At 45.3% G+C, this 72,089-nt stretch overlaps 1 protein-coding gene across 1 annotated transcript; it reads right to left on the bottom strand.

The window, feature by feature from the left end:
* Positions 1 to 25,791: 25,791 nt before the first annotated feature.
* Positions 25,792 to 71,331, bottom strand: pcgf3 (polycomb group ring finger 3). The gene is made up of 10 exons (XM_076738626.1): positions 71,221 to 71,331; positions 50,441 to 50,550; positions 47,106 to 47,223; positions 42,244 to 42,340; positions 38,955 to 39,010; positions 37,940 to 38,047; positions 33,393 to 33,481; positions 29,429 to 29,566; positions 27,052 to 27,132; positions 25,792 to 26,114 (listed from the first exon to the last, which is right to left on the bottom strand). The coding sequence occupies exons 2-10, from the start codon at positions 50,453 to 50,455 to the stop codon at positions 26,067 to 26,069; spliced, it is 750 nt and encodes a 249-aa protein (XP_076594741.1). The 5' UTR covers positions 50,456 to 50,550; positions 71,221 to 71,331; the 3' UTR covers positions 25,792 to 26,066.
* Positions 71,332 to 72,089: the final 758 nt, after the last annotated feature.

Raw genomic sequence — 72,089 nt, 5'->3', positions numbered from 1 at the left:
TAAATCCTCCCACCTTCCTTCTATATATTTTTTTCTGAAGTGACTGCAGTCCAAGTCACAGGAGTGTTTGATGTATTGGAGGATTTTTTTTATATCACAGCGAGCCTTCCAAGCGTGGGCGTCTGCTGGAGGCGGAGTAATCCTCCTTGGTCTCGGAATCCAAACAGACCCAACATGAAAGGAAAGTGCAATTACTCAGTCTTATTCCAGATCAATTGGACGCCACCACCAATAAATGTGGAGTTGTTTCTCTTCGTTCTGACTCAGTTGTGTCCTCTGTGTGGGCTTTGTCTTTGTTTCTGGGACACTGTGGCAGAAGTCACAGGTGAAAAGCAGATTGATATATCGCTCTAAGATACTTGATTTTAAGGCTCATTATATCCCAGAGTTTCTCTGTGCCACTTGACAGGTGAAGAGGAAACACTTCACACATCGGATTTAAGCAGAAACATTGACAGATGCTGAATATCTGTGGGAAATATGTCTCTGTGACTTCAGCACGAATTCACTGTGTTTCTCTCGATCTCATTTTCACTTTCACTCATTTATTTTCAATTCACCATTTTAAGGTGATTATGTAACATCTGTCCAGAGACTGGACATTTTCACCGTCGGGTTTATTAACATAATGTGTACTCTGCCCAACTTCTCTTGAAAATCCCATTTTAAATTTGGGAAGTTAAGTGAAAACAGAAATTTAGAAGTGGAGATAATAATATCTGGACATTTGAAATGATGGAGTTCATGGTCGAATTATGAGTCCCACAACTGAGTTTAATTAAATTAAATTCTAGCCGGGTAGAGCATGTCATTACACTATAAAGCTATTAGAAGTACATCCTTGAAAAGTAGCAGATTTAATGGGCTGAATGAATTATTGATGGACTAAATAGACCAATATGTAGTATACACTGCACTGAACTAATACAGAGTTTGGATCTTGGTATTATTTAATTCATTATTTCTAAAGACTTAAATAATTAATGTATAGCCCTTTTGATCATATAAACTTGGAATGTTTTGATTTGTACATGTTTGTCTCTCTTTTTGTACGTGAAAGTATAGAAAAAGTTGTAAGAACCAACAGTCTTACTGTAATTTATAAGAAATATATTCATGCAAACTATCCCTCAACTCAACACCAACCAGAAACCCATTTCAAGTAACTGTCTGCGTCAGTCCCCACAGACACAACATGCGTACCAGGTCGCACAGATAATCATGGCCACATATTAGGCTTCCCTTCACATATTGCTTGGTGTGAAATTACCATTTTAAATCTAAAGCTGGCAAAGGTGCACAGCTCTGACAGTGACAGTCCAATTCCACAACTCATTCATTCTGGGCTGTCACCTTTCAGCTAAATATAGTTGCGAGTTTCTGCCCCAAAGTATTCGTCTGACAGGTGATGAAGGCATATTCTCTGCCACTCAGTCAAAGTGACATCCGCTGAGAGGCCGTTCTTTTATACCACACAGTGGGTGCTTTCCATTAAATGTGTATTTTACTCTTTTCAGCTGTACAAAGATATTCTTTTCTATATGCACATGGAAATGGAACCACTTCACGGTGAATGTGACATTTCCATAAACATGCAAAAAGTCAAGGATTTTGCAGAACTATTTCATTTCACAACAAGTGGAATCTCAATTTTTCCACTCCAGAACAAACCCACTCTGTATTCTCCTCTCACATCTCCTGCATACGGATCCTCAAAGACATAATCCGCCTACACCCTGCTCAGCTTATGACAAATCATCCTGATGCATGGCAAATTCTCCCATCCAAAGAGGCCCTGAGAGGGCTGCGGTATGTGTTCTACCAGTAACGTCCTACTTTAGCTCTCACTGAACCATGAATCCACATTTTCATCACCAGATTCACACTGTTTGCATTTTCCTTAGTTATACTGAAGCTAAATGTATTGCCCTGAAGGGAAAATGTGATCTGGACTGAAAGCTGCTGCATGAAAATGACATGTCAAATAAATGTAAATACAATTCATGATATATCAGAAAACACTACAAAGACACTGTCACACTTTATATTATTCTATATTTATATTAGAAAATGCCTGTTTTACTTGCCTTAGCATTGTCAATCCACCATTATAGGGCAAATGTTTGTTTTACAAATGAAATTACGAATGATTGTTATTGTGTCAGAGGAACAACATGCCGAGGTGTTGGGGTGGTGGCAAAAATCTGTGAAATGTTTCTAATTCTGCAGGATTGTGCATTGATTTATTTTGGCATTTGGTTGAATTGACCCTTTAAGCAGTAACCAGCTACCTTAACATGCAGTCTCTTTTGCATAAAACCCTCCAGTTCCTGCAGTAAGGCACAATTTCCACAACACTGGCACAGACCTCAACTGCAACTTAGCCTGTAGGCTGTGAAATAAAGCCCTGCGCTGTCTGAACTCTAAGTATAGATATATATATAGGAGATATAAGCACTGAAAACAGCTTGAAACCATACATTTTACCTCGTTTCAAACTGTTAATATAAAATATTCAACAACATCTGTTTTGAAAAATTCCTCTTTTTTGAAGCTGTGTTGCAGTCCCGTCACATGTGAGCACACATAATTATCATGGAGGCAGAGATTTACTGTGGGAGGGGACAGCCACAACATCAAAGGCCTACCATGCATGCACTGCTTCAATCCTGCATCTTATGCAAATCATCATGCAGGGTTTTACATTTGCAACGCAAGACACACACACAGAAAATCAAAGAATGCACAGGAGAAGATTTGAGCAGGATGATGTAACTGTTTGGACGACGCAGCCATGTTTCTGGGAGGTAAACGAAACAACAACATCCCAGTGTGGGGAAAAAACAAATCAGCACTACAGATTAAGTGAGGGGTGACCTGGTTTATTTAAAATCTAGGTAGCTGCTTTGATCAAGAATTGACACTTGAAGAGACAGTTTTCAGGCCACATCAGGCACTTGAGGGAAGTGATGCAATGATACTGACTTATTGAAGCCACGTCACATGTGCTATCGACTGCCATGAAATAATTGCTCCCCAAGGCCTCTGTCATTTGCTAATCTTGGTGAAATGTTGCACAGCCCGCGATGGCTAAACAGGAAGGATTTGAGAGTGTTTTATAGTATATGCTCTCATCTGGCTGCCAATTCGGATGTGCCATGCGAGTCATAAAGGGATGTTATTATCTTTGAAAGCACACATTTCCTTCTCGTATTCTTCTGCGGTATTTTTCTGCCTGTCAATTTTTTTACCGTCATAAAAAACTCTGACTGAATACCTACTGTTTGCTTATTTTCCCAAAAACTAAAATCCATGTTTAATAAAAGTACAACTGAAAGAAAGAATAAGAGAGAGAGGAAAGCGGGTGAAATCATGGCTAAACAGAGCTGAATGGCACGTATCTGCTCCCGCAGAATTATTTTAAAATTGTTAAATAATGACCTTTCAGGCGCTCTGTATTCTTGCATTGTATTGGTTCATTGCATGCAGGAAATCCCATGAAGCACAACCCAGAGTAATTAAGTAGAACTGCTGCTGACTAATAACCAGGAAACTCTGTCAGCTTGCATTGTGTACAGTGTCATCCGGCTGATTAGAGCTCAGTGGTGTTGAATAGAGCTCCCAGATAGATTCCTATTTCCAATTAATGCTTTGGGCTCTTGCTCCAAAAGTTATTTTATCAGCCTTCAAGCTGTTGTTAATGTTCATCTGGTACATCCTTAGTTTCTACTTTAGTTTATCAGCACATGGGAGGTGATGGGATGAGATGAGTATCCTCTGCTTAACGCACCTCTTCTACAGAAGGTTTAGGAAAATAAACCGCCTCATACCTGATTAGGGATCAAGGATGAAGTTTAGCAAATCCTAAACATTCTTTATCCTCAGGGATCAGATTTGGAAAAGTAATGTGAGCTCTAATTGCTCTTTCACCGCTTATTATTTAGAGTTAATGTGTTTAGGAGTTTTAGAGGCCTTTATACAAGCCTTAAGCTTCCCATCTCTCCTGCACAGGACAGTGTGTGTGTGTGTGTGTGTGTGTGTGTGTGTGTGTGTGTGTGTGTGTGTGTGTGTGTGTGTGTGTGTCTGCATGTCTACCAGTGAAAGCAGCTCAGCAGAGCAGCTTCAGTCCTCCATCAGTGTCCACTCTGGATGCAGTCATGCACAGAACTCGCGCTGGGCTGAGCTCACAAACACAAAACGAGCGTATGCATGTGTGCAGGTGCTGTTCTTCATACTGCACTTCAGGTGGCAGCCTCATGCATAAAGGTGGGTGAAGTACGAGCATGTAGACGGCTGGACTGATTGAAAGTGAAGCTCATCTGCTCCATCAGGACATCTGGAGATGAACTTCACATATTGAATATATCATAATAGAGCACATTCAATTGATGTTAACTGTTCATGAATAAGACAATAAGACTGAAATGTCTGTTTCTGGTCACTCTGGGCAATTAATGACTAATAAATAAGACAATGCATTGTATTGGTGTAAAAATCACATAAAAATCTACTGTTGTTATTATAAGAGTTTGTGTTTATAAAAAACCTTTGTGCACTGTTGTTTGCCGCAGGGTTTTTCTTTTGCTCTACCACTGGAGGATACAGATGTCGGACATTTTTAAATTCTACACATCGTGCTTTGGGGGAAATCACGGCCTGTTACGTTTGTTTTGTCAGATCTCAACTCCAAAAGGAAAGAGATGCACGGATCCTTGAAGTGGATTAGGATTTCAAAGCAGATTAGAGATAACTGGACTTAAGAAGTCTCCGAAAAGTCGAGACACTCTCCGTCTGCTCTTAAGAACAGTTTAGTTTGGTTACTGTATATATCTCAGTGTCAGACGGCTCTGAGTGTTGCATTAGCTGAGCAGTGATCCGTTCTGAGAGGAGACATGGATGAGATAATAACAGTAATACATTACACCAAATCAGTCGAGTGGAGAATTCTGGGTGTGTTTCTACCTACCTCGCCGCCTCGGCAGGTCAGACTCATTCAGCTGGCATTAAAGAGGCTTCATGATGATATGCAGCTAATTGCAGCCTACTTCTGAAGGGTACAAGTCCACATGAACATGTCAAAGGTTTGTCATCCTGTTATTATTGAGGGCAAGACACAAGAAGGTTTTTGACTGCACCGTCACCGCTGCATTCACTTCTTCTTCTTCTTCTTCTTCTTTTTCTTCTTCTTCTTCTTTGCTGCTCTCCTCCACTGCTGTTGCCGACATCACTCCTTGTTTGTGGCCTTAATGCTGTAGCCTCAACGAGCTCAAGAAAGTTGGTACTTTTCACTCTGTCGATAAGAGGAACCGATCAAATGCTTTAAGTTGTAGATGCTTGTAACAGTTTGGAGTAAGAGTCATGGTTGAAGAGAAGGAGGCAGGATTTTTTAGCTGAGTGTAAGGTTTGCCCGGGAGGCAACTCCACTGCTCACAAATAGAACTGCCTTAAACGGAAAGCAATCAAACATAGATTAAAGTTATGTAAATGTAAAAAGGAATTTCGCTGCGGCTTAAATGCATCTTTAAATGTCAGTGGTGGAGAAGCTCCAGCCTCCGGGCCGTATGAGGCCCAGAAGACCGTTTGATCCGGCCTGCGAGGCAATTCAGAAATACAAAAAACTCTCTAAACAGCAGTTACTTTTTTAAAAAAACAGCAGACTAGCACGTCTTTCCAAATGGTCCCTGAATGCCACACGCACATCAATGCATCATGCTGACTAAACAGAGTTACACTTTCCAAGAGAAATGGACAATCACCCACAGTGATGATGGAGTCTCATCTCGAGCGTCACCTTGAACATGTCTTGTTGCTCGTGTGGAAGAATCGGACAGTGACATTGTTCCAAAGCTTCTAATAATTCATAGAGATGCAGGAAAACCTGACACAGCCTTCATGGTGGACATTACCAAGAACTGTCAGAGCTGAACCTCAAGCTGCTGCGGAGTGTGAAAACTCCTTCAGGGGTTTGGTTGAGAGGTTTCAGGACATGAAAAGTCAACAAAAGGAGCCATCACATTACAGGTTAGTGTGATATATGTTCAGTAAGTTAGTATGGACCTTGAAGGATGATGGAAAATCTGAATGGCCTTGATGAAATTTGAACACCTGCTCTAGATGCTGTCTTTATGGAAGGAACTGGAAACATGAGGAAATTCACAAATTCGCATTGCTCACATTGTATACGTGTATTGATCAGCAGCTTATTTACATTGTTGCACCGATGGGTTTATTTGTAATATTTGTTGTGTCTCAAAAGCACATTTCATATTCTTTAGCTTCACTGACGGAAGTTTATCTGTGAGGATCAATAAAGTTCAACCTGATTTTACATTAACATGATTCTCATTATGTAACACGCAGCATCCCACCACATGACTTTCTGTGTTTTCCCAACTCGACGTAGATTACCAATGGAATTGTGGGAGTCGGCGCTGGCTGGCGAGCTCACGATGCACAGGTCAACTCATTTTCCATCCCAAGTGGTTGCTATGCAACTACATGATGGGCTGCCTGAAGACCCAAAGTAAACAAGCTTTATTCTGTCTTTGCAATGATAAGTCTGAAATAACACGCAGAGCCAAAGCTGCTGGAAGCTTCATTCAATACAGCGGGACCTTCAAATGCTGTGTCATCTCCTGTTTATTTGCTGGAGGGTCTGCGGTAAACATCTCAGGATGTCAAAAGAATTAGTTGTCAGCTAAAAGCTCCGAGTCTGCCATAATTTAAGAGTGAAATTCAGACCAAAAGAAGCTTCACAGGACTCTGAAAGCTCAAAACTCGTGAAGTTATAACCACCGTTTGCCAGAATCAAGGTAGAATTTCAAGTAGCTCAGCTTCAGAGCGATGACATTCACATCAGCGCTGCACAAATCTGAAAACGTATCTGCATGTAATTACATTAAGAGTCTCAGTGGAGGCGTCTTTCCATCATCCAAATAAATCAAAGCGGACGTTTTAATGAAATTTCCCTTTAACTTTCATCCATCTTTTAACTTTTCTTTTAATCCGAGTTGATGACATGAACCACCATCTGCCTGCCTTTCAGAAATATTACGAACTATATGAAGGAAATAGTAATCTACACAACTCTATCTACAGTATGTGCAGAAGCAACATGTGCAGAAGCCTTTATTTTTGAGTAATCCTTAAGGGGGCACAAAGGCATGCAATCAGTTCGATTTCAGGCATTTTGATTAAGGCTTTAAAGGCTCTAATTCATGATTGTGTATGTGAACATGAACAACACGTGAAGTAAATGAAATGTAGCAACGAGTGTGTTTTGAAGCAGCTACCGTACCCACAGGCGCTAATGTATGCGTTCCATTGATAACAACAGGACCGATAATTCCTTTGAAGCTCTTCACGACCCATTTCCTGTCTGTGTTGTGTGGATGCAAAGGCAGAGAGGTCAAATGAGTCACAGCGAGCGCTTTAAGGCTCTGATAGATTTGTGCAAACCGGATATGGGCCAGGCTATACTCACTTTATCACAGATAAACAAAATGAATTAGCTGAATGTCTGCTTTAGATTGCAGGCAGGACACACATGAGACAGATGCTGCCGGCTTTCCTCAGCAGAGCAAACACAACAAGCACAGAACACAAAATGGAGGAAGCTCACAAAGCTTATTAGCTGTGTAGCACAATGAACAGTTATCTAACCTCCTCCGTCAGAGTGGGAGCTGCTCCATTGACAGTGTTAATGGGCCACAACGGAGATGGACACACTTTTGTTGAATAAGTTCTCACGTAGCAAACGTAACTCGTATGACTGATCAGCTGTTTCTGCTACAAAACCCCAAGAAGAACAAGAAGAAGAAGCTGTTTCTGCTGTCCTCGTCTTGACGGTCTCCCATAATGTTCTTCGTCTTCACAATCTTCGTCTCCGGACAGCATGAAACATGGCTGATAATAGCTGCCAAACCAACAGACAGCAGGATATGGCAAACCTAAGCCATTATGGCCAATCAGAGGCCTGAAAAAAACTATTACCAATAGCAAAGATGCTGAACAACAAGATTACTCATTTCAAGCTCCACCAATGGTATGAGATGGGAAACAATGACTGTCTCCTAAGTGGAGACAGTAAATTGAGCATTACGGATGGACTTTTGCTCGTCCACGTCAGAAGAATTGAGCAGTAGATACAACACAAATTCAATCTTTGCACCTTATTATGCTGCTTGTTTCTATCTGCTGTCTTAATATGCTCGGTCCAGATCTCAGACCTCATGAGAACGTGTTGCCTCCAACAAAAGTGATTCTCTGCTCATTTGTTGCTCTGAAAATGCCATTTCAGTGTCAGGATGTTCAGAAGATATGTGGCCTGTGAAAAATGGGTCTAATATTTACTTCAGTGACTACGGGGCGACAGAATCGGTCATAATCTGTGCTCACGTCCCCCTCTCCCAAATGGGATCAATAGAGTCAGGACCTGCTGTAAGCCTCCTGAAGGGGCAGATCAGTGGCAGCACCCATGTGACAGACACAGGAAATGACTCTTCAGTGGGGTGTCTCAGTCCCTGAACCGTCCCGTCCCTATTCCCTGAATAAACCAATGAAATAAATCCCTCATTTCAGGGGCCATGAGTGCCCACAGGTGCAAATGAATGGCTCTCAATCGATGACAACCGTTCTCTCTGCTGCCAATCGGCAAATTACAATCTACTTCCTTCCCTTGTGTTGGCGCTCCATACTCCACTCCAGCTTCCTGCGTTTATCTCGAGTCTGTTTATGAAAAGAGAAGCTGCATTCCTGCCTGGAAAGTGAATAAAAAAGGCTCCCCAGCGGCGGGAGCACCGCAGGGCGACGAGGCAAAGATAGCGCTCACAGTGGAAAAGGAGCACTCTGGGGTGAAATCTGTTTGTGAGGACTGTGATAGCGTGTGCATATAAACAACAACTAAAGAAGTTACACTGGAGGGCTCCATCCAGTGACGCCCATCAGGGCCCGAGGAAGCAATCTGTGTAATCTGGTGCATTTCTGGAGGAGTTCAATAAGGCTTCAGCTAATTGGTTAAAAGTCAATCTTCTTTAAAGTACAACTGTCAGTTAATTAGTACACTGAAGAAGACAAGTTATCGAACACCTCAAGCTCTTTGTGTGCAGTGGCAGGTGTAGACATCAGGCAACCGCAAAGAGCCGCGGGCTGATCAGGAGGTGATGGAGCTGTTTCATAGAGTTTCATCACAGCTTAAGAATTAGGCAGCTGCTTTTCATCAGCGGCTGTGTACTGCATTTTCAGACATGTCAAAATCAAAGGCGCAACTACTACTCTGATTAATGTATTCAAGTCATTACCTTAAAACCTCTGGATCATATATATATAGGTCTGTTGCTTCCTTTAATTCCTTGTTTTATTGAAAGAGCTCTGTAATTTGTAATTATGTAAATGGAAATAGGTAGACAATGTTCTGAGACTAGAATAGATTCTTTGGTTAATTGTGTTTTGATTAAATGCTTTAAAAAATCAATTTAAACCCAGATAAAAATGTATTCAGCATAAATTCATTATCAAAGACTTTATTCATCATATATTCAATTAAATGCTTTGTAAAATATCTTTCTTTCTTTCTTTCTTACAAGTTAGTGCACCAACTAAAAGACTTACATCACGTAAGCTCAGTGTTGAAAGGAATTAGTTAATTTGAATTGTACCTATTATCTTTAATATAATTAGTGATTAGACAAGAAATTAAGCACAGTTATAAAAATGAAGACCTCCATTAAAACACACAGTTATGCCAACTGTGTGATAACTAGAGAAATATCTTTACAATGGGGTGCCTTACTTGGGATGTTTGGGAACAACTTTCAGCCCTTTGACGTCAGTAACAGAGAGATTTAGGACACGAGTGTGTGCCCAGTTTGCCAAGTTTGTAATCCATCGTGGCATCGAGGAGGAACTTCTGTTATGGCAAATATCTGAGTGAACAGGAGCGACAGTTTCCTGTGCTCAAAGGATTCTGCAAAAAAAAAAAATAATAGTAATAAATCACACTTGAATGTTCAGCTGCATTAAACGACACCGAGCTGAAATTAAAAGAGGCAAGAATGCAGAAAGACTATGATTGGAGGTTCTCCGCACCACAAAATGAGGCAAAGATGTGTGAAATGTTTCATCTTGAGCAAAAGCTCTGAGCTGTTTTATGACTGTTTTATGATATACAGAGACAATGGAGCCAAAGTGAGAACGTCTGGAGGAAAATGCAAGAAAGCAGTGAAATCAGTGCGTCTGAGTTGTCAAACACAGACAGTCCACACACAGAGTGGGAGTGTGTTGACACAGTAAACATCTGCACTGTCAGCTGGGGAACTTCTCAACTCACAGCAGACAAAAAGCGTCTAATTTGAGAGAAAAGCGAGGTGAAACGTAGCCTTGAAGGCTGGAGATTGTTGTCTGTGGTTTGACTCTGTGTTAATCAGCACAGGTGCTCTCACCTGTGCTGATTGCTCTCACGGTTTGCACCTGTGTGCTGCCTCTAAAAGCTCCTCCGTTTCACTCTTTGGTCATTTCGGCACTCAGAGACAGAGGAGACACTTGTTCTGCTCTTCTTTCCTCCCCCCTCTTTATTCAGTCTGTCACATTGCAGGGAGGTTTTTAAGTTGCTCTCCAGAGCCCGGTTGTGCTAAAATGCCTCCATGCGAGAATAAAGCTGTGGAACATCCGTCTGCCTCTGTGTGCAGCTCTGCATCTGGGCTCTCACTCTGATGAAACTGTTACACAAGAACAGTCAGAGGCTTTTTCTTTTTTTTTTTTTCTTTAGTTTTTAGAATTTTTTTTACGCTTGTGTTTTGGACATTCACACCTGGGGCCCCAATTTATGAAATGTTCTAATAAAATCCCACCTTACACAAGGATGCGTTCAGAAACCTTTGATCAGGGAGTTATTTCTGGATGGTATTGAATGATCCTCGCTGTAAAGCTCATGTTTTTAAAGGTAACAAGACTAAAATAACTTGTTGCTCCGTTATGAAGTGGTTTCACTTTCATCTCCAAGTCAGAACAAGTCTGCCACGAGCATGTTTCCATCCAAATGGTGCACAAATTTGTACCAAAGTTTCAGAAATATTGGGGGGAAAAAAGTGTGTTTCCATTCACTGCTGTTCTGTTCTGTGTTAGGAGATGGTTCAGTGAGATAAGCAATGATTGGGACAAGATGACGCAGCTCAAAGAGTTCTAGTCAAGACTCAAACGGTGGAAAAATGTCTTAAACATAACTGAAATATGACATTAGGCTCATTGCTTCACACACATCTCATGTTTTCATCAGTCTTTTCAGTGGAGCAGAAGCTTCAGACCACATCAATGTCATGATTTATTTGCTGAATCTGTTTTATCATTTTTCAATTCACCAACATTTATCACCTCAGTAATATTTTGACTACAAGAGTTTGTGGAGACCAAACCTGAGATACAAAACTGTGAATCTTGCGTTTAAGTTGAGTTTTACTCATTCACCTCTACGTGATTGACAGCTGAATGGGAGGATTGAGCCAACAGTCTTTGGTTCAGAGGTCTCTACTCTAACTACCCAGTGACTGCCCTCCACATAAGCAGAACAAACACAGTAAAGCACACGGTTCATGTTCAGGCTGGGGGTTCATTCACAGAGCGGGCAGTGCCAGGCCTGCTGGTGAAGGTGCCTTGTTCTCCATATGAAGCTCCACAGGACCACACATTCAGCTCTCTGAGGCGCTCCGTCTTGTTTTTGTTTTCTGGAAATCCCAACAGGCAGCTACTTCAGTATTTCTTTGCACCTGGGTGATTAAACAGCAGCTTAATAGAGCCTCAGGTGATTTCATTGTGGAGTTGAGCAGGGGGCTTGAGAAGCAGATAAACGCTCCTGTTGCAGGCTCTTGTTCTGCTCGGCAAAAAGACAGAATCCTTCCCTGCATTCGGTGTGTGCACTCGAAATCACAGCCAGAGCGAGATTTCCTTGTTTTCCTCTCCACTTCAGCTCAGATTGTTTGCGCGCTCTCTAAATTGCAGTGTGGAGAAAATTGCTTCGACTGCTTTCCAAGGAAACCGTTTGATCAAAATCTTGACTCGATGTGCCACAAAGGCCGGGGCACAGAGCATAATGGGCCCGAGGAAGCAGCAGGAGCATTAATCCACAATGATTACCTTTTTTTATGCGTTAATTCATTCTGTATTTGAAATTCTAGCGTTTTAACTGGCCTCCTGCTGCTGGCGGTAACTCCTGAAGGAGGAAAGATGGTTAATATCCCGCAGCAGATATCTTCCAGGACTTTCATGGGATTTAAAACTAGAAATAACTAAAAGTCTGAGGGGTCAAGAAGACTGATTGAAATCTTTCTTATTGAGATTGGCGTCTTCTTCTAATTCAGCAGATATAAACATCCAAGTGAGGCATTTAGTATCCGACAAAAGCAGGAAAAAAAATGGGGGAAATATATCCTCGCTTGTAGACCTGTGGCAGAAATGCTAAACTGTTCCAGACCAGCCAGCTGCAGCATTTATAAAGAGAGACCGTTTAGATTTTAAGACCTTCAATATGAGCTCATTTCTTCTAAATTGAGGTCATTTTGAAGGATTTTCTCTGGGGATTTGGGGTCGAGAACTTGGATTTTGTGTTGAGATTTAGTCAAGACTGGGTTTGAATTTTAAAGGTAAGATTTACCAAAAAGCTGTAATGAACAGCCGAGTGCTCAGATCTCAAACCCTTAGCTCAGTGCTAACAGCATGCTAACATACAGATGTTCAGCAGGTATAATGTTTACTATTTTTACCATCATAGTGTGTTAACTTTTGCTATTTGGCACTAAAAACAAAGTACCGCTAAGGCTGATGGGAATGAAATTGCTTTGCAGGACAGAACTTGGTGACATGGTGCGAGTGTGTGATGAACTACAGTGTAAAACTTTGAATTATGTGTCCTGTTTGTCCAGTTTCAGCAGTGTTCTGTCACTTTGTGCATCGTTAGCAGAGACATCCATCAGGTGTTTTATACTTCAGTCTGAAAAGAACCAGCTGATGTGTCCTGCTGAATGACAAGAAAATGAGAATATGTCTGTTTTTCCATGTTGATGCAAACATAAAAAGTGTTTTTTCAACACGTTGTTTGAGTTTCAGCCCACTTTCTGAAATGCCTGTATCTGTGATTTGCATGTCTCGGTCATAATTCCCTCCTCAGACCGATTTTACGGCAGTCTGGAGGAAGAGAAATGACTGAAAGCTGTCAAAATGGCAGCTGAGTCACAGCTATCAGGGTTCATTTTCTGAAATTTGGTGTCATTTCACTTCTAAATCACTGCTCCTTGGAAACCTGGAGGAGCAAGCTTTTAAAAAAAAAAAAAAATGGGCCGGGGGACTTACCGCTGATGAGGCCTACTTCTGAAACTCTTACTGCATGGAAAAAGACCCGAGCAGGCGGTCAATCAGTCCCTCCAATCTCTGCTTGTCTCCATTGTTGCCTGACCGCTGGGGCAGAAGCCTTTCAGAGGGTGGAGCCTAATTGGTGTAAACCAAAGGGGTGGAAGAGCAGATCAGATGAGTTCAGTGAGAGACAGATCGATGAGGAGTTAAGATCACACAGTCAATAGAGGAAGGAGAGGAGCTGATTCTTTGCATTGATGTCTTTCACTTCATCTGAGCAACCTGGAGACGCCGCCTGAGGGGGGATTACGGAGCTGAAAGGGGGTGACTGTGTTCTGTGGTGGGAAAAGGAAAGTCCCTCTCCTCCCAACAACCTGCTGAACAATGTGAACATATATTGGACTTCTATATGAATAAATCTTAGTTGCAGCTAACAAGTTTTTAACAGCAGGAAACATTGATTAAATATAAATGTTGTGAATTATTGCTTCTTTTGAAATGGCTTTAAACTCATTGCTGTCCTGGCAATAATTACTAAAATGAAGACACTGAAAATGAACAAAGTGATGGTTTTGACAGATCATTTCCAGGAAGAAACGTTTTATTCTTTGACAATAACATTCATAAGCACAATTATGTCACTCAGTCCAAAATGTTTCTGCAGTTTTCAGTTTGTCAAAGTTTTTCATATTTTACAAGAATGAGTTACCAAAAAAGGTTTCCTAAGCATTGAAATCTTCAACTGTCCAGGGGAAGGAGAAGAGACAACCAGGACCACCGGCAACAAGCTAAAAATATTATCCTTCATATTGGAGAAAGTTTTCTGGTACAAATCTTGCCACCAGCTGAGAAAACATGGCTGCACCGGATCAAACTTTGAAACCAGGATGTGCTCAGTCTTACTTGCTGCTTGTTAGTGTTGAATGTGGGGGGTTGAAGTCTGAAATTTGGGTAAATGCACTTGTTTGTCTTTAAGCTGACAGTCAAGAAAGAACATCAGCTTCATCTCTGTGCATCCTGTAAGGAGAGAAATCTGTAATATGTGCTGAAGTAGGCTAAAGACTGGGAGCCACGTGGAGCCACGACATCTATAAGTATATTTCAAATCACGTTAGAAAGTCACGAGCTGGTCCTGTTCTCTGAGGTTTGCTGTGTACATGACACACTGACGGTGTTTACAAAACTAAGGCTGTAATATTGTGATATATAATCTAACAGCGTGTCGTCACTGCACCGCTGTAACACACTGAGACTGACAGCTGAGCGGTGAGCTGAGTTAACGAGGCCGTTCAGACAAAACATGAGTTTAAATCTCAGGAGGACTGACAGCAGAGAAACCTGCACAGCGCTGAATTAAGAGTACGCAGGGAGGCCAGGTGTGTGTGTGTGTGTGTGTGTGTGTGTGTGTGCGTGTGAGCCCATTATTACTCACATTGTGAGCACACGTTATGAGGACTTATGGGGGAAAAAAACACAACTCTCTGACATAAATCATTAAATTCTAGGGTGTGAGTTGAGATGTTCTTTGTCAAAAAGCCTCATACTTAACTACATATGGAGTTTTTTTTTTGTGTGTGTGTGTGTGTGTGTGTGTGTGTGTGTGTGTGCATGTGTGTGTTGTCACATTAGGTTTGACACACGAGCGACGTGAGGAGCCAGAAGTCCCTCTGTCCAGTAGCTTCAAGCTGAGCTGCAGGTGTAAGTTAGTAATCCATAAGAGAAACATTGTGTGGTTGGTCTGTTTGCACCTGCACTGATCCAGTTTTCTGGCTACAGGTTAGCTCTGAAGATAAGCCCCTGCCCTGTCTGCACCAGCCGTACGTCACCTCCACACTGCACATCGCTGTAAGAGCGGTGTGCGTCCCTCTGGAGGCTGCGCTGTTTACACAGATCACAGCACAGCGCGCCTCTCTGCGACGCTGCTAATTGGTGCGGTGATGAATGTGGCCTCCGCGCTGTGCGGGTGTGTATGGTATGTGTGAGTCCGAGTGCGTTTGTGTGTGTGTGGGGCGGAGGTTGACAGCCGTTGCCATGGGGACAGTTAATACCGGGGCTTTGGGAGATGCTCCTCTGTGTGTCATTACTCCCAGTTCATGAGCGTTGACACCATCTGTAGCCTTATCCACCCGACACGGATCACAGTGTGCTCTGTGGTTCTTAAATCACCGTCACACACACACACACACACACACACACACACACACACACACACACACAGCTCTTTCTTTTGGCACAACCATATCTGTCTAATCTGGAAATGTGACAGTTTTCATGCAGTTTTTTTTTTTTTCTTTTTTTCAAATTTCTCGTCATTTGATGTTTACATTTGTTGTAAAAAGTAAAGAACTTTGCAAGTTTTCCCCAAGAATCAGTGGATTTACAGCTTCTGAAAGCTGCTGGAGGAAAGTTTGATCTGTTCAGATCAAACGAGTTCAGAGGAACAGAAAGTTTTCCAGCTTCACACTCTCACAAAAAGACTTACGGCATGTTCACATCACGGCTGAAAAACAGCCTCAGTGCTCGTCTCCTCATTGTTGTGTATGTGGCGCTTTGTGCACTCTAAGGTCAAATCTGTTGCACTTTGACCCGAACTGTGCCGACCTTTTGTAGGAGTCACCTGAATGAAGAGAGAAAGAACAATGAACATATCCAAAACAGCAAAATATCAGCATACAGACATGACATCTGATGATGTGAACACACCATCAAAGAGCAATGAAATTAAAATCATGAGAATCTTTCTTACTTGAGAGTCACGTCTTCTTATAATTATGATTAAACTACTGTGTAATTCTGTAATCTTGAATTACGTGATATTCAAAACTAGAAGAGCCTCAAGCCAGTAAATACAGTTCATCAGCACAAAAAATCAAATAGCTGAAAAGTTTAGTTTTGCTTTGTGGCGTCTAAACGCGTCTCCCCTCTGGAGCTGAAAGATGTTTCTTGTGTTGCCACCTTTGATGAATTATTGACCTTTTCTTTCTCGGCCCAGCCTCACACAGAGCCGTAATAACCTGAAGTAGCAATATAGCCAAACCCATTAAGGGCAAGAATTGAAAGTAAATGAAAAGAAATAAATAAGAAAAATGAATTTATGAAAGACGAGACTGTAAAGGTTCTGTAAGCCTGCCAGCTTTTCCATCTCTGAGGTGCAATCTCCTCAAACTCCACAGGTTCAGCTTCCAATGCAGTTCCAGCCCATCGCTGTCGTGTTACACTCACTGCAATGTTCAAACTAATAGTGGTTTAATGGTAATGACTGAACTTTGAGGTGCTGTCCTTCACGGAGCTGACACGCTGACAAGGTTAAGCATGAGCCTGATTCGCAGCAGCCATGCTAACTGCACAGAGCAGGCTTTGATTTCTCAGTCGAGGCGAGGGGGGAGACGGACGGGGAGGCTGCTGTCAAAACCGGCAGCACCGAGGATCTCATGCAGCACAGGGCCGCTCTCGCTGTCATTCCACCCATGGCTGTCTGGACACATCAAGTGAATTGGGCGCTGGAGCACTGAAAAAAAGCCGTGACACTCGCCGATCCCTCCGCTTACCTCCTTCGTGCACTGAATCACGTTACATCCACTGGGTCGCCCAGTGCGAGGGGAGTCGTTGTTCATCCACGGTGCAGGTTCAGGCTCCCCTCGTCTGCTGTAACCACACAGCTGTCAGCATGTTCAGATGATGAGGAAGGGGTCGTTCAAGGACTGTGGTACCAATTAGGATCTCCCTAAAAATATGGATTTGCACAGCACCGGCTGTGTGGCTGCTTTGTTTAGTTTGGAAGCCGTGAAAGGCAACTGCAGCACAAGTGGCACCAAGAGAAAACTAAAACTGTTTGTGGAAGAAGTATTCAAGTAGTCTTTCTCGTCTCGGAGGTTCCCCACAGATCGTGGCTGCACCTGCCTGACATCCACTGCAACTGCTATTATTATTAGATTCATAGTATGTTATTATGTACATATACTATGCACAAAAATTGTCTGTCATTAGTCTTGTCATGGCTGTGTATCCCTCTCTCTTCACCCGTCAAGGCAGACGCCGCCCACCCTGATCCTGGTTCTGCTTGAGGTTTCTGCTTGTCGCCAAGTGCTCATGGGGGAACTGCTGGGCCTCTGTAGATTAAAGGATGGTCCTGACCAGCTCTGTATGGAACGTGTCCTGAGACAACTTGTGATTTGATTGACTTTGAAAATGAAAATTCAATATTTGCACGATCTTACTGATGAAGGGGAACATTCAGTCTTTTGCTTCAACCACTGTACAGTTTATATATGTATTTAGTTAGTTGTTGAAACAACATGAGATTGGAAATCCTGTCATATACATGCAACCCACGATCAAGAGTCAGAAGTAGAAGTTGCTTTGTTCTCATAAAAGTCATAAAATCCTAAAAAGTTTGGAAACCACAGCATTACATAATCAAATCACTCCTTTCGTGTCTCATCCTGATTAATTGCCCTGAATGGGACACCTGATGCCCCTGCTGGTGCAATAACAGCACCATGTGGTAAAACACCAGCCATGGAGAGAGCCACAGTCTCCACACCGCGGACTTGGCTAATGAGTCAATAATATGGTTTTCCTCTTCTCATTTCACACATCTGAGCACTCCGCCCACAGATACTGACTGAAATAGCTGCCATCTAATGGTCCTGAGAAAACAAACAACACATCCTGTTGTCTTCTGAGAGTAATTTCTTCTCAAGCCGTGAGCAGCGAATAAAACCTGGACTCTCCTGCAGCTCCACAGGAGGGACCATTGATACGAAATGAAGTAATTTATCATTTCAAATGAATAATCAGGTATCAGTGGCACGGTGGGGATGATTAAAGAAGTCCATTTATGTTTAATGTTCATGCATGTAATCACAGTGAAGTCTATTCATACTGCTGCTGCTTCCCTCAAACAAAAACTGAAGACTATGAGATTTATAAACAAAGTATTAATCCCAAGATTGTCACACTTTGCACAAGTTTTCATGAGAGAGTATCCATCCCCTGTACTTCCAAAACCTCATTTAGTTTTCTCCAACTAATGGCCGTGCAGAGAAATCTATCAGCTCAAACCTCATAACAGCTGTGACGCAGCCACGCTGGAAACCAGTGATGTGTGAAATTGTGTTTGAAAAATAATCCATTATTTTAATCTGCTGGGAGTAGCAGATTGGCTGGATTCACCACAGCTTCCAGCGCATCAGATGACAAAGAGGAACAGCCACTCTCGAACGCTGTGTAGCAAAGGTCAGCGATGGGATTCAGTCGTGTTTCAAATACATGGAATTAACTGAAGCTACTGTTTATTTCCATCGTCACAGTAAAATATGAAGGACGTGAAGTCAAATTTCTGCAAACACGCACGATCATATTGAAACATGAGGCGATCTTTGTTACACACACAGACAGAAGCAACAAAATACACTTACTGAAGTTGTTTTTTGAGTATTTTAAGGTAGTTTTAGCTCTCTTCAATACTCTTTCTAACAAGTATTGTAATTCATTTCGAGACTTATCTGCAGCTACAGTGTGAGCAGATCATCTGTCACAGTGCTGTGAAGCAGTTGTTGGTGACAAACGCTCCTTAGTTTGATTCAAGCAGCATTGTTCTGCTACGGGACAAAACTCTAAAACAACGACAAAGAACTCGAATCTAATCCAGTATTTGTACTGGCAGAAAGGCAGAAGCTCACTGGGTGATGAAGTGCAGACCTTTCGCTGGCTGTGTGCTCAGTGTCGACTGTATTACACCGTCTACTCCACGATGTGTTTTCTTCTGCAGCTTCAGCTTCAAACAGAGATGTTTGTTTGACCGCTGTGAACAGAAGAAGCAGAAGAACTTTACAGCAGCCTCACAGACCCGACACATTCATTTTATATGCTGCCTTTCTGGCCACCTGATGCAAAATGTGCCACTGTGTTCACCGGCTAGTTGCTAAGTGTCGGTCTGCTCTTTGGTGCTGGGCAGGTAGTTGTACAGCTTGTACTCAGGAGAAAACAGATGCCTGCTGCTGCTGCTGCTGCTGCTGGAGACACGGTGCAGAACTGACTCAAACAAATGGTGAATGTGCTGTGAAACCAAACAATTAACAAAAAGCGGCTGGAAAAGCTGAGATGGTGACATCTTTGTGCTTTTTTTGCTACCAGCGAGCCTTTCACATGAGGCATCGTTTGATTCATTAATATAAACACATTTTTGATTAATGGATCTTAAAATGACATCAGAAGGGTTGTTGCAGCAACATGAAATGTCAGTATGATGGAGGATTTTGTACTGGTTGAGCAATGCAGTATAAAACTGCAAAGAACTAGAAAACGTGTGCAGGTTACACTAACAGTTGGGTTTTGTGATGGTGGAATCAAACTAGCATGACAGCAGGAAAATAAGAGTTAAACACGTGTGACAAACAACTGACTCAGTGCAGCACCAGGAACACTTTTAAAGGCATTTATTGATGAAATACACACTTAGGTTTTGACAAAAGCTTCTGTAGTTTTGTACGTAAGAAATTCCAGCCCCATTCTAGACCCAAAAACTCCTTGAATTAAATGTGGCAATGGAAACCAGTTCATTACATGTGCAATAAATAACAATAATACAAAAGGAGGCAAGGAAAAGGACACCTGTATAAGTGCCTGTGGCAACCTGAAAATAAAAGAAACAGAGTCTGAGAGGGGAGGACAGAAAAGAGAGAGAGACAAGACCAAAAGAAAATCCAGTCGTTTTGTATTTCGGGTGCATTAGTGTATGTTCTGAGATTTCCTGGTCACCCTCAGGACCAGAAGGCATTTAGTGACCTGAGGAACTGACTGGAAAAAAGAAAAACAGTGAAAAAAATTAAATATTGGAGTTCTACGCTGAAACCTGGAACCATCTGAGAACCGTATATTGCACATTTTCCTTGCAAATACAATAACCACATTGCCAGATTCACACAACTTAGTTTTTTTTTTCTTTTTTTGAGCATGACCTAAAAAAAGAAGACACCGATGTGTTTGTTATACACAGACAGAGCATTGCGAAGACAGAAACACACTTGAAATTATACAAAAAAGGGGATTCGATTGCAAAATTCATAATTTAAGCCATTTTATGTATGAGTTCGGTGTAGGTTTCACAAAAAAGTGAAAAATACAAAATCTGTGAGCAAAAAGGAGCAAATCTCTTCGAAAAATTCATTAAGCGAGAAACTACTGCAGAAGTCACCTTTTCAGCATAAATAAATAATAATACAAACAACTGGACAGATTTGTTGATGACATCTGCTATGGCTCATGGGGGCGTGCCACCGCCAGGTTTGGCAGCTGTGGGCCGATTTGATTTGGAATTAGTGAAGCCAGCGGCCTCGATCGAACACACGACAGGTGAGGGGAGTCGCTTTCAACCACCGCGCCTCTGAAAAAGGACTTTGCTGATCCTACCGCCGGCGAGCAATCTCTAAGAGCAACAGCCGCGATCCTGAAGTGGTAAAACAATCCATAATTTAAGCAGTCATTTGCTCTTCAAACTGCACCACCCATGGCGACGTGATTCAGTGCACTTGAGCGTGAAGCTGTGCAGAGCAGAGCAGCCTTTCAGAGCAGGCGGCGGCCGCAGCGCTGCAGCGCCGCCTCGGACAGACGGCGGATGTTTTTTGGGGAGTGTGTTTCAGTCCAGGCAGCCATCGGAGTGACCCTCAAGGTCTCCCTCTCCGGCACACACAAAGCCTGCCCGTGAGATTACTGAGCTCCACAGAGGACTCTGAAATGAGGAAGAAAGAGCGAGCTGGGCAACAAAGAAAGCTATCATACTCCTGCAGCGGACACTTATTACAGTGGAGAGAACACAGAAGAGCCATTTTAAGACGCCAGGAATGATTCTGCTGCCAACAAGCTTGACAGGGCTGTTGTCGAGCTTCTCCAAGCTCACAGTGTACAAATACATTGTTTACTCGTCTTCACATCGTGCTGGTACGTTATACCACGAGCTGCTGGGGCTGACAGTCCACGTGAGGAGACAACAAGCAGGCTGACAGGCGTTCAAGGTCAAAGCAGGGAAGACGAGGCCGAGAGCCGAAGATCTGACAGATGACGGCCTCCCTCCATCTCGGAGACCTTTCCGAGTCGAGTCTCCTGTAAGCCTCTTCTCTCGGCTGTCAGGCGTAGCGGCGCTGATGTCTCAATGTTGGCGCTGATAAAAAGCATGAACATCGATCCGTTCTGGTGCACGGGAGGTGGACGATAACACACACGCAGCTGCACACACACACACACACAGGTGCTGAGAAGGTCAGATCTCAAGAGCTCCAGAGAACTTTGGGAATATTAAAACAAAATGGACAGAATGTGGTCTTTCTGGTTGTGAATGTCGTGTGTTCGCAGAGCCGACCATCTGTTAAGAGATGGAGGCTCAATCTGAGTGTGAGGAGGCGCACACACCTCACCAGAGGAGCCAGTAAGAAGTGTGAGTTTCTCTTTGAGGCAGGAAATTGCAGCTGGCACACCCAATTTCTCACCAGTTTTCTTTTATTTTTCACAGCATCAGCCTTGTCACAGTCTACGACTTATTTAAATTCCCTCTATTTGCTTGCCAGAGCGAGCCCAGCCAACAAACCGATGAAAGGAGGGGAGGGCAGCACCTTCTTTATGTGCACAGTAAGACAGCTCCGACACGAGAACCCCGAGGACTCCAGCACGCACAGTGCAAAGTGTGGAAAAGGCGACAGAGCTTCACAACAGAGCTTTTCTGTCTCTGAATCTTTCTTGAAGAAGTCTGGAGTTTGTTAGCACCATAGAGAACACAGCAGCTCACCAACCGAGCCCCCCTAAAGAGGAGACCCCACCCTTTCCATCGGGTTCCCCACAGATCACAGGCTTCTTGGAAAAAAAGACACAAAGCGAAAGGCTTTGTTCACACTGCAGCTGCTTGCATCAGAGCTTTGTGTTTGTGTCTCAAGTGTGATGGAAAAAGCTGAACCAGCACCATGCAGGTCAAATACTGAGATTCTGTGTTTGGCCTTTTGTTTGTTTCTAAGTTTTAGGCCTTGAACCCACGTGAGATTCTGTGTGGACACGACAGGTGATGGTTCAAGAACCTTCAAACAAGCCGCTCGCCTCCAACAACACGGCCGTCGCACTGAACGCAGCGCGATAACAGAGCAGCTGCAGCTTCAGTGTTCAGGTCTGCGTCTACACAGGATGCATTCAGGCGCAGTGCTGAGCGTAGGTCACCTGTGTTTTGCGTATGATGAGTAAAACACAGGCCCTTACGCAGCCTGTGTAGAAAAAAGACTGTCGTCCTCTTCATAGCGATGAGGCAAAACAAGAAAATACTGCCTCAAAGGCGCAGTGTGAACAAAACCGCATCAAACCAGACGAACACAAACACAGATGTGACCTTGGTGTCAATGGCGGCCCTTGTGAACAGTACAAAGCAGTGTGTGCGGTGTTCCGCATCAGAAACATGTGTGAACATAACATTTTTCTCTGTTTGTAGTCATTATTAGTAGTAGCACCTTGTTGGGGGGTTTACAGCTTTATCACCTGAGGAAAAAGCTTCTGCACATTGATCACAAACAGGATTCTTACAGGAGAACCATGAGGTGACAACACCTTGACGAGGACTCTGATTGGGTGAAGAGAGACTGAAGTTACAGGTAGCTGAAGAGCACTGACGCTGGTGTCAGCCATCACAGGTGTTAAACAGCATTTTCCCAACAAACCAGATCACTGTGACATCGACCTCAGACTGTTTTTGACAAAGGGAGCAAAATTACTTGACACTGGCCTCATTTCTATGAAATAATCTGTGTGTAAGCCTTTAAAACACAAAGTCTGCACTCACAAACACACGAAATACATTGTTCCAGTGGGGATTTTCTAATACAGTTCTCTTCCATGAGCTGACAAGCTGGTAAGACTCATTGTTTTTGGATTTTAGTCATTTTTTTTAGAGTAGATCACCTCGAATTTTGGGTGAAAGACACCCATTTCTTCATTTCACTCCACAGAAATTAAAATGAAAAATAACTGATGAAAAATCTAAATATTTGTGCTGCAAATTGTAATTTAATAACCAGAACGTCACGCAGACCTGGGAGCAGTGATTCCAGGGTCCATCTGTGATGAACCACACACGTACTGACTCCAGGGAAGCAGGAGACCAACCAAAAGCCAAAAACAATGAACACTTGACAGGTGACTGGACTGAGAGCCTCGAAACACAAAGGTTACCAAAAGAAGAGATATCAAAGACTGCAGGAGGAGTTTTGGTTGAGCTGGTTAGGTACAGACCTGTAGGCTAGAAAAACGTTCATTTACACACACGTCATAGGTCCTTCTGCGGCAGGGTTCCTATACATTCTCCATTTCCAAATCCTTCATGTTGGATTTACAGGTTACAATAACTAAACGACGGCGGACGAGCTGACTGACTCTGCCTTAAGATGCTCACTTATCATGAATGGACGTAAGTTTTTCACACCTTTAAACACTATTAATCTAATTTTAAGACAGGTTTCAAATATTTTCCCAGACTTGTGGGACCCAACGATGGATAGGAACCCTGCATACGAACATACAGACAAAACAGCTTGTTGTGGGCAGATACAATGCAAAGGCTAAACAACTGTCGCTTAATTACTGACCGGACAGGTCAGTGAGGTAATACTACTTGAGGTCTGACGCGGCGTTTAGGGATCCAGTTGTGGTAACGTTGAAGACAGTTTAGCGTTTGCTTTGAGTGTTAAGACGTTGTTGTTGTTGTTGCTGAACAGAACATTGGTTTGCTGTGTCACACAGTTACAGTAAGAACAGCATGTTCCTCGAGATCAGAAACACACGTTTAAAAGCACCAAATGACCAAACAGTAGTCATTTTATCCAGAATTTCATTATCAAAATGTTCAAAAAACCTCAGTCCCTGTGTGAAACCTGAATTTTGCGAGTTATTTCTTAGAAAGACTCGTAAAATTGTCTTGTGAAGTCGACACTACTGAACTATGACAAAAACAACATCCACGCCACTGATTTTCTTAAACACTGTGCAGGTTTGCACGCGTGCAGCTGCAGCTGGCAGTGAGTAATAACTGAAAAATACTCCCTAAACACAACGAGGTGACGTCAGTAATCTGCACTCGTGTTTATCGAACCAGCCCGTCCAGACGCTTCACGCCTCGCTCTCGAATTTCAAACGTCAATTCTCGAGAAAACGTCCACACTGAACAGCAGGATTTCATCTGGACAAACAGGACGAGACGCTGTTCACTGCTGCAGCACCACTGTTCAGACGAGTGAGACCGTGTGTATTTTACAGTAACTGAATTCATCTGTATTGCAGCTTTGATGGTTTGAGAGCGAACTTGGCTAACTGGGAATGCATGGTGTCCCAGTGCCAACAACATCTGCTGCTAGCAGCTCGACCCAGAGGCTGTAAACTGGTGGGTGTGTCAGTGTTCGCCTGCTGAACGGCTGCACGAACCAAAGGATGGATGGATGTTAAGGACTGAGCGGTGCCAAAACAGATTCAAATCAACAAAAATGAGCAAGTTCGCCGCCCAAATATTGCATTTTTATGTCTCGCAGGCTTTTCTGAACATGGATGTTTCTGCGTAGCATCTCTGCTAGGACAGGATTGGTCGAACGTGATGTCTGAAAAAAGACGCTAGCTGTTCTCCACAGACGGCGGGTGGGATGAGGAGCGCGGGGTCGGGGGTTTGAAGCCTTCCTCTTATCTGCCCTAAACTCCTGTAATGCTATGAGAGCAACACACTTAGACCCCACATACACACACATGGCAGAGGATTTGATATATTTGTTTTGTGTCTTTCTCAGACAACATAAAGATGCATTTATATATTTTGATAGTGATAATGAGTCTGTCTTTAAAAATCCTAATTTATCGCCTCCGGACACTTATCGCCCAAAATATAGATAGCACTTCTGGGATCCACTCTTTTTTTTAACAGTCTAAAGTCTCTCTTACTCTCTTCAATCTCTCTCTCTGTAATGACATTTTATGTACAATATTGGTATATAGAACATAAATTACTACACAAAACATTTTAGCCTATTCACAATTGACAATCATCAAGAACCCAATAGCAAATTAGACAAAGCCAACGAAATGAAAATAAAAAAAAAAGATTCAGAGACAATTTACTTGATAAACAGCTTAAAATTGATGCCTGTTATATAACTTTTTCCATATACTTTCTGTGCTCCCAAGACGTGTCGAGTGTTTTGTGGAAAGAGGGAAAAAAAAAACACCTTTTTTCTAAAAAACGTCCTCCCGTCGTCTCAGTCATTGTCTCAGGAGGATGAAATCTGCATGAAGCTCAAAAAGACGGTCACGTGACTCCCGACATCTTGTTTGCGTGTAAACAGAGCACCAGTAGTGTCTTGGTTCCATGTGTCTCTTCTGTACAAAAGTATAAATATATGCTTTCTCTCCATTTTTTTCTTTTTTTTTTGTTATTTTTTTGTTCACATATCTAGGATGTAGCAGACAAAAATGGTTGTTTCAGTTCCTAAAAACACACCAGTGTTGCAGTCTGTGCTGGAGGTTGCCAGTTTTTGTGGTATGAGCCCCCCCTTTAGATCCCGATTTGCTGGCTTGTGTTGACTTTTTACCGTCGGGTGTTTGCTTGGTGTTGGTTGATCGTCTTTGCATAAATAAAAAGGTTTCGGCACAGTCCGCGGCCACTGGTCCAAAAAGAAGGGAAAAAAAGCAACACAAAACAACCGTTGTGTCCGTTTTAGCTACAGCAGATCCATCTTGGGTCTGTAATGGAGCAGGAGGGGGGATTTCTGGAGGAAGAAAGAAAAGCACAACCTCAGAATGAGCAGCTTCTGTTCACTAAACCCTCCTCCAAGCAGCACTTAGCTCATGAAGTGCACCTTTGCACACCTCGCCTGTCAAGCTTCGCACTGCGCTACATGCTAAAGCACTGTGGACCTCAGAGAGACACTGTCTCCAAACAGCTGGATTGTGTCTTTTTTTTCCACACAAAACCAAAAATATGCATGAAAAATTGAAAGGAGTGAGCTTAACAGCCGCTAATGTTAGCATGTCTAGCTAACTGACATCCAACAGATGTAACCAGGTGCAACAAAGGCTAAAAGTTAGCATATCATAAGCTAACGACATTGTTTTGTTATATTTTGGTCCTTTCGTCCTCGTCGTCAAATCGTTTTCTCACGTAAAAGTGAAACATGTCATTTAAAAACACGAACAACTCTAACGTTTGTGTTGTTTTTCCGAGAAAATGATGAACTTCCACAGTAAACACCTAAATGGAGCTATGTATGTGCTACATGGATCATCAGCTGATCACAAGTTAGCATGAGTTAGCATCATCTCATGCATGTAGCATGAGCCAGGCGGACTCACACAGAACCGACCAAACATTGATTAGCTGGTTAGCTGATAAAACACACCAGAGAGAGAGAGAGAGAGAGAGAGAGAGAGAGAGAGAGAGAGAGAGAGAGAGAGAGAGAGAGAGGCCATTTTAGCTAAGAAACTGACAGCTGCTGAACAAAAATATGAAGCTGTCTTTGACTAATTATGTCTGAAATCAAAGACTAAATAGTTTAAAAAATGTCCACAAATGTTCTTCTGAAGTTTTCTTATTAATAATCAGTCAGGACTGAGTCACACTGACCTTTTAGGCCTACAGATCAACAAGCCTTCATACAGGAATTTCACATTATGCCACAATAATTGTCTTTTAAAGGAATGCGTTACCTTAAATCTCCATCTTGTCACAACAACAAATTTCAAAGTGTGGTCCTTTCCCAAGATTTCCTCGTTGCATAAAATGTCCAACTGCGAAAAGACAACAAAAGAGCACATTAGTGGAAAATGTCTGACCTCAGAGTCTGAATGTCCTTTTCCCTACGGGGACGTTAACGTGACTGAAGCGTGACAAACAGCCTCTGCTGGACTTTCAGGCGGCGTGATGGAGAGATTAAACATCCACTACCCATACGCTGCCCCCCCGCTCTCATTTTTAGTTATAACCTCTGTTTCTTGGAGAGGAAGCTGGGGGAAGCTTATTTTGACGGAGCGGCCCCCCGGCTCCCGTGCAGCAGCAGGGCTTTCTGGGAAAACACAGAAGTTCAACAGTGAACACGAGGCCGGCTCGCCGAGGCTGCAGCTCCCTCCTGTGAAGTCGACGCTCACATTCTGCCGAGCGGCGCCTCTCATCTGCATCTGCCGGTCGATGCTGCGAGGCAGAGCGGGAGAGAGAGGGCGGGAAACACGCACTGCCACAGCGCCACCTGCTGGCCCTGAGCAGAACCACGCTCAGCCGGCTTTTATCAGCACCGACAGAGAGGTGGAAAGAGTCCAGAGGGAGGGCTGAGGAGCTGTGATTTCATCTTGAAGGAGGCCGATGAGGGTTTTTGTGTCAAAATAAAAGACATCTGAGGGGAAAACGAACGTCCTCCTCTGCTTTTTACATCACAGCTTTGATGCTTGTGATCCTCACCAAAAACCACCTGCAGGAGGGTGATGAAACTTCTTCATTCACGTCCGTTTTAAAGCAAAAAATCACCTGTTTTACCTTCACAAATGTGAATATTTGCTGGTTTTCTTTGTCTTCTGTCAGTAAATTGAACATCTTTGGGGTTTGTGACTGTTGGTAGCACATTTGAATATGTCAGCTTGGACTTTGAGACACTGCAAGAGGCCTTTTTTTGACCCTTTATAGACCCAAATATTGTAAATAATGAGTGGTTGCAGCATGCGTGCTATATTAACACAGAGATGGAGGCATTCTTCGAAACGGTAGCGCCCAAACTGGGGTTCACTCACAAGATGATTAACAAGAAAACAAACTACTCTTCTACATACTTCAGAGTGTTACCGCCTCTTCAAACTATAAAAATGAGCCTATAAAAGACGAAAAACATCCGTCTTTGACAAAGCAGAGCCGTCCAGTGAAAACCACGCATCCACAAATATGGTTTTTCTGGATTTTTCACATAAATTAAAGCTTCTTTTATCTCCCACACTTACAGTCGCTTTGGAAGATTAAGTAAAGCTCGTTAAAGAGGCTGGTCAGCCTCTTCTGTTGCTTTATTTAGCCGTTCGGTTCCTGCAGAGACGTTCAGATGGGTGACAGGACGACAACGGTGGGTTTACAAACACGAGGAATGAGTAAATAGCGCACTGTTCTCGAACAATGCCAAGTGTTGTAACGCTCCTCGCTGGGCTCGCCGCTGAAGACGCAATCGATTCAAACAACAGCTTTTCATAGTCAACAGAAAGGACAACAAAGGCTGGCGGGGGGAGCGGCTGCCTCGCCAAAGCTGCGCGACGGAGGCCGGCGATATGATGGAGCCTACCCACTCATCTCCGTGACAGCCGGTAAAAAAAGAGACGGGAAATAAAAAGAAAAATACAGGACACAAAGGCGTCTGTGATGATTCTTCACGCCATTCTAAAAATCCATCTGTCAAATTATCGCCCACCGTTCCCCCCCGCTGCTCCGAACGGGGCGGTAAAGACGATAAATAGAAAAATTACCACATGCAGATATCATCGCTTCCTGCTAAATATAACAAAGACGGAGGCCTCGTATGAGTCAGAGCAGGCGAGGAGAAGAAACTGACCTTTCCTGTGACTTACTAAACTTTTCAGACACACGTGGTGAAGCTGAGGTTCATCCAAGCGGCGTTAAGTCCACTTTAGGTTTTAGATTTTAACAAGCGCACATGATACAAATACTCTCGAAATGCTGGGAAATTAATTTTGGTCCTGGATCCTCTGAGAATAAGATCCTCTGAGAATAATTGACGAGCCGAGGTGATTCTCTGTTTGATATTTCTCTTCCTTTTCTGAAGCAGACGAGACAAACTTCAAAGCGCACCTGTGCAGCCTCACCTCTCTCTGCACCTGCAGGTCAAGTCGAGCTTTGAGCAGCGGAACAACTTGACTGGTGCCAAATGTTAAAAGCTTCTTAACGAGCACAGACCTGCAAATTAAGCAGGCGGGGCCCAGAAAAACGTTTGATTCTGTGTAGTTTCAGCTTCGCCCCTTCACTAAAGCGACATTTAGCCTGTGACAGAGCTGGCAGCGGCCTCCCCTCAGCACACCTCTGTCAGGTCGTTATCTGTACCTCATTAAATGATGTCAGGTTGAGCTTTTTGGCGATGAACTTCTTGAGGTGGAGGACTGTGGCTTGTGCTGAACAGCGGATCCACTTGCGCTTCAGACCTCGAAGCTTGCTGCTGTTGCACTCCAAGCAGATGCTGACCTGTTGGGGGAAACACGACATGAAAACGTCAGCGAGGCGGTTTGTCACTGCTTCAGGTTACAAGAAGTGAAATGTCACAATAATGAACAGATTATGGAGAAATCTGAGAAAAGACAAAAAACAAAGCCTCCCTTCCAGCGTCATGCTAATGGTTTGCTAAACGGCAAACACACAGTTCTATTAGTAGCCTGCTAATGTTAGCATTTAGCTCAAAGCAAAGGCCACGTGATCGACATCATGTTCAGCTTTAGTGAACTCTGACATGTTTTTGCATCATCGGCCAATAAAAAAACTGCCACCATCACCGAACCCAAAACTTTCACAAAAGCTGCTTCACAAACGACTTTTCTGGTGAGCTAACAGCATGAAAAATGACATGTTTGCACCAGCTCGAGTAGCTGGTGCATGTGTGCATTGGTCAGCGTGCTCTGTTGCTGTGTTTCTAGTTGTTGGGGTAGCAGCAGTAGTAGCTGCAGCTGATGTTGTTAGCCTGAGAGCTAGCTTCCACTGCTGCTGTGCAAAACTCAAAGGGAAACTTCGCTCTGACACTTTTTGGTACGACCTGACACGATAAGTCTGAATCTGCACAGAGGATAAACACGTTTGCTTCGCTGACATGTTTTGCCCCTGTAGTGTTTGAGGATCTGTGATTAGCAGCTGTGTCTCCACTTTAATCTATTCAACCATGTTTTCTTTGATTTGTGAGGAACAGCAGGAGCAGCGCTGCCTGAGAGCTGATCACTTCCTCCAATCTGTCCTGAAAACAGACTATGGGATTAAAAAAAGATGATACGATAGCTGGTAGCTGGTATCTGCTTGTACTGCACGTCCCACTGAACCACTGTTGTCTGCTTGTGTTTTGCTTATTGTCTTCCTTCGTGCCGCCGCCGTTGGCCCGCGCTCTTGTTTCTCCCCTGAGGTGGAACAGTAGGTGGTTTTGGCAGTCGATGGTTGCAGGAGTCAGAATGCATTACAGCTACTGAGCTGCTGCCCCCACACATCCAAAGACAGAAGAGGAGGACCGAAGCCTTGTACTTCTTCATTTGTGGGTGTCCTTCTGTCACAGTCCGTCTCTTTCCACGTCTCTCCTCTGAGACGCGGAGGAGCAACATAACCCTGGTTTCTGCTTAAACCTGGAAATCATCTCTCTTCTCAAATAAACGCCGGCGGCGCTTCAGTGCGCCTATAAGCAAAGAGCAACACCGTAATATATCTGCTTTCCAGTGGCGCCGGCGATGAGGGAGGCTCATAATGTGAAATAAAAGCCTCGGTGGTGATCTGGACTCCGCAGCGGCTCCACGGCACTTTCATTACATTACAGTACATTAGCGGCGGCGTTACGGAGCCAAAGAGTCCTGCTGCAGTTATACGCCCTCACAGACGTGACTGATGCAACAGGCATATCAAGAAAATATCACGCGGGGAGAGCTTAACACTATTTCACGGGCTCATTACGGAGTCCTGAGGGCTTGCAGAGGTCTGAGGTAATATGTCTGCTGCTGTTGTTCTTCTTAAATCTGCGTGTGGAAGAAAAGTCTCTGTGTGGGTTCTGAGTTTAAATCAGACTGAGAATTCAAGGCTGGATTAATAATTCAGAACAAGGCTGAGTTCTCCAATTTCTCCTGTTTAAACCAAAAATAGCTGTTCTTCATTAAGTTTGCATCGTTTTCTTATGGTTCCTCAGCCCGCGGAGATCTCACCCCGTCCACAGACTCCATGCCTCATCTGAAAATGTGAACCTCTGAGACTCCACCACCTCAGGCTTTGCCGCCAACGTCGGCTCTCTCTGATCAACTGTAACTCCATTGTAATCCCTTTTTTTTTGGCATGTCGCTGCTTTCATTCGTTTTCTCTGGCACCGCCTCGAGCCTCAAGGTCACTCTCTGAAAGGTCGCCCAGAAGACGGCGGGAAGTGTTCTGGAAGTCGGCCACGCGTGCCGGTTCGCCTGCCGGTTCTTACATCTGAGTGGCTCCTGCATCTTCAGTGACATCATGACCAGGGGGGGGGGGGGGGGCTTTCTGGGCCAGTTTCGCCCCTCGTCTTCACTCTTCTTGATGGCTGCTGCTGCCTTCGCTCCTCTGGACTCTTTTCTCTTTGCTGTCCCTGTTCAAATTCATCACATATGACTAAAAACCCCTCGATGCACCGTCTTGCTTTGCATTTTCTAATCTTCTCCCTTCACAACTCTCTGCTTTTCTAATGCAGTTCATCTTTCATTTTGACATCCTCTGCTCTCTGCAATCTGGGCCGGCTGCTGCATTCTGGTGAATAAAGGGGCTTTTAGGGACCTTTACGGTGTTAAGCATCCTCAAATGTGTCTTTAACGCTTCACAGCCGGAGGAAAGTTTGTATAAGCGGATGCGAAGTGGTATCTTAAAGTACCTGGAAATCAGTAAATGTAAATAAATGCACTGTTATATCACCCAATCCCTCTTATTTCCGGAGCATTTCTTGAAGTTGAAAGCACTTGATTCCTCCAAACAGCTCCTTCATTTTGAAGATGAGCTGCAGCATTAGTTTGGACACTGAGGAGTAAAATGCTGGACTTCTGCACTCTGCAGAATAATCATATGTGATGATCTTTGGGCAGAAAGCGATGAAAGAAGCGTTCCTGGAGAAGGTCTCCACACAAGCTGCTGCACAAACCTCTCACTGTTACACAGAACGAGAGGTTTCTGTCCGTCCTTCCTCACGTTCCTCCCTGAGAATGACATTCTTGATTTTTTCACCCTGCACGGCGGCTTGTTTTCATCAGCAGGTCTTCCCCTTTTCTGGAAATCTCTCGTTTCCATCACTTTGTATTCCTTGGCTCTTTCTCTCCCTCCTCCACACGGTGACATTTGACATGACGGCATTCAGCTCACACAGGCTGACGCGTTAGTTATTCTGGACACGTTCTGCACCGCTGCTGAATATCGAAAGGGCGAGATCTTCGCCCTCATCGGGGCAGCCCGCCTTCCCCAAACGGCGGTAAAGAGGCGGCTGATTGGAGATGACGTGTTTAAAATCTACATGTTGGCTTCCTCGTCCTCCTCAAAACAGCTCAAACGCTACACGACCGCTTTCCTTCAGCCTGTGCGATGTTTGTGGGGGAGACTTTGTGTTTCCCATCGCGTCCGTCTGGCACAGCCATGAATCCGCTCTCTGCATTATTAATATCATTTTGCAGTGCTTGAGAATGCCAGAATACCAATGAAGTCAAGAAAAGCCCATTTCCATTTTCGATGTGTTCAGCGGACGGCAGCGGTGCGGCGCTGTGGTGTCTGTCGTTAAGTGGATCCGCACAATCAAACAGCCCAAGACAAAAGAATGTGGTAATTGTGAAACAGCTTGGTAAATCACATGGGGCCCGCTTTTATAAAGGCAATAATTGATGTGCAGGCTTTTAAGGCAACTGTACCCACAATTATCACCAGCAGCATTTTTTCCCCTTAGTGCTTTTGTTCCTGACAGACTGCTTTGAAACCCGTAATTATTTTATCCAATTTGCTTCTTCTAATCACTGCGAGAAGACAAACCGATGTGTGGTGCCTCCCAAATTTCCCTGTTTATCATAAAACTGGTTTATTGATTGACTAAATGACTTTAAAAAACAAATAATCTAGCATCAAATGTCCCCGTTACTCCGAACTCTAAGGTCGGTTTGAAAGAAGTCTGAGGATTATTCAGTAACAAGAAGAAAAGTAAAGGAACAAACTTTAATTTATCCAATAAACGGCCTTCGTGGTCAGCAGAGTGAAGCCGACCGACGCCTTCAGCTGAGTGAACGAGGGGCTGCTGAAATGAGAAGCATGAATCGCTGTTCATCAGTAAGCGAGGGCTTACCTGCTCGTCGCTACGATGATAGTCGTTGTCCTCTTCTGGTTTCTCCTCTCCCGCCTCCTTATTGGCCGTGTCCTCAGATTTTGTGTCGCCTGTGCAGAAAAAGAGAGGGGAGGAGTGGAAATGATGACTGTTGGCTCGTTGAGTCGAGCACAGATCTCAACACGCTCACATACACAGTGAAACAAACATTTCTTTAAGTTCATCAGAACTTCACTGTCTGTTTCTGCAGTGAATCTGATGATGGAGCTGCTCGTTAACTTTAAGAGGCTCGAGCTTCACTGACGTCCACGGTGAACACAAGACCTGTCGGGACGAGGGCGGGGGTGACGGACATGTTTGTTTCTGTGCAGTATTCAAACAGCGTTTGCCTGTCGGAGCGTGAAAACACCTCCTGCTGAGGTCCATTTATAAGGCAATTACATGTCGGAGGGCGTCGAAGCATCCTTTATACGACGGAGCCGCTGTCTGACACGGAGCAACTTCTGACCAGGAAAAAACAAACCGTCTCCAGACTGATTCGCTTCATGAGGGCCGGCATCATTTCTGCCTTAACTGAGTTTATCTGGTTTGGCCCTTTGTTCGGTTATCAGGAGGATGGAAGCAGATAGGGAGGATATTAGAGGGAGCGGCGATCTCCAGAGAACAAACAGGAAAACAGAAAGATTTCTCTCACTCTGTGAAACCGAGGCCAACGTGTTCAGAAGAGGGAAGGTGTGTTCAATAAAACACCACACAGAGCAGAGTCTGAGTGCCCGAGGTCCCACAGTGTCACTGCAGGGCTGCCCAACGCGAGGCCAGCGGACCAGCTTTGGCCCACCATAAGGTTCCATTAAAAGAAACACATGATATGATTTTGCTGTTTATGCCGTTTTATTTTTCAGGAGGTGGAAATGCTCTTTAACTGTGTTTGGGATCCTCGTGCCATTTTGCATCTTAACAATACAGCAGGTGCTGCTTTAGGCCCGAGGTCCACCATTAAGTTTCAGTTTTGACCCTCTCAGAGAAAAGCTTTGGGCTGCCTGCTGCAGCTGTGCGAAGCAGCTGCTGCACGGTCGTCCCGGACAGGCGTGGTTATGCTTTTCCGTCCGTCTGGTTGTGATACTGGACTGGTATTGAATTTTCAGATGTGAAACTTACTTATCAAAGTGGAAAACTGCCACTAAATTGCTGCACAGATGCGTATTGCTTTTCTGTTACCTTAAAAAACAAAAGAAATTCAGTTCACTCTTCCTGCATTCAGTGGATGTAATAACATGGTGTGTGTGTGTGTGTACAGTTTACTGCAGCTCAGACTGCAGATCAGATTGCATTCACCCCTCTGTGACCATTTTCCGTTCGGGCTAACTGTCACCAATTCCAGCGAGCATTGCGGGGAGCGGCCTGAGCGTGCCCTGGCGTCTCTGCGGTGATTGTCTCCAGAGCCGGCCCGGCTGATTGCTTATCAAGAGGGGCTGGCTCTCACTGTGTCACTGTGTCTCACCTTCAAACAACCCTGGAGTGTCTCCGTGACTCTAAACAGACATGAGAGCCGCTCTGTGGCTGAGGTGCTGGGATGATTGCTTGTGTCGGGGGAGTTTAAAAGCTGAGCAGTCTGCCTCACTCGCTCATTTGGGATCTCTCACATACATTGAATCATAACGCTGTCTGTACAATGACGATTTCAAGTGAGGCTACGCTGGGAGGGAGGAGTAAACCAGCCGTGTGTGAGTGTGTGTGTGTGTGTGAGCTTATATTGTCACGACAGAAAAAGTGCACTCAGCACACTCATCATGGCACCGTGTCCCTCCATTTTCCTGCACTGAGTGAGAAATGAGTCTGCTGTGTGCTGCTGGAAACCCCGGTTTTGTTCTGTCGAGTAGTGCTTGGAAGAAAACTCTCCGCGTACACACACACACACACACACACACACACACACACTTAAAAGCAAAGTGAATGGAGCTTATGTTCATGCGTGAAGTTTCAACCTCACAGTGGTGCGTAGCGTGTGTGCTTCTCTGTCCATCTGTAACGTCTCTGGGACATTGACTCCTTTGAGTGTTAAACACTTTCACTGTGGCTCTGAAAAGTTTGTAGTTTTAACCTGAATTTAAAAGTCTTTCCAGGGACACTCAGCTTCAGCTGCACACCACATATACACATACGCTTATCTGCATTAACTCTGCGTTACACGCCGAGTGTTTGTTTTGTGTTCTTGAAAAAAAGGATGTTGGCATTTCTCCACACAGGACGAGCTGCCGTACATTCACTGGACGTAACGTTAGCAGCATTAACATTTCTGGGCCTGAATTCAGCTCTGATGAATCAGGAAGTGCCGCTCTGTCCTGTGTCGTTAGCAGCGTGCCAAAAGATTTCATTTAACTCGGCCGGTTACAGAGCACCCCGGAGAAAGTTTCTATTTCTGAGCGATTCTGGATAAATGAGCCTTTAATTAAGTGTAATGCGGTTCAGCTTGGCTGGCAGGGGCAACATTAACAGAGTGCCCACTGTCGCCTGTAGTTAGCGTGGTGTGATCTCTGCTCCTCCATGTGTTCGCTTTGCTTTGCCTTTCTTAAATAAGAGTTAATGAGGAGCATCCAGTTCAGCGTGGAGGTAAACAAGGCAAACGCAGCCGTCCTCTGGCTCACTGTGAAGGTTGCTTTAAAAGCCCTGCGCTGATGCACGATGTAAACTCTCACTAAATGAAATAACCCAGAAGATCTTTTTGGCCTTATTAGTGAAACCGCCCGGCTCTAAAACCAACAAGGTCTGCTGGTTTTGGTTGATTGTCGGGGACAGCCGAGCCTCTAGAGGCCGCTAGCTGTGCATCGACACTACAGGCAGAGTCTTCGTCCCTGCACTGATGAAGATTAACTCTGTACTTGACGATGGTATTTCATTTCAACACGGCAGTGATGAGAGCGAACCTTCAAAAGTTATCTCTCATTATCTAAATGCTGCTGCTTTGGTTTTGAGTCATATCACTGTGTTTTTCTAATGTTTACACTAAAATATACTGTATTCATGCTGCAGGTAAAGACAGGCAACGGTGACGTGACATCTGGCATCATTTAGCTTCTGGTGTGTGGAGCTGGGAGGTGGAGGCCCACCTTTCGACCAGCTCTGAGGTGGAGTCTCATCTGCACTCGAGTTTAAAGCAGCTTTCACAAAACGCATCAAAAGGCTGATGAGAAAAAGCTTCAGATCCATAAAAAAAAACTATGGATCCAAGAGAGGAAGCATCCTGATCAATGAGTCGACGCACGTTTGAGTCTCTTCAGTCAAAATATTTTCATCGCGACCCAAAGACATCGTATTTGTCCGTGTTTCAGCACACTGAACGGAGATGACGGCGAGATACAATCGATGCCTCCCTGGCTCTCCGCTTCTGTCGCCGTCTGTCCCCTAAAACGTGTTTGTGTGCGAAACCTGTCTTCAACCGACGAGGCACGGGAAGCCGGAGAGCGGTTCCACTTCTATTTGAGCCTTAATTACCAAAATCAGAGAGGGGGATTAAGCGAGCGATTAGGCCTGCCAGCCTCACAGCCCTCTGGGCCACATTCCCAGCAGCCCTCTGAGGCGAGCTGGTACGGAAAAGCCGACGTGCACGAGGAGCAGGCCCGGGACTCGTTCTGATTGCCTCCATCTCCACTGCTTAATGGCTTCCGCTGGTCGTGCATCTAATGTTTCTCATTATGAGGTGGGGGCTTCACGCCGCACGCTCACACTGCACAGAAACCAATTCTAGCAGTTAGTGACAGCACAGTGTTCAGTCCAAAATGTAAAAATAGGCTGTTTTTCTAGCCTACACTCTTCTTCTTCTTCTCTGCTCTTCCTGACTCATTTCAGCGTATCTCAGCATGCAGCTGCCTCCTGTTGATCAGTGCAGTAGTGTGAAACCGCTGATGGGACCCTGTTTTGGTAACCCTGATGTGTCTGCATGCACGACACAAACAAAGCTCGTAGAAAACCTGCTTCACAGCGCCACCAACAGAACTCCACAGGGAACCTTTAACCTCTCTGATGCTGCTGGAGTTTCAGTTATCTGCTCCTTTTCCACAGCACATCGAACAGACCGCCTCTCCTGCAGAACTCGGCCATCGAGCTCTCTTTCACACCGAATGACAGGACGCAAACATGGCGGTTAATCAGATGAGGCAATGTGATGATTAAAGCAATAAATCAAAACCTATGCTGTAGATATTTACTCCTAGTGAGTGCACACAGATCTAAGTGGTGTGTTGATGTCTTACACTGTGTGTTTCTGTCCTTCATCACTTGGCGGACGCGTTCCCTTTGTTGTTCTTACTCTGCTGTTTTGTTTGTTCACCTCAACCAAACTGACCTCTGCAGCCCTTTGGATGAACTTCAACACTCATATCTCATAATAAGGTAAACAACACCTTTTGGCGTGCTGTGGCCCCCCATGTCTGTCATGAACTACATTAAGGTCACGTTGAACAGGAAACCCGGGGCGGGGGCTGCTGAACCAACCACCAACTGCTCGTCCACACGTTTCAGTGAAGGACATGTCGGCTTCCTCTTCGCCTGTGTGTGAGTGTTTGTCGTACCATTGCGCTGATCTAGATGAGTCTTCATGTTGCAAAGCTCTCCTTTAATGTCTCCGGGCACCTCCATCCCCAGCTTCTGGTAGAAATCCCTCTGCTTCTTTATCTCCGCTGTGAGAGAGGAGGAGAGAAAATAAGAGCGGGCGGTGTGTCTTTCTCAAGGTCACTGCTGTCACTGGGCATTTAAAATTCAACAGGGTGTGTGTGTGTGTGTGTGTGTGTGTGTGTGAGATCTGTGTGTGTGTGCGTGCTGTAACCTGCTTCATTAAGCCCACCAATGACAGCAGGAATATTTTACTATAAGGTGCAGCGCCTGGCATCGTTCTTCACCTCCCTTGGACCGTCCCACATCTTGTTGTCTCTACCTCAAGCTCAGTCAGACTGGATGGATGCCGTCTATGAACAGTAATTCTGAAGTCTCACCAGATTCTCGGTCAGATTGAGGTCTGAGCTTTGATGGTACCATTTTAAGACACTGACTTCCTTTGCCTCAAACCTTCCCAGTGCAGCTCTGGCTGCATGCTCCGGCTCATTGTGCAGCCGGAAGGCAAACCTCCGCCTTCATCCCTGGCCTGTTTGGTGAGCTCCTTGGTCTTCACGAAGCCGTTTGTTTGCTAACGCTCTCTGACACACTCTGAGGCCTTCATGGAACAGGTGTATTTATATTGAGATTAAATTGCGCACAGGTGGAATCTATTTGCCAAATTATGTGACTTCTGAAGGCAATTTGTTGCACCTGTTGTTTGTTAGGGGTTTTACAGTAAACTGGGTGAATATATATGCACTCAACATTTTTGATTTGTAAATATTTTTGAAAATACTGTAATGTGCATTTTAATTTGCAGCGGTAACATGACAAAATGTGGGAAAAGCACTGTATTTGTTTCTCGAGGCAGTTTGTGAACACACAGACGGTGATGGCGGCCGTCAGTAGAGCACAGTGACGGATAAGCTTTAAGGTTATTATTTGGATCTCTTGTGTTTTGCATCACACAGAAAGACAATGCATGGCACTTACCCTCTTGAAGTCCCGGTACCAACTTGTAGACAATGTCTTGCATTGTTCTGTCATGGCTGAAAAGAACAAGAAAAAGATTAGTCAGCTTATTAGTTAGAGGGAATAAACACTTTGGGGCTAAAAGATGCAAATCAGACATGTAAAATGTTAGAGATGCACTCGTTCTGGATCCCTTTGGGTTTGAAATACACAGAGGGGGTGAGTCAGGAAAGAGCAGGAAAAACACTTCTGCTGCTTTAAGACAGTTCTCTGAAAGATGATTCTGGGCGCCGCTAAATGAGAAAGCTCCTGCGTGATGAAGAACTGAAAACATCAGACTGACAAGCTGCATGGATCCGAAAAGTTCAAATGGCGTCGGCTCTGAGGCCAGTGTGCAGCATATGCCCCCGTCAGAGTGTTAAATAGCATTTCACTGTTAGGCGGCGCAGGTGACACAGGAGAACAGCGTGGGCTCAGCTCTGCTGCCGCCATGATGGCGTGTTTTGACACCCATCCGTGGCAGCCAGCTAACAGACGCCACATGTTGAGTTTGCTGCAATGTTCTGGAGGAGAAACCCTTGAAAAACGTGGCACTCTTGTCTCCCCTGCTGTCCACTGGGAGAGTCATTGTATCCGGGGCCAAAATTAGCTGCCTGGAGCTGAGGCTCGCGTCAAAGAGCAGCAGAACACTGACCCCTGCTGGACAGAGCTGGGAGTGTATCCTCACAGCCGACACAACAGGTTTTAACAGTTACTGCGACACACTGCTGTGTACAAATGTGACAGTTAAATGAAGAGACAGCTCTGTGTTAGCCTGAGCACGGATTCTCAGAGTGGGTCTACTGACGGGATGAGCACCATCCCTCCAAAACATTCAGCTTTATCTGGGGTTTGGATGGTGGTGCTGGGGATCAGTGTCCAACACTTTGCCTCAAAATCTCCCCCTGGTGACTGCAAAGGCCACAGCATCGAAACCACATCGATGTATATTCACCAAACCAATCACTTCTGTAGGTAAACAGGTATTCATGTATGTACATAAAACACCTGGAAGTATATTCTAACTGTTTACTATTTGGTCAGCTGTGTTACTGTTTAATCGGCCTGTATGTTGTCTGTGTCTTTGTTGTGATGCCATTTGAAAAGGACACTTTTACCAAAGGGTCACTAAAAACTGAAAAGTCCTGTTCAAATCCAAACTAAAATCACATTAAAAATAACAAAAACTACATGATCCCACAGAAGAAGCTCTGCAAGTAGCTTAGAAGTTGTCCATTAATACATTTTTACCTGGAAACTGAAGTAACACCACTTATTAGCCTCCATCAGCCTCTAATCTGCACACCTGCACAGGTGTTATCACTCAGTCTGAAGGTTGTCAGACTCTATGCACCAATAAGAATCACTGAATAAGTAAAATCACCTGTGTGGGTTTTCCCATGAGCCTGCAGGGCCTTTAAGGTCACCATAAACAACAGCTGTGACTTTAACTTGTATTACTGTATTTACAATAAACAACATGTATTACTCACAGACAGCAGCTCCGTGAACGAATTCCCTTCCCACAACTAACTCAGACTGTCTCAAGAGTGTTCTTTGCAGGGATTTAGCAGGATGTTAAGTATGATTCTGTGATTGTTTTATGGTCATAACCAGAAACGTTTCAAGTCTGCAGGACATAAAACAGATTAAACGCATGGAGGAAAGCCCCGCTCGACAGTATGAGAGGCAGGATTAGTTCTGCCGAGCCGATTCCCTGCGAGGAGACGTCTGAGCGTCACTTCTGAGTTCAATCTCAAACATCAACTTTGATCAATCTTCTTCACGAGCAGATGGGGTTTATCTGTCGTCTGCTGGGCGTTTTGCCTTCAAATCACTTGTGATGTTTCCCATCCAATTTCCTGCAAACAATGAGGCAAAAAGCAGCTGTGCAAAGAGCTAATGTGTTTGAAATGGAGCATTTCCTGCAACAATGAGTCCGCAGACAGCGCGGCTCAGACCGTAATGACTAAATTGCTGGTACACATTAAGTTTGTGTGTCGCATTAATCAGACATTAATGCATGAGCGCTCAGAGGGGGCACGAACAACAAAATCCCTCAGCGAGGAGCGTTCAGCGTGGCGGAGTGAACTTCCCAAAACAATCAGAGGCAGACTCGACGAGCAACACGCTGCATCTTCATTTTTACCTGACGAGAAAATAATTTCATGACTTTCAGAGTCAAAGTCGTTAGTGTTTACCGTCCAGGTGAATACTCCTGCATTTTTAACTTTAAGTGGTGACCAGCTGTTAGCATCTACAGCAGCATGATCATGTACGGTCGGCCTTATTCCGAAATATGGTGCGTTACAGAAGATACAGACGCTCTAACTGCAGTTTGGGCGTCTTTGTCGTGTTCAGGGTGTAAACTGGACGTTAGTTCATGCATAAGACTAATGCATATGTGAGAAAAGTTGCAGAAAGGCTTTTGCGGCTCCAGGGGGAGCTGTGTGAAAACAGATAAACTGCCTCAAGTGATGTCACTCGAGTCAGCGCCGGTTGGGGCTGAGGAGTTACTCACTGAGGAGCGATCTTACCAGAGCTCTGCAGCCTGCTGCTCATGTCTGCTGCAGGCTCGACGCTACATTAGCTTAACACACCTGAATCTCTGAACTACCAGCAGTCGAGCTGCATTGTGGGTAATACAGACACCAGGCTTTGCCAAGGAGAAATGTGTGAAAGAATGAATCAATGTGTGCTTCTGCTGCATCTATTTCGACCATTTTTGTTGACTGTTCTGTGTCCAATTAGAGCGACGCTCAGCCGGTCCGGCACTCGGTATGAGAGGCGTCCACAGGTCACACGTCATCTCCTTCACTGCGATGATGCGTCATCACGCACGGCTGAGAGCAGAACTGTGAGTGAGTTAAAGGCAGAGATGCTGTGGTGTGCAGCATTAACTGAGGCTGAATCTCACCCACAGAAACACAGACCACCCTCTGCAGACACTCGGGGGCTTTCTCTGCTGCAGAGGAGCAGAAATAAGAAGGAAGGAGGCCAGCGGCTTTGTTCCCAGGTACTTAATTCTTCACTGGCAGCGAGCAGCTTCCTGCACACTGATGGAGCACTGTCACAACGTCTGTGTGTGTGTGTGTGGGTCTGCACGCATGTGTGTGCACCACATGTTTGTGAGCGTGCAGAAATAAACCTATAGAGGGGTGTGTAGATAGTAAATGAGCACCGCATCTCACTGTACCTGCAAGTGTGTGTGTGTGTGTGTGTGTGTGTGTGTGTGTGTGTGTGTGTGTGACGCAGCGGCTCCCTCACTCACCCGATATACTGCAGTGGATGGCTCTGATGAATAACAATCCTACACGTGGGGCACGTGTTGTTTTCCTCCAGATACTTCACTAGGCAGCTTCTACAGACTGGAGACACACAAACAAACAAACACACACACACAAACAGAGTCATGGTTACTCTACGCGCCACAGATGTATAAATAAAGACACTGGTCAACAAGTACACTGTGTATTTTGTGTGTTTTCAGGTGGATGTTTCAAATGATACACAAATCTCAACCGAAAGCTTCAATCTGCTGCTTTATGAACGTGAGGCGATGGTTCATGGAGAAGCAGTAGGTGGCGCTAAAGCTCCAGACAAGTCATTTATGTACGTCAAGAGTCATTCGCTGCATTTCTTTCATTGCACTTTGTCGTAAAAACGTTTTTGGGACGTTTTCAACATTTCCACTCATGTATGTTTATGTGCAAGATTGAAAATGTGCCAACATGAGGATGGAAAACCACCTGTGTGTCTAACACCCGGTTTGTCCACCAGAGAGCGCTGTTCAATTCTATACTGCTGATCACGTCTCTGTCACAGCCCTTTAATAATCAATCGAACATGAAAATTAAGAAGAAATACTGGCTGATGATTCGTTTTCATGGTTTTAAATCAGCAAATATTAGTCGAATGTCGTGATGTTGGTGAGTTGAATCTTATTCTTCAGCTGCACAAAGATGAGAAGCCGAAATATTAAACTGGAAATGTTGCCAACAGGAGCCACAAAAACACACTATTATTGATAATTATTATGTCCATTCATTTTTTAATTAATGAAGTATTCGGTCTATAAAATGACAGAAAATCATTAAAAATGGCCATCACATTTTCCCAAAGCCCAGTCTGATCAAAGGTCCCGGCTGGATGTTCAACTAAAAATGATAAAGAGGAGAAGAAAGCTTCACATTCGAGAGGCTGGATTTTGAATCTACGACACGGTGAAAGAGCCAAAGCAGTTGGAGGGTGAACGTGCTGAACAAGACGTCCACACTGATGTACCAGAATCACACCTTTGTCTCTCTTATGCTTGGTTTTATGACTCTGGACTCAATTCATAATTAAAAATGATGATTAAAACAGATCGCTTGACCTTTCACCTCTGGAAACCTTCATGTGCCTCATACAGGACGCACCGTGAGACATTCACAGCACGCACGGCTCCATCAAATCCATCTCCACCTGACATGTTTATCGCAGCCTGTCGGAGCAGCTGCAGCCGTGACGTGACGTGAATCTCTTCGTCTGCGACGGCGGAGCTCGTTTTTTCAAAGTGAAAGGGAGAATCAAACGCCTCCATGAAGCTCTGGTGTTTACAGAGGGCGGAGAAGCCTCCATCTGTGGGGGAAGAGCTCCTTCTGGTGGACAGACGAGGCATTACACTGTCTGGGTCTGTCTGATGTGAGTTTACTGAACGCTGCGCGCTCGTGTTGCCGTCGAGGTGTTTAGTTGAGCATCTTGTTTAGAGAAAATGAGAATGACTTAATGCTGCAAACATCAGCAGGGAGAAAAGTTTTGTGCATCTGAAACAACACATTAACAACTTCAGGTACTCAGAATCAGGTGTTTCCACTGGTCTGGTGGGTTGTTCTCACTTCAAATAACCAAACAAGCTTCGACTTTAATCTTTCAGGCAAACAGAGAGCGGCTGATTGGCCCGCTCGCCGGTTTGATTAGATTGTTCTCACCGACCCAAATGTGCTGCACCGAGAATAACTGTGTCGAGTTTGATTTAACGGCTCCAAGACAGCGGGGGTGCGAATGCCTTCCAGCTCTAAATCCACAGACTCCTGTCATTATTCTGAAGCACCAGATAATTATGATTTCACAACAAGAACCACAAAAGATCAGCTTGGAACTCGTCAGACCACCAGCATTTATCTTCATGTCAGCATAACAATGCTGTCAGCTGCGCTCTCTGACGACGTCACGCGAGCATTCGAGGGCGCCGAAGGCTGCAGATGAGGCAACCGGGCCGAGATCCCGTCGACTCCGTGACTCCAGAGGACTTACGAAACGGCTAATTCAAGGCCGCACTGCTTCTGTTTCACTCCAGCAGGCGGTAAAACACAAGCCAGCACCTGAGCTTCAGCTGCAGAGCTGCTCAGCGCCGTCCAGCACGGCCTGACGGAGCAAACCCACGAGGCCTCGCAGGAAGCGTCGGCTGGACGGGCGAGGAACCCGAGAGGAGGCTCTGCCTGAAAACTTGTTGTGGCAACAAGGCCTCAGATGGTCTGCAGCTGCATTTTATGAAGCATTTTTCTACGACTTGACAGGAAAACAAAGACGGGAAAACAGATCTGACGTGCACTCTGAAACTTAATGTTAGAAAACCAAAAACTTTGAGCTCTGTGTGAAATCACTGGTTCAGTTCTGCGTCTCCAACTAAAACGACCCTAAATGTCGTCCATGCTTCAATCACATCACACCTCGACGACTGCAATGCCTTTTTCAGAGCGTGCTGCTCCTTCGAACGCCTCCACCAAATCTGAGGCAAAATCAGAGGTCGATTCTAAGAACTCCTCCTAAAAATCCTGTTTTCTTTGTCTTTCTCTTACAATTTAACATCACAAACATGTAGATTTGTGTCATGTCTCCTTTATTTCTGTGCTTTGTTCAGAAATGTGCTACACAAATGAAGTTTGGTAACTAACTCACATTTAAAAGATGATTGGACACGAATACACAGGACGACTTCTGAACGGAGCAGCTGAACAGGCTTCAGACACTCACTAATCAAACTCTCCAGACCCACTGAAACACCTTTCATTGTTAATTATGTTCACATTCCAAATAACGTTCATTAAGTGTTTCATTCAGGAAACGGGCCCATGTGGTGTATTTCTGAGCCGCTACAACTGAGACGCAGCGAGAGATCCGTTTGATTTCCTCTCTGTTTCCTCTTCACAACAGTTAAAAACACAATCAGCTCAAACGTGTCGTGAACATCAGAGGCTGTGTGATTGAACAGAAGGAATTATCATTTCTGCATCAGTGCACGCTGCTTCCACGCACTACAGAGCAAACGGCAACAAACAAGCCGGAATAAAACTGAATGTGATCGTTTGCCAATCCTTTCTGACATGAAGTCAACTGAAAGCAGCACAAACACAATGTGTTTACTGTTTTCTCTCATCAGCTTCATTGACTTTTGTAAACATCTGATTATTCTGAATCTGATGCAGCGACAAATAAGTTTTACCAGCTGCAACATTCATGTAATGTACACATTAACGCATCAATCACTGTAATTCGGACAATAACTGTTATTATAAATGGGCCATTCTGTATGATGAGAACTTTCACTTTAGTAATTTAAGTGTATTTTGATGCAGATGCAAGAAACCAGCTGTCGTCCTTACATCTGCAAACTGCTTTGGCCAACAATAGTTACCTTTGACTACATTATTTTAGGAAAGCCACATGATGTCAGAAAGCTTCTTTCAGAGCGCGGTGATGAGACGGGGTCTGACCTGACACACGTCGTCTGGGGATGACATTAAACCCAATTAAAAAACGTCTATCGTCCCTCAAATGTTCACGTCTTTCAAAAACTGTGACGGCTCATTATTCAGTTGGCTCTGTTGAGACGAAGCTCATTAATAAACATGCAGAAGACTGAGTAACAACACTGAGACGGATGAAGACAAAGAGGGCTTCGCACCATAAAAACATTTTAGAAATATTAATCTTCTCCCTGTTGAGCGTGTTTGAAAACAGTTTTCATTAAATCGTCAGGTTCGAAGACACAAGCATGAAAAGGTAAACTGAGGATGAGGATGAAACCTAAAGCTGAAGACGCCACGTGCCACTTACCGTTATGTATTTAAGAGAACTCTAAGGAGGCTTCTGGGAGAGTCGAGCCGAGAGCAGACAGTGTAATGACAGTAACTGAAGATACAAACAGACGCTGCGATCCAGCGAATGATGCACGGCGCCGTGAACGAGAGGTGACGTCCTCTCACCTTCTTATGAGCTAATAAACGTGCAGATTACCTGCCGGAGACAAGAATCTCATTTACTGTGATCCTGTGAGTCTGCATGCGTGTTCACTTCAGGTTTGAAGGCGCCCGATTTCTCAAAATGACATTCATATAAACAACGAGAGAGGTGTGTGTTACGGCGAGACGGTGCCAGACATCAATAACTGGAATTATCACCCCGCGGTTTATTGTCTCCGCCAAGCAGAGAAGGTGCATTTACATCCATGTCTGTCCAGACTCATGTGATATGTGTAGTGAAGGCTTCGAAGGACTCACATGAAGCTCTCACTTTACAGACACGTCTGACTCCAGTGAATGATGTCCACTGAGAAACATGCGGTCTTCACTTTGAGACCACCAAAGTCTAAGCACTTCATCCTGGAGTCCAAATCTAAAGGAAGCCCTTCAAGGCGTTCCTGAGATGTCTCGTTCACAAGAATGGGACGGGCTTACGGACAGATGGAAACCTAAAAACATGAAAATGCCTCCAGCCTCATGAAAATGAAGGAAAACATCAAGCTGCTGGATGAAGCTGACAGCAGATGACAGACGACACAGACTCCACGCGGAGCTGTGAGTCAAAATCCAGCTAGAAACAGCTGCAGAGATCACAGAGGCATCACTCTGCCTCCAGGAGTCCTCCCATCAGGAATAAGTCCTGAAGGAAACACCTCGTGAGGCGAGAAACACGGCTGGAGACCGACACAGCCGACGTGCCAAACAAACAAGAGAGACCGCCGAGACGACGACAGATTAGAGGCGACAATGAGACAGAAAAACAGCAACAGAAGCAAGAGATGAGCAGCAGAACTGAAGCTGGAGGAGCGTCTGAAGGGAGACGGACAGGAAGCCAGCAGGCGGGACCTACAGGTGTGTAAGCACTCTGTGACGGTGGTGGCGTCGATCAGGTAGCCCTCACACAGGCGACATGTGATGTGGGCGTTGATGTGACAGAGCTTTATCTTCCTCGTCAGCATGTCGGGGTTCTGCGGAGGAAGAACAAAACAAAGTGAAGGGTTAAAGCTTCCAGTGGAGACTTAAACTCACACACAGTGACAGCAGCGACTCCGCCTGCAGCCAACGACAGCATCTTTACGGTTTTAGGTCTGTGAGCATCCTGTCGGAGAAATGTTCAAACTATCAAACTAATTTCCTTCATACATTCACAACTATGTTTGAGTGAAAGACGAGAAAAATACCATCAACACATTAAAGCACAAATCAGTCATTTTTTGTTATAATAAGAATAAACACACAGTTTATTTAGTCCACAGTGAAAATGGTCATTTTAAGGGACCGGCAATTAAATCAATAAAAAACAAACCATGAACTATGAAACGTGATATCAGCGTGCACATTCTTTATTCAGCTATCGTTCGTCAGAGGCTTGAAAAGCATCTTTTCTGCAGATGTTTGAGAAGGAAACCCTGGAAGCTCCGTCTGTCTGTCTCAGCGTCCTGCAGGTGTCAAGGTGATCCTTCACCAAGAGGTTTTAGGCTCAATCTCTGCAACCGCTAATCTGTCCGGCCGCTCTGTGGGCGCCGCTGTGTTCCACTTCCTGCTCACGCACTGTGTGCTGCTCTGCAATTAAAGCTAAATGGCTTAAGTGTAAGTTGCGTAACATCACAGATGCTCAAATAAAGGAAGTTGTAATCCCACAGTGGCGAAGAGAGACAGCAGCATGCAGACAGGACAGAGAGGCTGTAAAGAATGAGTCCCTGATGGCTTAAAGTGCAGCTGAACTTAAATCAGCCTTCATTACAGCGTGCTCTTCTTTTGTGTAAGAAACAGGCACACGGTGTGATCGATGCCCGGACACATCGTTAGCAGCCTCAGAAGTCCTCGTTTACTCCACCCTGTGCTTTGTCCTGTAAAGACAAGAAGAGCTGCAGCAGAGGCCATTGAGACCTGCAGGTGTGGACATGTCAGGGCGCCACCTACAGGTGTGGACATGTCAGGGCGCCACCTACAGGTGTGGAAAACAGCAGCTTCTGCCAGGCTGATGTCTGCACCACATCCAGACACACAGACACAGAGCTGCTATCCAAAAAGGCAAATACCAGATAAATCTTGACCTATGCGGAAGATAATCAAACACATTCCTTCAACGAGCTCGACTAATGCCTCAGAATAATAAGACCACTAAAACCACTAAAACCACTGAACAAAAGCTGCTGCAACACAACACAGCCAGTAATACACCCATTACCACAACAAGGAACAGCAGGCTGGATATCGCCGCCGCGCTTCACGTCAGCTGGAGGGGCTTCAGCGTTGTCTGTGCCTGCTCTTATTCTATCTAAGGAGCTGGCGAGCCATCACTCCTGCTTTCCTGCCAACTGCAGCACCTGTACCTCCTGTGTTTCATCCTCCTCATGTGTCCTTTTGAAGAAAACTTTTAAGAGTCTGTTGCAGCAGCAGCAGCCTGTTTGAAGTTACTTTTCAAACGCTGCTGTGATGTTTCTGAGGCGCCGTCAGGTACAGGCTCACTGTAACACTTCATTCATACATAAAAATATCTCCGCCTCGCTGGTAGGAGTCGCTTAGCTTATTGCTAATTTTAAACCTCAGCGAAGACGCTGAACTCAGATCAGCTGCGCTGTCCTCAGTCCAACGTGTACCTGCACGATCCCAACGAGACGCGGCGGGCTGACAGGCAGCGACAGGGAGCTCGGCCGGTGAGTCATGCCTGGAGACGATGTTGAAAGCGGTGATTTGCGATACAGAAGCTAAGTGTGTTGAGTAACTGAATGACTAACCGCGGTTTCACTCTGTGAGTAACATCGTCAACAAGTCAGTGGGAGCCCTCTGCTCTCACGGAGCCGAGCAAACAGGGAGAGTCAGCTGCTGCAGATACACGACTTCAGTCGAGCTGAACAGAAGTTCCCTAAAAACACACGTGAAGGGCAGAAACGTAAGTCTGTCTGTAAAAATCATCCTGAGACGTAACACCACATCGTTTCACTCTAACCCCGCTGACCTCGGCTCACTTAGCACGAAGGTGAAAGAGGAGCTCAGCGGGGATTTGAAGGTGTGTCTTTAACTGATGACAGCGCCTGTTTCGAGTCGATGGCGTTTAAAAGCGGCGCCCCCTTTAGCGCCGCTTACTGACGCACCGTGCAGCAGGTGCTGGCAGACAGCGACGGATCACCGCGGACCTTCAGGCTGTCGTCACCGTTCTGCTTGGCCTCGAGTGTCTGTCGGTTTCTGTCTGGCAGCAGCAGCGAAGGCTAATCGAACGCGTCTCTGAGTCATCTCTGAAAGATGACGAAGCCCTTCTGACACCACAGCGGGCGAGCTTTGACCTGACCCGGCTGGACACTGGTCACCGAGTTTGAACTGGAAATGGAAACGTGAAGCAGCGTAGTTTGACGTAAAAGCCCCTTTAAGTTTAATTTGGCTCTTATGATCAAAACCACCTCGCTGTGCACGACTGAGCTTTTCATCAGGTGGATCCTGAAGAGAGTCTCTACTCATCGCTGGCAGGGATAACTTTCAGAACAAACTCAAAGGGAATGTCTGAGCCGCGTGTTTGAAAGCACTTTTCTTCTGATGAAACTCGACGGCGGTCTGGTCTCAGCTCGACTGCAGAGAACCACCCGGAGGAGGCCGCCCGGCTGTCTGGCTCCACTCGTGCTCTGACTCCCAGAGCTCTCCGCCGGGCTCCCCCCGACTCATTTTTACAGTCGAGATATCTTTGATTCTGTCAACCCTTCCTACTCTGAACCTGCTTCTGTCTCACACGTCCGTCAAATCGACCTTGTTTGTGTTTCCCGGGATTTAAGAGCAGCTCTGTTAATGAACGCTCCTCTCACTTTAACCTGTAAGAGACAGTAACCGGCTGATCAGGCATCCAGCTTTAACTCAGATAATGGCTGGTTGTGTCCGGCGAGTTGGACACGGAGACAGCTGACATCCATCATTTAGAGGCTCCAGCCTTCTCTGAAATCCTCACCGACTGCTAAAGCGGTGAAAGCGTCTGGACGCTGAGACGGATGTGAGGAAGATAAAGACACTGGACGAACAGAGATGTTAAAACCATCGTCTCTGCAGACGGACGAGAGGCTCCGACGTCCAACTGTCAGCTGAAAGGAGCCTGGTGCGTTTTTGCGATTTCATACCCCTAATATGTCAGTTAAAGCTGAAAACAGTCAATTGATCAATTAGTTGAACAACTTCTCGTACTAGCAGTGCGGCTCTTACCCCTAATACCGCCATGCGTCGACTGTGGATGGTGCAGCGGCCACGTCTCTTCCTGCGGGTGTGCGGCCGACGGCGTTAGCTCCTCATCATGGAGAGCCTCTCATCGGAGCCTGTAACAGGAAGAAACAAGAGGCGGCGCTGTTAAAAAGATGCTGCTATCAAAAATATCCCACAATAGTATTCTTAGAGAGTAAAGAAAACATTTTGGGATATACGCTCTGTCGTTTTCTACCGCTCTCATGTCAATATGCTAAATATGGAGCCTCCAGCAGTCGGTTAGCTTAGCTTAGCATAACGACTGCAAACAGGGAGAAGCAGGTAGCCTGGCTCTGTGCAGAATCTGCCAGCCAGCACCTCCAAAGCTCACCAATTAAATCTAGTTTGTTGGATCAGTACAAAAACTGAAGGGTACGAGGGTTGTGTGCCGGACGAGTTCTTGGCCAGGGGCAGCTGTTGCCGGGAAAACAGCAAAGAGTTACTGCTCCTGGCCCAGAAATAGTATGACCCATGACATCCTGTAAAGTGGTTAATTGTTGGTTTAAACCTCAGCTTTTGTATGCTTTTGCATTGCTGTTAATATGAGTTTCTGAGTACTGGTAGGCAGATTTTTTACCTTCAGACAGAACCAGGCTGGTGGTTTTTCCCCTGTTTCCAAACCATTTTCCATACAAACATGAAGTGATCATTCTCATCTAACGCTTGGCGAGCGAGTGGATTCAAAGCTCTAAATTAGGTTAGGTTTGACCGAGCAGCCCAAGAGAAGAAAGCGAGCCCAACTGCAATGGAAATTCCAAGGAATAACTCCTTCACCGTACCACCCACTCTGTCTGATTGACAAGCCAAATGCCACAGCTTGGCAGGAGGGATCAAACAGAAAGACTGTATTACCACACAGGCGTAACACTGTACACTGTTCCTGAAAGTTGTAGCCGTCCTCCGCAGAGGGCAACACATTTCTGTCCCGCAGCCAGGCAGCAGTGACTCGTCCTGCCATCGCTCGGTGTGATTCACTGCTTAATTGTAGGAGTCCGACCACTCCAGTCACGATGGGAGAGGGAATGCCAGGCGGACGCCCACCGCCGCTTTCATCCTCCTCCGAACACACACACACAGCAGGAAATGTCAAACACAGCCTTTAAAGAGAGAGCTGAGGTTTTCTGGAGTGGGGTTATATGAGGTACTCATCAATAGTCAGAGTATAACAGAGCACCGGCACGGCAGCCGAGTAGCGCACTGCCGTGGACGGGGGAAAGATAAATATCAAGCGTACGCTATATTCTGACTGTTTTCACTGCTTCGCCTCGCCATCAGACGGCCCTTTCCGCTGTAACTGAAGCCCATGTATCGCCCATGTATTGCTGGTCTACCGCCGCCTCGATCGGTGTGTTCGTTTGAGATATTCTGTGATTCTGGTGCATCGAAACTAACCCTTTAAAAACACAAAAGCCCGCTGCGGCCAACATCCACAGCAGTTCACCACTGAGCGTCTGTGCCAGCAGACGGGAGGTCTGCTCCTCCAAACCGAGGGCGTGCCGAGCGCCACAACACACCGACTATTGACGAGTGCCTCGTAAAACCTGAACTCTCCCTTTAAAGTCTCCGGTAACAACAGTAAGTCTGCCAGCCTGCCTCTGTCTGCCCATCAGACCGTGAAATTAGCCCAGTTAGCCGACAGAGATGAAATGTGACGGGGGCTGCTGAGGACACACACTGTACCGCTGCCTATTAAAGAGCCGTCACGCGCTGATGAGCTTCACGCAGATGTTATTGTCACATGATCCCCGGCGACTCCTCCGTGATGTAATGTTGTATTTGAGCGTCGGCCGGGTTGAGCCGAGGTCAGGCTCGCGCCGAGCGCGTCTGAAGCAAACGCAGGAGTGTTTGGTTTGCTCAGACGAGGGTGAGAAACTGAACAGCCTGTGCCGACATAACAGCAGAATGCAAAGCACTGTGGGTAGAACAGGACAGACATCTGCCGTCAAGCAGCCATTTAGGCTTAAAGAACACATGCGACATACGAGGTGAAGAAGCACATTAGAGACATAAATCAAACCTACATGAGCGAGCCCAGAGTATGTGGACGCCATGACACCCATTAAACACACCATCAGCCTTTACATGCTCCTCTAACAGCCTCCACCCTTCTAGTTTCAGCCCCTCCACCACATGTTGGACCTGGCTGCAGGGATCTGCTCCCATTCAGCCAGAGGACTGTTAGCGAGGCTCAAGGCCGACACCGGGCCATGAGGTCTGGCCCACAGTCCAGTTCATCCCAGAGGGGCCGGGTGGGGCTGAGGCGGGGGCTCTTTGCAGGCCAGTCGAACTCTTCGACACCAAACCGGGATTTCCTAACGGAGCTGCTTTGTGCCAAACACTGCTGAGACAAAGCTGGACGAACACCTTTGACTAATATATCTGGATCACATCTGAGGAGATGAAAGCAGGGAAATCCAAATGGTTGCCAATTAATTTTCAGTCAGTCAACTAATCAATCGTTGCATGCTGCAGCATCAACATGCACCTTTAAACGAAACGACAGGGATGTCCACATACTTATGGCGCTTTAGTGTAGTTTGGAGTCCATGTGGATTTTGTTACAGGACAGTTTCACATGGCATTGGGAGTTTTTCCCATTGGAGTATTGGCAGTAGGATTTTTGTTGGAAATCTTCTGTATTTGTACATAATGTTCATGTTTATTTGATTCTGTGGTCCTTTAATCTTCTGTGCCACTGTTCATACCTGCTGGCTGTAACAACTTAATTTCCCTGGTCTGGGATCAATAAAGTCTTATCTTATCTTAATAAAGCAAACATAGAAATGTGACACAGCGTCACTATTCGCACCACAGAAAATTCACCTCAGCCGTGGTTTGACCCTCAGTTCAGGTCTGCACTCGGTATCAAAACATAAAAGCGCGTTTGTGATTTTGGCAGCGTCGAAATGAAACTGCAGACTTTCAGGAAGCAGATCTTTGCTTTGACGCTCAGTCTGCGTCCCCTGCAGCGGCCGTGCTGGTGTTGGGGGGGCTGCAGGGATGACACTAGAAGATAAAACAGATAACAAACACGTCTGGGTTCAGCTCAGTTCACTCTCATCTGATCTGAGGCCGCTGCATTCAGGGTCATTTGAGGACACCAGCTAAACGCTTTCAACAGCTGCAGCGGACGTCCTGCTTTCACCGACATATTGGAAATGCGGTGTCCTCTGGTAACAGTCACATACTACACATGTCCTTGTAGTCAAGAGCTTAGGATGCAAAGCATTTAACTGCAATGTATCAGGTTCATTTCTGGCCGAGGAGATCAGTTTTCATCCTCCTCCTCCTCCTCCTCCTCCTCCTCCTCTCCTGCCCGCTGAAAGCAAACTGCCATAATATCCCAGATTTCAGGCCGGCAGCACAGTATAAAGCAAACGTCGATGCTGCGCAGCTGTGATAGTGGTCCTGAAGACGGGAGAAGGTCCGTCTTACAGCTGGCAGAGCACATAGGCACAAATATGATTTGTTTCTTCATTTCATGGAGGAGGAAGAGGAAATCACTTCTGCTGTCTCTCAAATCCACCTGAGAACAGCTTCCTAAAATCCAGTGATTGCTCAGCAACCAGAAGCTTATTTGCACTTTGTTTTTATATTATTTCCAAGGATCTGCCGTCAAGGGTCATAAAAGGCCCAGCTGAGAGAGGAAGCAGGGATAAAGCTGCATAATGTGCCTGTTAGGCTGGTTTATCTGCCCGACAGGCCACCTGATCGTGTTCGAGACTGTAAACATCATGGGCCGACAGTAAAGTTTAAAGGGGCCCATGCCTCCTGGAGAAAAAAGTTAAATCACCCACATTACTGTGTTTATAGCTCTGTCCCACTTCTGCCCTCTGTTCCCGGTTAAATGACTGCACATGCATTTAAGTGGCAGCAGCACAGAGATATTTCACCACGGCTGACAAAGAGCTGCACACCAGCAGCTCAGGGCCACAGTTCACTGTTCAAACCCCCGACCGAGACGAGTCCACGCTGATCTCGAGGCTGTTTTTCAACGGAGACACCAGTAGAACCATTCAAACTACGGGCAGTTTCTGGCCGTGTTTTTCTGCTCCTGTCACATTTTTACTGCAGTATTTAAGTCCTCACCTCTATGGAAACAGTACGATCACAGCTAGAAGTACAGCGAACTCGAAAATGTCTTTTTCTGCAGTATAACACAGTTATGGCGCCATAACTCTCTGTTCTTTCAAAAAGTAAAAAAAAAATCTGTTTGTACAGTCTCTAGCTATAACAAACGGTGTCATTTTGACGATTTCAAACCTGCCAACAGGTCGTGGGCTTCAAACAGACCAACAGACAATCCAATCAATCAAATGTTAGTGACTAAAGCTGTGAAATGAGGCTACATTAAAACATTTAGAGAGGCTTTAGGGCAGCAGCTACACATCTGAGACGCAGCGAAAATGACTCAAAACTATCAATTATTAAAATTCTTGCTCATTAATTCTCAAACACATCCAAACATAATGTTACAAAAACAGTTTAAACATCAGCCGACATAAAGAAACCTGTTAGTATTTAGAGCTCTGGAGGACTCTGACATTTGGTCTGAAGCTCAGATGAAAGCAGAGCTGAGGACCTTTCTGTCACCCTGCAGTGATTCACGGTGTAACCGTGGCTTCATCATCACGCATCCTCCCACTGAAACCTGTCAAACAGCAACTGCTTCCCACAAACCCCCTCACACACACTCACACACTCTCTCCATTCAGAAACCAGTCGCTCTGGTTTTATCAACCGTGTTCTTCTACCAGCAAATATCCCATCGCAGCCACCTTGTTTCCTCGTGTAAAAGAAGCACTACGCTCATCATACGCATGCCAATGAGCAACACTTCATGGTGAATGTATGAGGAGGAACAATTCACTTTGCTTCTGAGCTGCTCACAGCTCCACACTGAGCTCACACGAAGCCACATGTGGTCACAAGCAGACATGGCTTCGTTTTAAGGGCTCAACGCTGCCCAAACCCGACGCCCTGAGCTTCAAATGGTCCTCGAGGAGCCTGTGGGCCACATTACAGATGCTGTGTGCACGTTTTTTTAGCCACATGTGTTTATTTCCCAGATTTGTTTCTTCCCCTTCAAGCTCATTAAAAGACAAACAGAATAAAGAAATCCAAGCTTCTCTCTTTACACTTTATAAAATAACCAGAGTTCCCCACAAATGATCACAGTGAGCTGAAGAGGACGACAGGTGCTAATGAGGGCGACTACACCACCAAAACACTGGAGTGATTCACTATAATCAGCCTGATCTGACCTCAGCTGTGTCCAAACACACTCTTCAAATCCTCCTGAAGTGAAAGTTCTTCACATGATCAGACTCAAACTCCTTTGTATACATGGAGGCTTGTAAAGCTGCACAATGGAAAAATCGGTGCATTAGTCACTCTTCGTAAGAGGATCAGCTAAATTCCTTAAACGTTAAACATTTTGAGGGTTGATGTTTGGTGGCCTTACGTAACAAACTGAAAGTGTAGCTGCTTCTCAGAAGGGCAGAAATAGCAGCGCAGGTGAAGGACGAGGACTCCGCCGGTCTAACTGTTACAGGGTGAGAGGTCAGCCGCCCTATTGGATCCCTGAGAAGTGCAAACTGTGCATATCGAATGACATTTCACAGCGGTAGGATCCTGGTTACAGTCCGCCAAGCACAATTTTACACCTCACTTTGGCTCATTTTACCTGGAGAGTTTCATTTCAAAAGCACGTCAGGAATGCATGTAAACTTTGATGCAATGAAGAAGATCACAGATATTTTTACAGCTATATGATGAAGACGCTGTGTATTTGCAGGGACACGTTCCCTGTAGCAGTGTTTAAAGGCAGGATTTAGATAACCAACACACACTGCAGAGCACAATGTGCTGGCAGCATTTCAGCGCTGGACAGATGAATCCTGTGTACTGATTGATGTGAACTGTGTTGCAATCACGAGGCGTCCCAAAGCAACAACCTAAGCTATCAAATCCAGAATCCTGGAGATCAGGAAGAGAAACACGTTCTGCCAACAGGCCAGAGGAAATGCCAAAACTGAGAGCACATGTTCGGTGTTTCAGCAGTTCTTAGGACCCCAAACAACTGTGGTTTAACATCAGCTTTGTGCAACTGAAGCTGCATGCAAAGTCCTGCAATCAATGCACAGACATGGATGATGCTGCCGGGGACCGGAGCTTGTACAGATTACAGATTGCTGAATCGTCTGAGAGGGAGAGATATGAACCTAAAGAGCCCTGCAAACCTGCAAAAAGTGCATGTAGCAGGTAAAGATATGTGTACTTTGTATTTTTACAGGTCAAAACGATGCAGGTGTCCACAGGTGGAACAAACTCTCGCTCCTTCACAGCTCCCTCAGGACAGAAGTCACATCTTTTGTCCCACGTCTGGTTAAGTCTTTGTTTACATATTTGTGTACCAGCATCAGAGTCTACAGTTTATTCTGCTGCCACACATGAGCCACGCAGCTTCCAGCACATTCATTAACTTAGAGCCACTCAGATAACAAATGCAAACACACAGATAGGAGTCCTCTGGATACAGCTAAGTCTGAAGATTAACAACATTTGCAGTCAATCATGAGCTGAACAACTGTCCCAGTAGCTGATAAGTATACACAGGGATGCACACACACACACAGACACACACACTCTGGCACCACAAAGAGCCCCTGTTGGCCTGCCTGTGGGTATTGGAGTGTTTGGCCTCAGTATAAATTGGCTGCCAGCTGGAGCGACGGACACTGAAGGCCTGCATCAGTGGACGGAGCCAGGAGGAGAGGCCTCGTCTTGTTGTGGAAGCTTTGGCCTCACTTCAAAACACACACACACACACACACACACACACACACACACACACACTGATAAAAAGCACACAAACTGCACAAAAATTTCAACACTCTCCTCCCCAACTGTAAGTATTCACACACACACACCGTCACACACACCGTTATTGTCTCCTCTTAATTCTGTTTGATGGCCCTCAATCCTCCAGCCAGGATTCGGTGCCTGGGGAAATCAGGCAGACAATAGACGCGATCCAAAGAGAAGCAGACTGCAGCCGGCCAGGAGGCCGTACGAGCTGCCAAGAAGCAGCAACACTTGAATAATTGAGCTTTGAGTTTAGGTTGGGAAGGCCAGGAGTGAAGTTGGTGAAGCTAATGCGTAATACGCCTCGAAGGTCAGACACAAGCCCAGAAAGAACAAACTGCTGCTGTTCACATGGTCTAAACAGGCTGCTGGTGCTCGGGTTTGTAAAAAGAGCTGCAGGGACCGTCTTAAAGGACATGTGGCAGCCGTCAAATCGTGCACCTGAGTGTTTGAGGAGGGGGATTAACCAGCAGCAGCACAGCAAAAAGAGAAAACTTCTGAACTGGGAGCAAGTGCGAGGAGTTTTCTCTCCGTCTTCACTTCAAGCTAAAAGTGTATCAGAGTGAGGAGGACGAGATGGTGCATCAAGTACGTCTTCATGTCAGCAGGTCTGTCCCAGAGGCAAGAAAAGAACAGATTCACACGTCTGAAGAGACAGAAAACTAAAGCACCTAAACCCTTCACTCACTGAGCCGGCGAACCCGCCAGCGACTGCAGACAAACACCTGCTTGGTTTGTAAAACAGAGAAAGTGTTTGGAAGACGCCATCAGTGCTCCATGTTTTAAAACGGTCTGGTCGAATCGGTTCACATCTCGATCTGTGGATGTGGTTCCACACACATCATCTGCAAACTGCTGAATATGTGAGGTTTTTATCTACGTGGTTGTCTTCAAGCACCTTTGTGATGACTGGATTTGTGTCTGAGGAGGCGACAAGTCGCCGTAATTCAAACACATAAATAAAACAGCTCTGCTCTGGTGATGTTAGAGTCAGCCATGAATTACTTTTGTAACCGGCGCTCTTCCTAACTGGCCCCTTTTATACCAAAGCTAAGCTGCTTTGATGAGGGTGTGGGTAACTGCCTTAGCCTCAGGTCAGGAGTTACGACACAGGCTGGACCCATTCACACCTTTTCCTTCGGTTTGTGTGTGTCTAATGCTCTGAATACTGAGACAGCACGAGGGCTATTTTCATATTTTACATTTCACGACTCAACCCATGAGTTCATGTCATGCCTCCAGGGTCGCAGCAATGACGCATGCCAGATCTGTTTTGGACTATTCTGCTCGAAGAAGCCTCCACGAAGGCCAGAATCCTCCTGTTATTGATCATCCTCTGACGAGAGAGGAAGCAAAGCAATCACCACAGGGAGCGTGCTCATGTTTCCTTTCAACGCCGGCTTCAAAAAAGACGCTGAACGCAGTCATCTGCAAACAAACTGTGTTCCCGAACTCATGTGTTAATCTCCTTCATCCAATCATGTGTTCACAAAGTGGTGAACCTCGCTGCATCCTCGCTCATGAACGACTGAGCCTCTCCAGGATGCTCCTTTCATACCCAATCATGATGCTATCACCTGTTACCAATCAACCTGTTTACCTGTGGAACGTTCCAAACAGGTGTTGTTGGAGCGTTCCACAACTTAGAAGGAAGGAAGTCGAAGGAAACCCACCAAGAAAAGATCGACAAGGAGCCGTGTGTCGGTCCCACGCTGTACCGGAGATAAAACAACAGAAGTAACTGTGGACCAGTGGTGGTTTTTACTGCGTACATCAGCTTTAGTCATGTGTAGCTCAAGATGGGCTGAGTGAAGCTGATCCTGGGGGGGGGGATGGGGAGATTACAGCAGTAACACTATCTGGGTTAGTGGTTTCTTTCTGTTACTAGAAGACAGCACTCATGATAAAAGGGTTGAGGAGTCCCACCGGAGCCCCGAGCACAAAAACACACACACTCGTGACACTGTAAGGAGCTTTGGATAGATGCTTCCACTAAACGGCGTAGGCTATTAGCATCGTCAAATGGGCTTGTTATCCAGCTCCTTGGAGTCATCGAACATAGGCGCTATTATGGACCATAGGGTGGTCCTACTGTGCAGACAGACAGACACACAAACGCAGGCTGAGCATAAGGAGAAGATATCAAAGAGCAAACAGTCTTAACACCCAGAGGCTCAGGACACACTGGCCGGCCCAACGGCAGGAAGACAAAAGAGATAAGCTTCAAACGAGGAGCAGACGCTCTGGAGGAATCTGCTGAAAGATGATGTGTCCTCTGCTTCGCTCTGCTAAAACACACCCAAGTCTGCCGATCGCATGCTCTCATATCCGTTCATTCAAATGACGAGACCTCACTTTACTCATTTTCAATCAATCGTGTTAATCAAACCTGCAATACTGCATTTTTTTTTTTGGACACGTGGGGGTGCAGAAACAAGCCGTGAACACAACGCTGACGTGTCATCACCTTCGAGTTGGTACGGCCAAGTTCAAACGGTTCTTTATTAACACATCAGCAGTTAGAAAACATCATTATCGTTCATTTGAGTCCAGTATTCTCTCTCATTTAGCTTTGTGGGCTCTACCAGCTCCCAAGGGAAATATGTGGCTCTTTAGTTGCTAAATGCTGAAAACAGCTGTCTGCTGCTGCCGAAAACAATGCTACGAGAGCGGTGAGACGAACCGAAAACAGGAAAATTCCAGCCAGACAGCAAAACAAACACTTTAAAGGCTATAAATGTCTGTAAAGCCGAGGATTCAGGTGATAATTCTTTCACATTTTCACTCCGTCATTTGACACACTGTTAAATTACTGATTACAACCATTTCAGAGAGGCAACTTCTGCGAGTTTGTTCGGAGCCGTCTGGTCTTCAAGTGGTCTGTGTGGGGTTTTAATGCAGTTTTTTTGATAAGTTTCCACTAATCAATGCTTTCATATGAACAATGCCTCAGCGGACTGTGTGCTATGTGAAGGATTGCTTGTGTATCACCTGATTTCGCCGTTAGCCTCAGCTCCTTCAGAGCATACAGTGTCAGTTCAGCGTCTGCTCCCATCAGGCAGCAGTTTGATGCTGAAAATGGCTAAAAAGTTAGCGACCAGCTGGTGGACAAGAGCAGCTAAAGAGCCAGATACTCCAAAGGTTCCTCTTCTCCTTGTAACGGTCACAAAAAGCTTGTCCAAGTGGCCTTTTGTTGTGATCCACTGTTGTTCCTGCAGCGCCCTTCAGAGATGTCGCCGTCAATTTAACTGTGGTTGGTACAATTTTCTCCCTTGAATTCTCAATAGCTCTCCTTCAGCTGATTCCAAACAAGCAAGTGTTGTCAGTGAAAACATAAAATGCATCATATCCTGAGGGACGGGGCTGTTGCACACTCGGGGAAGCTGTGCTACATGTCGGGTGTTTACACAGCAAATTAAACAGCTCCTGCAAACCTGCTACCGGCGACATCAACACGGTGTTACATCATGACAGAAAGCAACTGAGGATCCTTCCCTCCACCAGGCCTGAGCCCTAATGTGAAGCCTTCAAAAGGTCACCGTGCTGATCATTAGGTTCACGGTCTGTTCAGCTCTGGATAACAGCAGGGCCCCTGATCAACCACACCTATTAGCTGCAGCCAGTCCTAACTGCCAGCACTGATAACCTCTCCTGAACTGAGCGGCCTCAGGTCCTCAGGTTCAGGGCTGAGGATGCTGCTTTCTATCTGCGAGATGGAGAAAACATAACAATCATCAGCGCCAAGAAATCTCATTAACGTTGGTAGCTTCATTAGTACTCGGTGGTCAATTTGGCATAAATGCAATCCGCCAGACGGCACTGATACCCATAAGAAGTCAACTTTAATTAAGTAATTGCATACAAGTAATGAGCACTGCTGACGGCTGCTCCCAAAGTGCGGCAAAGCAAGGGGATAACAAGCACGGCAGCTGTAAAAGTTGAAATTATTCTATTCATAGAAATTGTGTTGGCAATTTCCAAATAATTTGATTATGTGAAAATTGCCAATAATTGAATAAAGCTCACAAGAGGTTTTTCCACACAATTCAAGAGCCAACCCGGGCTGAGTAAACAGATATTAAAGCAGCACTGTTCTCTGAAGGTACTGCATTACAGCGCAGCGTGGCAGGATCCATGTGAATTTCCTGTTTGACAGTTCAGTATTTATCTTGGAACAGCAGATGGCTGATAGCAGTAACTAAAAAGCAGCTTGAAAACCATCAATGAACCTGAATCAGCCACATCATCGACCTCTGTGCAGCCGTTTGTGACGAGAGGATTAAATGAGAGGCTGTCAGAAGCCTGAATGGAGCCGTTGTGTCCTCGCACAGAATTACTTCCTTTCTTATTTCGAGTCGCAGCAGTGAGCCAGCCTTTGGTGCCACAGAGTAATCTCAGCTACATGTTGTCAAGATGCAAAGCTGCTCTTCTCTATCCCAGATAATCATCCTCGGGACCTCCAGCGGTCGGCCAAATGGCGCTTTATTTTGGCCGCGGCCGGCGCATTGGCCACGTACTTCACCGGTCACATTGGAGGGTAACTGGACTCTGAAAAGCTTCGGGTCTGTTCAAATATTTTGGCAGGTGAATACATGGATGCCCCTGCTGAAAAGGTGAACTTCCTACTGAGTGGAAGTAGTTAAGTACTCGTACACCTGAACTGATCGTATGAAGTGTTCTGTAACTTTTATGGCAAGTTAAGTACAGAAGGGTTTTGAAAAAGGTCAAGCCTGTCACGACCAGTTTGACTTTTGAGACAAAAACAGGTCATTTTTTTACATTCAAAGCTTCGACTGAAGTTTTCGAATGACCTTTTTTATGTCATCATCTCCCTAAAAAAACAATCCTTAAACAAAATCCTCAGTTTGAATAAAAGTGATTAATCAGATTAAATTAATTACAGACGAATACTTTTTTTTGTGGTACTGCTGTTTGTATGAATGTGATTTATGACGCTGCTGGACCGCCCTGCTCACACAGGTGTGTGCTTCTCTTTGTGTGCAGCAAACGAGAAGGCAAACGGTTTTTTGACTGCGTTGAAAATGTTTTCAGTGAGCTAAAAGCCAACAAACATGGATCCAAGCAGCATATTTCTCCAGATAAAAGCATGATGTGAATTTTGGGAATCTGTTTTCTATACGTTCTGGCTTTTAGACGCTCTGGAGTTGTTAGAAACTGGATCACAGGAGTCAGAAACAATCCTGGAGTCTCCTTCTACAAACAGTACAATGCTAATTTTATGAGCGGAGCCTAATCTTTATCTGCAACTGTGCAAACACACCGACCTCAAACACAACGAAGAGACACGCAGAAAAAAAGCTGCACAGCATTCGAATGTTGATTCAGACCTCGAACGTGAACATTGTGAATGAAGCTCCGAGCCGAGACGAACACAACGTGCACTTGGACTTGAAGCACGAAGGAGGCGAGATGAGATCGGACTCGGCGCCGCAGCTGATTGACGGATCAATCATGCTTTGCAGCAGTTCATCAGAGCAATGCATCATAATGTCTGGAGAGTTTTAGGAAAGTAGGGACAAACAGCTCGATCAGGTGCTGCAGCTGAAGGATTAAGGCTCACCAGCCGGACGTGTTTCACCCAGCAGAGATCAGAGCACTTGGAGCAACGGCACCACAAAGATGCTGTTTGTGCGAACGGCTGCAAAGATGTTGAAGCTCGTGAAGCTCGTCACGGCGGTGGCATTAACGTGGACAGGATCAGCTGGGTGCCTCTAAACTGTCGCCGGCTGAGTACACTTGTGCAGCCTCGCAGACGCACTCCGTTAAATTAACTGTCTGCCACACGTTTGAACACTGGGGCGTCCTCTTTCTCTGACGGTGTCCTCGGGCTAGCGCTCTTCCCACCCTGCTATGCTCAAAGTAATCTGTGTAAAAGCATGATTAGGGCTGAAACAAGCATGTGTCTGTGGAGGAAAATCAAAGGATTGGCCCTTATCAGATAAAAGACTGGATCGAGTCCGGATACGGCATCAATAAAGAGCAACGGCCATAAGTTTGGGCCTTAATGCATATTATGAAATCATCACAGGTTATGGTCCTACGCTTTAGTGCCAAGTGTGATTTTTACGACTGTGAGAGTAAATTATACAACAGCTGAAGCAGTTTTAGCTTGATGTGTTGCTTGACGTGCTATGACTGCAACACACCTGATACCAGGTAGCTTTGCAGTCGTGCTCACCTCCAGCATATCAATGAGCGCACACTGTGTAGAGACATTCTCCCATTTGTTTCTGTCATAATGTTTCGGGCTGCGAGCTTATTGTGAAACTTAAAACCGCGACGCACGCTTTCTCCCAATCAGCCGACACGTCCTCCTCTGGTTAAAGTGACGTGGCCTCAATGTCGAGGGCTCGAGTTTCATAATTACCGACCACATGTCACTCTCCAAAGGACTTCGGTGTCAAAATCCACTGAACTTACTGTGGCTGTCAAAAGGTCCCTGTCACAAATGTCACTTCTTTAATGAAGGCGGTGCAGACAGCGTGCAGGAGTCCACCACCTGCCACCTCTCCTGACAGAGCCTTCGCTTCAAACCTTTATCTGCTCACAGAGGGTCTGCTGAACGTGCACTTTCTTTCAACACACCTCTGCTTTGTGTTCTTAGTTACACCCAGTAAAACCACAGTCACCACTGATTTCAGCCTTAGAGCCAAAGTTGAGGCCACATGAGGGGTTGGAGGGTGTTCCTCTTTTTCCTGCCTTGGTTCAAAAAACACGACGGTCGAAGGTTTGAATCAGTAACTCTTCAAGCTGCAGCCTCGACATGCGGGACTCTGTTTTTCAAATGGAGGTCTCCTTTCCCTCAACACCTTTACTTCCTGTTGTAAAGAGGACGCTGCCCCTCATTTCCTCACTTGTGTTGCACCTCTGACCTCTGAGGACGGAAAGGATCTGATGGTGATCTGATGAAATTATAGCTCTGCAGTCAGAAGAGCATGAATGGAATAAAGTAAAATATGGAGACTGTCCTTCAATCAATGTCCTGATTATTTACTATTGATCAATTAATTATTTAATTAATTAAACTAAAACATTCCAAGAAGTGGAATAAATCCATGTATTACAACTGGAACTGTGCAGCAGCAGATTTCACGTGAATCTGGACTGTAATCTTCTGAGTGTCTGTGGATTTCAGCCACGGTGGCTTTCACTCCTCACGGTAGTCCACTTCTTCTTTTTATCAAAAAAAAAAAAAAAACACCCCACTTCCTGTGCACAAAAGACACCGCGTGTTTCAGCTGTAAAAGCTTCCATTAGCTGCAGAGACTGTTGCAGATCGTTAGCACTGATGTTTATTCGCACTCTGACGTGTCTCACACACTTTTTTCATCCACCGTCGCTCGTGGCTCACACCTGTCGCTGAAACAAAGCACACACACTCCTCAGGTCAGAGTGGACCTCCTCTGAAGCTCTCGGCCACCACATGACACCACAGACCACGAGGGGGAGACAGGATTTGGGGGAGGGGGACGGTCCCGGACTCCACCGCCCTGTGCGGCGGGATCAGCTCAGCCAGGAGAGGTCGTAGGAGGTCAGCTCACTTTAAAAGGCAGGAGGGGAAAAAGATGGAGGCCAGCAAGCATTTGCCATTTTTCCCTGATAACTGACTTAAACGTTTGTCAATCCGCTCATTTTCTTGATTGATTGATCAATCAAGTATGAATCACCACTTAACCCTGAATGTGTTTTCTGCATCAGAGGGTTTCTGTGTCTCACACACACACACACACACACACACACACACACACACACACACACACACACACACACTGCAGGTCAGATGGAAAAAAATGGTTTCAACAGCTACCTGTCAACCAAACAATCCATTCTAGACTAAATAAATGGGAATAATTTCCCCGTTTCCATTTCTCACGGTAAACATATTCAAATGCACCTCCCAATCTGTGGTGGAGAAGAGACTTGCTGCAACAAGGAGGAAGCAATGAGCCGTTACGTGGGTTTGCTGGTTAACGGGCTCGCAGCAGCCGAGTGCTGCCCTGCTTTTCCAGTTTCAACCACAAACTGTGGGCTGCAGGCCGCAGGCGAAGCCCGGGCGAGTGGCACACGGACCCAGAGATGACAGTTATTACCCATTTACTGTACGCGCCGGGCTGGAGCACGAGGCAAGCAAGTAATTAATTCCTCGTTTGGCCGGCGACGTTCATTTACAAAGGCTATCCGGGCTCGTTAAACTGACAGAGATGCTAAATAGTGCTGTCACTTGTGCATCGCCCTGTTACAGACTTTCAGGAGAAGTTGGCGCAAACGCAGACCCTCGCTGACCCCTGACCACGTTTCATCAAACAGCTGACAGACCACTAAGCAAAAGCCGACCTGCGACGCTGTCGGCTCGGTTATTTAAAGAGGGCCTCGGTCCAGAATGCTGCATGCTTTAATGTGAGAGGAGCAGGTGAAAGCATGTGAACACAGCTGGAGGTGAAACGGTCGTCTAACAAATCTTCAGTCTCACGTTGGGTTTTATGCATCGTCTTTCTGCGTCTCGGGTCTGACTTCACGGCACCGAGACGAAGCTAAACACTCTGAATCATTCACCTGAAAGCTGAGTGGGCAGGAGGCCTCTGGTAATTAGCGTTAAAAAAAGATCTAAAAAGCACAATATTTAACTGCTGTGGCTTCTAATTACATGTGAGGAAGACGGCAGAGCGTGCAACAAAGAAAACTCAGTTTCACGTCTTGTTTTTTATGCGTTAAATAACTTCCTCTGAAAGTCCACTGGACAAACTAATACGACTGAAAAATCACGTCAAAATTCAAGTAATTGTGTTTTTCCTGGAAGAGAAAAGGTAAGTTGGGGCATAAATGGCCAAAACAATAGTGACAGAATTTCAATTTTCAGGCTCGGCAGTTTAATCACAAGTCTCCCTGCACCAGCAGGACAGGCTGTGGGTGGAGTAATGGCTGAATGTGAGACAACTAGTCCGTAAAAAATAGCACAAATATGACAAAACCCAACATTTGTGATGGCATTAAAAGCATTCAGCAACATCCTACTAAATTAAGATGTCTTTATTGAGCCCAAAAAGGAAACTTCCAGAGCAGCTTTCAGCATCCGTCCACCCAGCGAACGCCGTCTTCATTACACTGGCTGAGCTAACGAGGCTGGAAGCCGCCCGGCTCGTGTTTATTCGCCCTTCACTGCACTACATAACGAAAACGCTCAAAATGTGCCACGAAGCACCGAGCGTGACTCTGCAAATTAGACTAAATACCAACTAATGTGTGTGATCGTGTCGTCTACGTTTAGGAAAAACCTTGTTCTCTTTGGATAAGAAGAGCTCGAGAACAAAGCAGACAGGACATCAAACTCAAGAACAGAATAAGAGAAAGCAGCCTTCTGAAACAGCGGCGCGCCGGCTGTTTCCTGGCGTTTCCTCCACCTGAAATCTGGCTCCGCGTCCGTCAGCTGCTGTTTTTAATGTCAACGGAAAGGCAAGTCAAAGCACTTGGATTCACATGGCCTGCAGACGACCAGTTACTCAAGACGCCGACATAAAAAAGATAGAATCTGTGAAAGCACAAGGAAGGCCATTAATCTTATCTGCAGAGTGTGAGCAGAAGGTGTATCCCCACCTGCTGAAGGATGTTCATCTGCACTGATTCACTGTGGATTCTGGTCTCCTCTGGTCTGAATCCTGCTTCCTGTAGAGGACTGTTCATCCTAATGCCACAGAGGTGGAGTTATACTACACATAAGATAAAACTTAAGTATAAAAACTATATAAAAGTATATATTTTTGTTACCTTTCTAAGAGTTTCACTGCGCTTGTTTCCACCTGGGGTTCGCTGATTGGACGAATATATCGGTTATCAATGACTGGCCGATATATTTGTTGTTGTTTTTTTTTAGATTTTCACATCTAACTCTGTGATTTGAGGGTTTATTTCCACCAAACCAGAGTTGGTGATTGTAGGAAAAGTTTTATCTTGTTCGTGTCGAGCTTGATTGAAGGGCGTTTTACGATGAGTTATCAAGGCAGTGAGGCTCGCCACCAGAAGGTGTCTGGTTTCATTTTTCTGTTTAATAAGGAAGCTTATTTCCTTTCTTGACATTCTGCGTCATTAAGCACAGTGGCATTTAATCAGCCTCGTGTCTGAAGGCCTGATCATATCAGGAAGAGACACAGCAAAGTTCAACCACACGTCTTTGCTAAGTGTGTGGTTCTAGAGACTTGGTGATGTGGTGATTACTCACATGGCTAGCTGGTGTATCTGGCAAGCTAACTGCTAATGTGTCAGCCGGAAACCCGCGAGCACGAGCCAGTCATGATGGCTCCCCACTCTTCTTTTATATTTTCTCTTTGCTGTCATTTATTCCTCCTGACAGTTTCAATGAAGAGTTCTTAAAGGGGGAAAAGCAGCTTCCTTCCCTCCATCTCCCACGTCAGCACCATTAGGACGTCTTGCTGGTCAACAGCACAAATCTGCATGTCAAAGTTAAATAAAGTAGAAGCTGGCATGAAAAATACATGTGGCTTTATTTTGAGCACATCTGCTGATCTCAGTTTGAAACCACCTGAATGTCAGTGGTTTGAAAGGTGGTGTGATCAGACATTTCGACCCCGTTCAGACGACAATGCAGACGGCTTCATTCGCTTCATTTAGAGGCAAATCAGTCAGGGTTTCTGGTGCCGGAAGACTTCAACATTCTGGACAAATGGAGAAATTCTATGATCTGTGTCTATGGACTGTAGAGGCTAATGGAGACAACAATTTCTGAAACCAGTCCAGTACTGAGCGAGAGCGCTGCAGCCGGCAGCCTCAAAACCGGCTGCAATGTAATCCCTCCAGGTGTTCGCACACCGTCAAAGTGTGTCCACTAAAACTGCTTCTTCTTCTTCACACATTTTGACTGCAGAGACTTAAATGTGTCGGATTTAAACAGATTTTCCTGGTAAAAAGGTCATGATTCTACTGTCATGATAAAATGAGTGTGATGAGCCTTTAAACTCATGGAGGACTCATTCAGACCGGACTTCCCAGGACCTCTGACGATGCAGCTCCCTGCGTTTTTAACACTGATGCCTTCGCGGTCTGAGCGGCACAAATACTTCTGTTTGTGTTCTCAAGTGTGGATAACCAGTTTTTACCCATCGGTGAGCTCCACCTGAATCTAACAGGATCTAAATCACCATTCTGGCTTCACGATGCTGCAGAACACTGCAGCTGTAATCTGATTCGGTTTTTCTACAGACTTCATTTTTCAGTTCTTATCGAATGTTCAAAGAAACCGTGTTTGAACCAGCGCCGAGGATCTGAACCGCTTCTCCAAACTGCAGCTTGATTTGTGGGCGAGGGATTCTCCACAGTAGCTCATTTAGGAAGCTGCCTGAGATAATTTCCTGTCCAAGAAAAAGACAAATGCGTCTTCTGGCGCTTGAGTCACTATTGAGTTTCTTCATTACGAAGCAGAGCTCGTCGCCCTGCTCGTGTCCCACAGGGCGGACAGTTTTATCTGACGGCCCAGTGGGACCATTAACACTGAGCGTGGACGCATGTTTTGGGGTAATGGGTCAAAATAAACATCCTTTTGATAATTTACTGTCATTGTGTGCTACAAATCCTGTCGCAGAATTTAAAAAAAACCTCATTAGAGGTTACTCAATTTGAGGTCAGAGGTCAGCTGTCCAGAAAAGCTGCGGGTAATTTGGGGTTTCCCTGCAAAGTAAGCAGAAACCTGACATGGAAGTTGATGCTTGCTGGGCATGTGCAGTCTTACGCAACAGCCATATCACATAGTATCTTTGAGTGCAGGCCAGGAAGCATTCAGCTGGCCAAGAACCATCACTGGCGTCAGTGAGGTCCTTCAGCGGGCTTTGAAAGGAGCCCGGCAAGACGAGGTTCAGCTTACAGCGACGCAAAGGGACATCTTCACATAAAAATACTACTGTTTTAAGGGCTTATATTAGAAAGGCAGGCAGAGAGGAGCAGCCTCTCACTTCTGACTGAAGCTCCATAGATTTAGACTGATGTCGAGCCAGAATACTTTCCCAAAAAAATCAGAGAGTGAAGAGCGAGTGAAAGCCTGATGGAAGGAAAGGCTGGACTCGCCGGCGTTGGATCTCTTTCCTCTGATGGTATAAAGCATCAGTGCGTCTGGGCTGTTAAAACTGAAGCACGCTGGGTGCAGTTTAGCAGCAGCACGTTACAGGATTTGAAGCTGGTGAAGCTCACAACGGCAGAGAAAACACTCGCTCAGTGTGTGCGCGCTTTAAAATCACAAATTAATTAATTAGCAGGCAACGTGAGTCAAGTGCTTTTACCAGCCGCCCTGTTATTCGGGTTATGGAGGTTCACACTTTTTCAGGGATCCTGCTTTAAGCGCTGTTTGGAGCAGCCAGCATGCACACGATGACGCAGCCTCGTGCAGCTTTCATGTCAACACACAGGAACTGGCCTTGCTTGAACTCAAACTCACCGACATGATGAACACTTTTTGGCTTCCCTGCACCAATGAGCTGCTCCGTATGAACGGCTGTGGTTTACAGTGCACGCATTGATTTTGGTGATGCGCAGATCAAAAGATGTCTAGACGCCTGCACTACAATTGGGCTAAATTTGGGTGCTAAGTCTAACATTTTGGAGGTTTGGGTTACATGTTGTTACAGCAGGGTTTCAATGACTGTACTTAAATGTGAAGAAGGCCTTAACTACATGTACACATGCAGAGCAGAACTCATCCTATCAGGTCACGTCTGTCCTACAAACCTTGATTTCTTAAAACAAATGAAAGAAAACGCGCTGAGAGAATATCAGCTGAGAAATATTTAGAGAAATGAGCGTGTTTGGATCTTTGCTGTGCAGGCTGCATATGAACCGTGAGTGACTTTCAAACCGGTTGAGATGTCTCTGAATCCTGCACCTTCGCTCCAGTTAAACTTCCCAGCACAGAGGGGGGACTTTTAGGGCTTGAGACAGACAAAAATGACCTGATAAGACAGCGCAGCCCTTCAGAGATAGACAGCAAAAAGACACTTTCACTCCTCAGCCACGTTTGGCCCCGTTTTAAGCGAGACACCTCCATCCTTTGACCTGCCAATCACCCCTCCATGCTTCCTGTGCTGCAGAGAAAAAGTTGAGGAAACCCCAAAATGCAAAGTCTGAGCAGCTCACAGAAACATGGCCCCTGTCTGTGTGATGCTGATATTTTAGCTGCTCTCCCCCCACGAGAAGAAAACTGCACAGACTTGTTGGCTGCTCTCTGCATGCCCCCCCCCCCTCCACAATGTCACACAAGGCTTGCTGCAGCAGCAGTAGTCTGGCGAGGGGCGACATCCACCCTGAAGAAAAAATGCACCAACTTTCTGTCTTGATTTAATCCAAACCTCATGTAGATCCTCCACACACACGCACGCACACACACACATACACACACACTGAACTTTGGACGGCAGGAGGAAGAGGTTAGCTTAATGGTGGACCAGGAGGGTTTTTTTTTTTTTTCAAGAACATTCCAGCTCAATGGGAAAGAAGAATTGGTGTTGGGTTGAGAGAGGAACAACAGCATTTAAACATGACGAGACAGGCTGCGAGGCGGCTGCCGGAGCCTCCTCTCCGGCACGGCTAACCGTGTGCATCCCGGCTAGCCTTCAAGCCGCCTTTACGGTGCACGTTTCCCCTTAAAACCCCCCATCCCCGGTGTGCAACTGCAGGGCCCGGCGCCGCCATACACCACCACATAGACACATAAAACAACACGTATAGCATGCCCCGTAGCACCAAGCGGAAAGAGACAGGCGAAAAATGAGGAGGAGGGGGCGCAAACCGGGACCGTACACCGGCGGCAGACCCGCCGAGGACCGAACATTAAGAGACCGAGAGTAGTTAGACGAACTAACCTGTTCGGGAGCAGCACGGTCCGCTGGATATTGGGTTGAATCCGAGTTAAATCCACTATCAGTAAAACAAAGAGGCGAAAATGACCGAGCGGCTGCGGAACAGACCGAAACAGCACTCCTGGAGCAGGGCTGCGCATGCGCAGAGCTCAGCCGGAGGTGGTGGAGGAGGTGGTGGTGGGAGAAGAGGGGGGGTTGGGTGAACGAGTGCTACTAATTTTTAGAATTGATCCACTGAGTGTGTCATTCATTATTCATTTTAAGGTGGACTGACTCCAAAGATGTTGTTTTCACAGGAAGTGAGACACAAAAATCAACATAACATGGGATCAATGATCAGCGGAGGAGGAAGTATTCAGGTCCTTTACTTTAGTAAAAGTACTAATACCACACTGGAAAAATACTCTAGTGCAATTTAAAGTCCTGCATTGAAAGCTAGAGTATAGGTATAATCAGGAGCATTTCTTTAAAGTATCAAAAGTAGAAATACTCAATGCTCTTTGACTGTTTTGTGTTGATCTGCAACTAAAGATTATTTCCACTGTGGATTCATCTGCTGGCTGTTTTCTTGATGAAGCGATCAATTGTTTGATTTGCAAAACAAAAGATAAAAGTGAGAAAGGTCCATCACAGTAATTCAGAGCTTAAAGTGTCACATTCAGACGCCTCGTCGGGTCCTTCAAACAGGCCAAACCTGCAAATTATTTAGTTTATTGTGATTTTAGACAAAGAAAAGCTGCAAATTGTCATATTTAAAAAGATGGAAACATGAAAAGTTTCACAGATTTTTGGATTCATTAAAAATTTCACTAACTATAAAAAATCAACTAATTGTTTGAGCTCAGATTTTATACATGGTTTTATAGTTATGA

The sequence above is a fragment of the Chaetodon auriga genome, chromosome 9 (assembly GCF_051107435.1).
Source record: "Chaetodon auriga isolate fChaAug3 chromosome 9, fChaAug3.hap1, whole genome shotgun sequence".
Taxonomy (NCBI): domain Eukaryota; kingdom Metazoa; phylum Chordata; class Actinopteri; order Chaetodontiformes; family Chaetodontidae; genus Chaetodon; species Chaetodon auriga.
This window is presented reverse-complemented; position numbering and strand designations above follow the sequence as displayed.

Excerpts from the sequence above, each read along its gene's own strand:
- pcgf3 (XM_076738626.1), bottom strand. Across the intron at positions 39,011-42,243 it reads CATCCACTGCAGTATATCGG|CCATGACAGAACAATGCAAG; the intron begins GTGAGTGAGGGA and ends TGTTCTTTTCAG. Across the intron at positions 29,567-33,392 it reads ATCATCGTAGCGACGAGCAG|GTCAGCATCTGCTTGGAGTG; the intron begins GTAAGCCCTCGC and ends TTCCCCCAACAG.